General features: G+C 40.9%; 1 protein-coding gene across 1 annotated transcript; it reads left to right on the top strand.

The window, feature by feature from the left end:
- The first annotated feature begins 31454 nt into the window (after window positions 1–31454).
- GYPC (glycophorin C (Gerbich blood group)) lies at window positions 31455–66838 on the top strand. Its single transcript, XM_075028726.1, has 3 exons — window positions 31455–31645; window positions 58929–58979; window positions 61092–66838. The coding sequence occupies exons 1-3, from the start codon at window positions 31612–31614 to the stop codon at window positions 61286–61288; spliced, it is 282 nt and encodes a 93-aa protein (XP_074884827.1). The 5' UTR covers window positions 31455–31611; the 3' UTR covers window positions 61289–66838.
- The last annotated feature ends 5251 nt before the right edge of the window (window positions 66839–72089 follow it).

The raw sequence follows: 72089 nt of genomic DNA, 5'->3' as shown, positions 1-72089 counted from the left end.
ACTGAGAACACAGGGACTCTTTTTTTTAAAACAGAACAGGGTGCTGCTCAGTGGGACTGACCTGGCTTAGCAGATAGATACTAAAGATCCATTGTTATAAAAGAAGCAATAATTGAAATCAGCTGCTTTTCAGCCAAATGTTTCTCTGCTTCTAGACAAAATAAATGGGTGTAAGGGAAGAGGAAAGAGCATCTCTCCCTCTGTATATAGGTCTATGCCTGTGAAAGGGTTTCTTTTCAGAATGGTAAACTTATCAACATTTGTCTTCTGGAATGGGTAGATTTGTAGTCACTTTTATAAATTTTATAAATTCAGTAAAACTAGCAACAAGCTTGCCTGTGATACTGTGTGGCACATATATAAGGTCATGAAACTTTCAAGAACTTTGGAAAAGGAATCATGTAGCATGCATGGCAGACTGTGTCCTTTCTTCACCAAGGCAGACCAAATGATCATGTCAGCTGCAGGACCGGGTGTTTGGGCAGCAGTGACAACAATCCTCACTTCCCTTCAGAAGCAAAAGGAGCTTCCAGTATACTTTGGTTAAATGAGAGAGAGACCTGAACCCGAACTCTTGAGCTGAACACCCTGAGCACATGGCAAAGGGAAACCTGTACTGGAAAGAGTATTCACACTTGCAAACTGATTCATCTCTGCCTTCCTGCAAAATCAGTGCCAAGGCACACATCAAGCAAGGACAGGTAGCCTGGGAGGAATACAGAGAAACTGTCCGAGCAGCCAGGGATCAGGTTAGGAAAGCCAAAGCCCTGATAGAATTAAGTCTGGCCAGGGATGTCAAGGGCAACAAGAAAAGCTTCTATAGGTACGTCGGTGATAAAAGGAAGACTGGGGAAAATGTGGGTCCTCTCCAGAAGGAAACAGGAGACCTGGTTACCAGGGACATGGAGAAGGCTGAGGTAGTCAGCAAATTTTTTGCCTCAGTTTTTGCTGGCAAGTGCTCCAGCCACACTGCCCAAGTCACAGAAGGCAAAGGCAGGGACTGGGAGAATGAAGAACTGCCCACCATAGGAGAAGATCAGGTTCAAAACCATCTAGGGAACCTGAAGTTGCACAAGTCCATGGGACGTGATGAGATGCATCCACAGGTCCTGAGGAAACTGGCAGATGAAGCAGCGAAGCCACTATCCATCATATGTGAGAAGTCGTGGCAGTCTGGGGAAGTTCCCACTGACTGGAAAAGGGGAAATATAACTCCCGTTTTTAAAAGAAAAAAAGGAAGATCTGGGGAACTACAGGCCAGTCAGTCTCATTTCTGTGCCTAGAAAGATCATGGAGCAGATCCTACTGGAAAGTATGCCAGGGCACATGGAAAACCAGGAGGTGATTGGTGACAGCCAACATGGCTTCACTAAGGGCAAATTGTGTCTGACAAATTTGGTGGCCTTCTATGACAGGGTTACAGCATTGGTGGATAAGGAAAGAGCAATGGACATCATCTACCTGGACTTGTGCAAAGCGTTTGACACTGTCCCGCACAACATCCTTGTCTCTAAATTGGAGAGACATGGATTTGACAGATGGACCACTTGGTGGATAAGGAATCGGCTGGATGGCCGCACTCAAAGAGTTGCCGTCAACAGCTTGATGTCCAAGTGGACACCAGTGACGAGCGGTGTTCCTTGGGGGTCAGTATTCCAACTGGTGCTGTTTAACATCTTTGTTGGCAACATGGACAGCAGGATTGAGTGCAAGTTTGACCCTCAGTGCAACCCTCAGCAAGTTTGACCACAACACCAAGCTGTGTGGTGCGGTCAACACGCTGGAGGGAAGGGATGCCATCCAGAGGAACCTTGATAGTCTTGAGAGGTGGGCCCGTGTGAACATCACGAAGCTCAACAAGGCCGAGTACAAGGTCCTGCACGTGGGTCGGGGCAATCCCAAGCACAAATACAGGGTGGGCCATGAGTGGATTCACAACAGCCCTGCAGAGAGGGACTTGAGGGTATTAGTGGATGAAAAACTGAATATGAGCCAGCAATGTGTGCTCGCAGCCCAGAAAGCCAATAGCATTCTGGGCTGCATCAAAAGAAGCAGGGCTAGCAGGTCGAGGGAGGTGATCCTCCCCCTCTACTCCACTCTTGTGAAACATCGTCTGGAGTACTGTGTTCAGCTCTGGGTCCATCAACATAAGAAAGGCATGGACCTGCACGAGTAAGTCCAGAGGAGAGCCACAAAGATGAGCAGAGGGCTGGAGCACCTCCCCAGTAAGCATAGGCTGAGACAGTTGACATTGCTTATCCTGGAGAAGAGAAGGCTCAGGGGAGACCTCATAGCAGCCTTCCAGTACTTAAGGGGGGCCTACAGGAAAGATGGGGAGGGACTCTTTAACAGGGAATGTAGTGATAGGATGAGGGGTAATGGTTTTAAACTGAAAGAGAGTAAATTTAGACTAGATGTTAGGAAGAAATTCTTTACTGTGAGGGTGGTGAGACAGTGGAAGAGGTTGCCCAGAGACGTTGTGGATGCCCCATCCCTGGAAGTGTTCAAGGCCAGGCTGGATGCGCAGGTATCTCTGCCCATGGCAGGGAAGTTGGAACTAGATGATCTTTAAGGTGCCTTCGAACCCAAACCATTCTGTGATTCTATGATCATGCTTTGGGTGAGAGGGCAAAAAGCCAGCCTTATGTAATCCTTGATGCAGTTCTGCATACAAGATACAAGGCAGTGCATCCTGTCTATATGCAAAGCAATTTAAACTCCAGGTGTCCTATACTCCCCCATTTACTGTTATGGCATGCTTTGTGAAGTTCTGTCTGGAAAGTACCCCAGCACTGACTGGACTGCTTGACATCAGCAATGTTCACACATTGCAAAAAGCAAATGAGCTACATGGCAGTAGGCATACAGCAAAAAAAAACAACAGAGAGGTTTTGCTTTTGTGTTCATATTCCTAGGTCAGTGCTGGCTTGCCCTAAGATATGCTTAAGCCTGTGTCTGAACGGAGATTTGCACCTACACAGTGTAGGTGTGAGATAAGTTTGGGGAGGCTGGAAGCATTCAAACAATGTCTACCCCACTGCACAATACATGGAGTAGGGAAAAATGTAACTAAGGATTCACAAGCAAAGCCATATGTCCTGTGAAACAGCACTTCTTACACACACTTCAGACAGAAAGTTTGACACCTATCCTTTGCACTCTTTTGGGGGGGGGGGAATCCTTGTGGCCAGGGCCTGAATCATTTTCTTTGTGAGACACAGATGTCTCATTTCAGAAGCTCACACAGATGCCCCTTCGTTATCTGTGGGAACCAGCCTGTGGAAGCACTCCGTGTCCCACACCAGTAACTGCACAGCTCCTTTCATCCCTCCACTGTCTTCTAGTTTTGTTTAATTGAGCCAGTACCTTCCAAAATCATTACAGCAGCACAAGAAGAACACATCTAAGCTGTGGAATCCTGAAATCAAGTGCAGAAGGAAGGAAACAAACTGTGTGTATGTGTGTGTGCGTGGAGGGGGGAACAGAACTCATCTTAAAGAAAATGAAAAGATTTTAAAATGCAACAACCTATATGTAATGTGACCTGTCTGCCTGACTTGCCCATTTCTTTCAGTGCCACAGCTTCAGTGACCAGCTGTTTTGCCATTATTATAAATAGAGACAGGTCACCCCAAGGAAAGGAATTCTCTGCAGAAGAAGCATGAGATGGTTTGCTTCCCACCAATGTGCCTAGTACACCAAACATCCAGCCATGCTGCAAAGGATTTTTGCGGTGACCGGATATGTATGTTTGCATGTGTGAAGAATAATGAATGAAGATTCATTTTCTGACTTCATCGATTTGCTACCTGAATATAGATGTTTTATGCTACCAGGTGGACTCTACCGCTTGACCATAAGCTGAAAGCAGTTGTGAGCTACCTTTGCTTTCTTGGGTGCCCTTGCTATTGAATTTCTTTAAATAAGTAGAAACCCAAATTATTTCAGAGCAAGCTAAAGCCTTAGCCATAATTGTATTAGAGATGGAAGGTCTGCTTTTGGTGATCCAAGGTCTCTATTCCCAACATCTAACGAGTGTGATGGAATATACGTGGCATCGTCACTAAATTAATTTAATATTCTTCCCCAAACAGTATTATCAGAACAATGAACCACACTTGGAGGACATGAGAATGACCAGTTCCCATCTTGAAAAGCTCAGATGACAAGGACCACGGCACATGCAGGGAGGACAGAGAAGCCTCAGGCCCAGATTCTCTGGAAGAGTATTGTGTGTGTTGGGAGATGACTCATAAAAAATTGAGTGTGAAGGATGCAACTTGCTCAGGAGAAAATCATGGCCAGAAGAAACATGCCTGTGGAAGATACAAGTGGAGATTGAAGAGATAGGCAGGAGCTGAAGTGTAGGGATCTTTGCCATGGAGGATATAGACTATTCTAGTGTAAAGATGAGAGATGCCTTTTCAACTTGAAATAGAACTTATCTGCACTTGACAGAGGAGTCATTTTAAGCACTCAGTATAATTTTTGCTTTCTCTTGAGAGAACACACACCCATAGGAAGAGACACTTGGAGGAGGGGACAAAGCAGCTAGTAAGACAGAAGATCTAAGAATGAGATTTCAAAAACCAAACTGTGTTATACTCATGCTACCTCTTTGTAAGTTTGGCAAAGCTTACACTGAGAACAGTTTCACCTTGAGGGAACAGAGATCACTGAGGAGCTCCAGGGACTACAGAGGTATGAGCAACATCTTCAGCAGAGAGGTATTTTCTTCCTTCTGTGCTGTTGCACATTTGTATTATTTTAGATATAAAGATGCACATCTGAGAAACCACATTTATGAAAATACAAGGCCAGAATGGGAAGGTGAGAGGAAAACAACAACAACCTGGCATAATACAGAGGGGACAATTAACCACACAATGTCAAGTTCCACTCATTTCTACTTTTCTCATGAGAACAGGAGCAGGGAATTACATTTGCAGGTGCACTGCTGCTGCCAAGTGTCGATGTGTATTCTCAAAATGAAGAAAGCTTTGAGGTTTAGACATATAGACATCTTTAAGATGTGAAGTAAAATCAGAACACAGTGGGAAGGGAAGGATGGTACCACTGCTGCTATTCAGAACTGGGCATCCCAGAGGGGTCAAGATATACCCAGGACAACCTATTTAGAAGAAAGCGTTGATGTGCAGTAGGGAAAAGAGAGTAGCTGGCAGCACTGTGCTTAAGCACCATTCGGACTGGAGCAGGACATGGTCACCTGAAGGACCATCTGTCCTGGGAGAAGAAGCACAGGCTCAACCACAGGCACAGCAAGTCCTACAACTCAAGTAGTTCCCACGCAAACATCTGCACTGCACAGGCTCACAGTCTCTTTGCTGCCCTGGGATGAGCTGAGCGCAGGGAACCTGCTGGAGGACTGGGCGGCACCACCCACAGCTCTGCTCGTTCCTGCCATAAAACAGTTCAGGTTGGTGCTGAATCTGGAATTCTATAAAACTTGTGAAAGTCTGATCTTAGGAGAAAGAAGCGGCTACAGTGTTTGATGAAATCAGAAAACTCCATTTGGCTTTTCTTTCACTTTTTCCAAATTGTAGGAAGACTTAGAAAGAATGGAGAGATGAGGCATAGGCTGAAGGTCTGATATGACCGCACTAGAAATCTCACGAACGCCCTTTTGAGTCAACCAACAGCCTCTAGCTGTTCTATTGCACTGCCAAGCCCAAAGAGCTCTCTTTGCTGTGTGGTTTGCTACACTAACTTCAGTCTTGTGCTGCCAAAATGTGACAGGGAATTTGAGCCATCTCACGTCCCACCAAGAGTCTGAGGAAAGTGAGTTCACTTCACCCCATATTAGATCTTTTCGACAAAAAACAAGCTATGTTAGGAGATGTAAATTGCTAGTGGCTTTTTCATGTCCCTAATAATACTATGCTAACATGGAGATTCAGTGGTTGGGGAGGAGTTTCCCTTGTTTTGTTTTGCTTTGAAAATTAATTATTTTAATGTTTCTGTTTCATTAGAGGGGAAAAAATGATTTGAGCTTTTTCTTTTTCTTTTTTTTGTGGGAGGATAAGATTCTAATTGCATTAGCAAAACGCCAGAATCTTGGTTCTTGAATAAGCAAGGACAATTATTCAAAATATTTGAATATAATAAGCAGCATACTCATGTCAAGGGGAAATAAGCCATCAGCTTACTTTTCACTATAATCATGTAATTATTTTATCCAGACCCAACGTTTTGCTAAAAGATATATGACTGACAGATGAAAAAAGAACTAACAATGTTCTGTGTTTCTTTTTCTGCAAAAGGAATAGAAAATTGATGTGAACCTATTGGCTAAAATGAGGTTGGCCATTTATAGAACAATTTTTATGAGATTAGAGTTTCTGTTTCCTTTTGTTAAACATGATTAAAAAAAAAAGAGCCTTCTCTAAGTCACACTTAAGGGTGATTTCTTTCAAATTAGTGAGATTATGGGCAGCAAATTCCATTGATTCCTTCTAGTCATTAGGTTTAGGCCTGATGAGCGCAGAGGAAACTTTTACTTGCCTGCATAGGCTTTGCAGGAACTTTTGGCTCTGGTCATTCCTTTTTCTGAACACAAAAAGGCTTTTATCAGTTTTTTAACTCAGTACCAGAATTTAGGCCCCTGAGTAAGGGCAACTGAGCCACACTACACCCTGCTGTGACAGTTGTGCAGTCCTGGCTGCTGGATGCACAGCTTGGCCATCTCCCAGATGCACACGATGACACAATCTGATATGTTTCATTCCTTGGATTCCTTAGGGAGGACATCCCAAGAGTGGGCTAGTCTGGATGATCAGGGGACTAGGACTACCCAAACTGCAGTGTAGACATAGCCATGGTGCCCAGATAACTGCCCTCTCCCTTATATTATCTGAGTCTTAGCACCACTGAAGCCTTGCCACATGGCATCAGGCAAGAAGGTGGCGTGCATCCTCGCTATCGTGAAACACCATCTAATAACATCTGTCAGTATAAACATGACCAAAATATCCACAACCTTGGGAGGAAGTTCCTGTGGGCACAATCTTCTCCCTGTGACTTCATACTTTATCATAGAGGCCACAGGATCAAGTCTGAAAACTTTATGTTGCTCAACATGAAGTCCAAATGTTCAGCACTTGCCAGGAATGCTCTCTGCAAACAGCTCCTGAGCCTTCACATTGTGACTTTCTGAATGTTCTTCTGTATTTCCCTTCATTTTTCTTTGGAGTGCAATTTACATCACAGGCAGCAGTGGGAAGCTGAGAATTCACTGATCCCACAGATTTAATGCTAGTTTGCTTGGGAAAAGGTTAGAGCAAAAATTGCCTAAAAACTAAATAAGCACTTTCAGATTAATAAATATTAATAGCAAAGCTTTGCACTTATAGAGCAGCTTCCATCTGGATGTCTTGCCTAGCTTCGTAAATATTAACAATCCAGTTCCATCAAAATCTATCAGAATATTTCCACTGGGAGTCTATGAAAATGGGACTTGGGTGTTGGGGTTTTTTTGGTGATTATTTTTTTTTACCCCTTCTTCCGACTTATAGCAATCTTGTTCCTCCTTGGATCTTGTCAGGCATTGGAGCGCATGCTCTGAACAGGCCTCCGTCTGAACATCTCTCCTTGATTTGTGAGCTTAATTAGCTGGTTTGGGTTTGTGTGGCGGGGCTTTGGTAGCAGGGGAGGGGGCTGCAGGGGTGGCTCCTGTGAGAAGTTTCTAGAAGCTTCTCCAGCTCCAAGTTGGACCTGCCTCTGGCCAAGGCTGAGCCCATCAGTGGCAGTGGTAGCGCCTCTGGGAGAACAGAAGTTTAAGGGGGAAACCTGCAGCAGTGGAGGGGATTGGGATGTGCGAGAAAAACCTATGTACACAGGAAGATCAGTGAAGGAGGGGGAGGAGGTGTGACGGTGGAGCAGATGCCCACCTGCAGGCCGTGGAGGAGCCCACACCAGAGGAGGTGGATGCCCCCGAAGATGGCTGTGACTCCATGGGAAAGCCCACGCTGGAGCAGTCTGGGACTGAAGATCTGTGGCCCATGGAAAGGACCCATGCCGGAGAAGTTCGTGAAGGACTGTCTCCCGTGGGAGGGACCCCATGCTGAGCAGAGGAAGAGTGAGGAGTCTTCCCCTTGAGGTGGAAGGAGCGGCAGAGACAAACCATAACCCCCATTCCCTGTCCCCCTGCACCACTGCAGGGGGAGGTAGAGAAAACCAGGAGTGGAGTTGCGCCGGGAATGAAGGAAGGGTGGGAGGAAGGTGTTTTAAGATTTTACTTCTCATTATCCTTGTTTTGATTTGGTTGGTAGTAAATTGATTTTGGTTTTTTCCCCAAGTTGAATCTGTCTTTTGCTTGTGACCCTAAGTGGTGAGTGATCCCTCCCTGTCCTTGTCTCGACCCACGAGCATTTCATTATATTTTCTCATCCTCATCCCACCCGGGCCAGGGTGGGAGTGGCTTCGTGGTGCTTTGTTGCCAGCTGGGATTAAACCATGACATTATCCCTGAAGGGATTGTTTTTTCAAGAGGTGACAGCTCTCTGTCTATTTGTTTTTCCCCTGCTCTACAAGCACGAGGGAGAGCTGGTCAGAAAAGTGTTATCATCAGGAACAAGCCTATCTGCCTCAGATGGAAGTGCAGGCTATTCCTGAAGGCCGGATTCAAAGCCCTTCTGATTTCCGGAACTGCCTACTTGTTAACTATTTCCCTGCTGCCAGCGGTCCCCTGTGTTACAGAAGGGCTCTGATCAGAAGCAGCATTAACATGAACATGAATCAGATCTTCATTAAAAGAGTGTTCAAAATGAGAAGGTAGAAGGTGATGTAACACCTTGAAAGGAATAATAACTGTTAAAATTTTAGATTCTTTTTTTCTTTTTTTTTTTGCTTGACTTTGCCTGATGGCAGCACTTCTGTGCAGAGTCAAAACCCTGCACTGCAAGTTGGCTGGATGTGTACCTCTGGGAGAGCCACAAGACCCTGGATAGTTCCAAGGCATCACCAGAGGCAGAGCTGCTGCTTCCCATGACATGAGGTGATATTTGAGTTGTGAAGTCAGCAGGAGCCCAGAGCTGCCACCTAACATAGAAGCCAAATTTGGTCAGTTGTATAATATTTGTTTTCCCATTAGGGTACTTTTTTGTTTGCTCATGCAGGTTATTTGCTTGTTTTACTCTCTCTTGCCTTTTTTCTTGCTTCCTCAAATATTAATTCATTGAATAATTTCTCTCAGGGTATCCACAGTGCCAAAAGAAAGACTAACATAACGGTGGAGAGGGAACTTTCTGCAGTCTGGTTTCCTGTTGATGAAGGGTTTGCTTTGTTTTCATTTCATGGATGTAACCATTGCTCTAGACTGTGACACACTGCTGGACACTTTTGTGGTTTTGCATTTTCCAGTGGAAAGTATCGGGGTTTAAAATATATTTTAAAAGACTTTTGACTGTTTTTGTATTAACTTTAAATATTTTGTTCCTTTCATACTTGATTTACTTTATAGAAAAATAAATATTTGAGACTGGATGTTAACAGGGAGGATTGTTTTCCCTTCTCCCACTTCCCTCATCTCTAAATGAACAAACACATGGTCAAGTAAAGAGTTCATAGGATGACTTGCCAGTTATTTTGGAAAAGAGGAAAATAATGAAGAAAGGAGTATATTTGTTAAAAAAGTCAAAAAAGTCATGACTCAATGCATCTAGACAGGAATCTAAGATTCAAACTTGATTTAAAAAAACACAAAACAACATTGTGGATTAGTCTGATTCATCACGCTTTTAAAACAGAAAAAATCAAAGAAATTTAATAAAAGTCTTTTAAAAAAATCAGTTCTGCACCACAAAAGCCTGAACGCTAACACTGTCTGCAAGGTATCCAAGCTTATAATGTGGATCAGAAAACAATATCCTTGCTAATAAGAAGAGAGTGGGAGGATCACTTCAGTTGCCTTGTCCTCAGTGCTTTGTGTTACGGTTTTGTCCTGAATAAATGGTTTCACAAGTGAGCTGTTAAAGTAAATTGCCTTTAAATGACATAAAAAATGAATTGTAAACAGGACCTTCGCAGTTTAAAGGAGAAACATTAGGTTTAGTTCTTTCCTCCTTGTACCCGAAAGCCCTGAATATCTTGTAGAACAACACACAATATAAATGCTGCAGCATCTTTGTTTGCTTACAGAATTTGCAGACTGTCGCAGTATAAAGTCAATCCATCCTCAGCTAATACTCCAGCTGAGCTCAGGGGCTGAAATTAGTGATAACTTCCTGCAGTGCCTTCCATGGCTGAGCTTTACCTTCAAAATCTAAGCATTTTACCATCAATCACCTATCAAAAGTGATTCTTCTATTTTACGAAGTGGTAGCTAAAACCACGCCACTCATGGCTACCAGAACAGTGACCTACAGCACACAACATGTAAAGAGGTGTTAAAGGATCTGTGCTTGTTTAGTCTAGCAAAAAGGAGGCTTGCTGGCAGTGGCCACTGTCTGCTCTTATTATGATACCTTTGCTGTCTTTTTTGAACCAGGGCAAAAGCAGCACAAACATAGTGGGACCAGGGGCCAGTCCCTCAGGTAAGTGTCAGAGATCCAGAGTCACGGACAGCACAACTCAGCCAACTTCACTTATTTGTTCCTTCTGCTGGCTGAAACTGCCAACATTCATTCACACCAGAGAGCAGTCAGAGCAGGGAAGTCATTGCACATAGACTGGCCATCAGCTGGCAGGCACTAACAATGCTTGATTCCTATCTGACCCGACTCATTTCCCAGATATGAAAGAGTTTGCACTTCACTGACTCTTCTGTGGGCTAGCCCGTCCTGCCTTACAGTCCTGCCTAGCAATATAAATAACTTTAAAATAACACATCTTTTTTAACTGCTCAGGCTTTGACCTCTGAGAGTGATAACATGAGAGGAGAGGCAGCCTTACATGAAAGTAAACAGCCTGAACCTTCTGAGAAGGGAATTCAATGCTGAAATTTCACTGTTAGGTTCATACCACAAAATCTAGTTTATGAACCTCTCTCTGCTTTCAGAATAACATTCTCCTCACCCTTCCCAGGTGCCCTGGTGATTTTGTAGGGATTCCTCCACAAAGGTCACTTTTTTTTTCCTTTTTCCTTTTTTCTTTGTTATTTTTTCTCTTTTTTTTTAAGAGAAAGAAAAAAAAAACATAAAGCAGCTGAATGGCATTCAGACTCCAGGATGGCTCCTTTAGTCCCCCACAGGGACATTTATGCTCACATTGCCCCCTGGACTTCCTTTTCCTGTACCTCTGCAGGCTCATTTCAGCCACAACCACGACCTTCTGTCACAAAGTATGGATTTTCAGCCCTTTTGCTGAAGCAGCACTAGTATCAGCCACTGGGACTAGGGATATCCCTTCGTCCCACTCAGGGTTAGTAAGACCAGAGTGCTGTGGCCTTAATTAGTTATGACAGAAAATACTCCGAAGCAAGGGAAACAGCAAAAGAGAGAGTGCCAGGATCAGGCTTTGTTGGAATGCATTTTCCTTCCTATAACACAATTCCTTGAGACCAGGGCTTGTGGGTGTGCTATATGTGGCATCCTCTTCCTCTACTGTATTCATGCAGGGTTCACCCAGCCCCATGGACATCAAAACTAAAATCTCCCCTCGCAAGCCTTAGTGGTGAGTTACCCACCTATCTAGTGCTTAAATGTGCATTGCAGGCTACCCAAAAGTCTCCCATGTAATACAGAGGCGAATTTATCTTTCTATTTCTGGCCTTTTGGCTGTTGAAGGATATCTTATGCTACAATATGGTGTCAGAGGGACATACTTTTCCCAGGGTGCTTCTGATTCATGAGAGGACAGTCATTGCGACAGAAGCTAAGGGCTTAAGCAATCTCTTTTCCCCGCTGGTCACCAGAGCTCTTGTTCTTAATGCTGCTTACAGATACTAATCTCTTGCACAAAATTGTCTTATCTTGCTCCCATAAAGAAGACTGTCTGAGATGCATCTGGGAGCACTAGAGATGAATATGTGTTTATCTGAGCCTGCCTCTTTCAGGATGCCTTAGCTCAGAGATAGGGGAAGGATGCTAGACCTTTTGTTTTCTGCTGTGAAGAAAAATCCAGGCTCTGGGAGGGGCTGAGAGACTTTAAACAAGAAATAAGGAGGCTTGAGGGAATGCAAAGAGTTATTTTTTTTTCTTGAGAACAAGAAAACAAGAACAGAAAGAAGTGGAACCTGATGAAAAGGAAAAGAGTAAACAGGTATGATGGGTAACGGAGAGAGGTAATGAAACAAGGCCAGTCCTAGGAATGGAGAAAGGAAAAGGAGGTCATTTTCCATGGAGAAAGCACAGGTCTAAATGCTGCAAGCCATTATCTCTTTCTGAAGGAAAATATCTAAAAAGCAAACAAAGACACTCAGGCTGTCGCCCTCAGGATGTCTTCCAGCGGAAGGCTGTGTGGGGCTGCATCAGTATCGGGGGCTGCTGTCCTGTGCAGGCAGGGATCTGGCTGTGCAGGAAGCCCAGTGCATCCCTAGGAAGACGGAAAGACTGCCCGTCTACTTGCCCTGGTGTTTTGGCCCTGATATTGGCTGGGGTCCCAGAGCTGCACAGGGAATAAATTGGGATGACAAAATGGTAAAAAGACATTTTTGGCTGTCTGTCTAGCCGGTTATCCAGGCACTGTTGACTCCTTCATCTTGCTCCTCCTGGAAATCAGGAGTCAAGCAGTGGCTGCTGAACTCTCCTTTCTGCCTCGGTGATTGCAAAGCTCTTCTCAGTGGAGTATTAGATGAGAGGAAGAAGCCAGTGCAAGTGTTAGGGATCCCAGGGCATCATCCTGAACCCTTCCTTTCTTTTCCCATGGAGATGATTCTAGCTGCTGTTCTTAATTCTGATTTAGCTTCAGGCTCCTCGTATTTAGGTCTCACCATGATAAAAGATAAGGCTTCTAGTTCAAGTACAAAGAAACAAGGAGGGGAAAATAGTAATAATAACAGCAACAATAATAATTTTAATAATGATAATTTTGAAGGTGTTATATGGTACAGAATAAGTCAGAGATAAGAGAGCAGGAGGTGAAAAAAAGGCAGGAAAATATTCTGATGTGCTTTTAAATACCAAGGCCCAAGAAAATCAGAGTTTTTCCCAGGGTTTTTTGCTATCTTTCTGCTTTGGTTGTATTGTGCTTTCTTCTGAATTCAAACACAAAACCCAGAGCTCCTGCTGACATGGAGAGATTCTTCAAAATAAATGCTAACAGGATCTACCTCACCTCCCAAAGACAGACTCTCATTTTGAAGACAGTTTGTGATTGTTTTCAGTTTCACCCTCCAAACCCTGAAACAAACTAATGCAAGCCACAGCCTGGAAAGAGAAATGCCCACTTCTAAATTAAGGCTTTAAAATACTCTCTACAAGTACTTAAAAAGAAACACAAGATTTGTGTGTTATTGTCATTATTATTACTTAAAACATATCCGGGGAATCTAATCTAATATGCCACCATGCCTTGCAATGTTGAAGTCCATCAAACCAAATTAATTAACCAAGTGGAATTAATTAATTCCTTTGATACTACCCAGTTTGAGAACAGAATGTTTAGGGGTTTTTTAAACCTTCAAACTGGCAGCTGGTTGAAACTATTTCTTTTAAACAAATATGCAAATGAAAAAATGTTCATGCTGAAAAGAGTATTTTTTCTGTCTTGACCCAAGATTATTTAGGCTTCCCTCTCATATTGTAATTTCTCATATTATTATCTTTTTCTCTCTCTACCATTCTAGATGTTGGGGTAGCATATAAACATTATTTCAGGCCTAAATTAAGCCAAGGCAATAAAATGTTTAGAACAGAACCTAGGTATGGAATTAGCAATGGACCAAGGAGCCCTTTTCTTCTCCATTAACACTGGATGGTGTAATATGGGCTCTAACATCACATAGTATTGTTATCATCAAGTGACTACGTAGCCCTTTAGACTGGAACAGCATTTTGGTCCTATTACTTCTTGTCTTGGCTCTGTGACCATGGAAAACAGCAGCTTTATACGTATTTGTATATTTGTGATCATTTCTCCACTCAGGCATCTTTTCTTTAGGACAAAGGCCTAAACTACCTTTTTTTTCTCCCAACATTTTATTGCAGGTCATGTTTACTAGAGCAATGATCAGTAGTTCAGATAAAGACTTGCTAATGCTCAGGTAACTTTCTATTTTTTACAGGTGATATTCCTGCTCATGTGTTTGCTTTTCCCATGACATCATGAACATGACGTAACTTGTTCAACTGTTACAACTCTTCAACTGTCTGAAGAACTGCTACCTATTCCCCATCTTCTGTGTGTGCACTTAACTATTCTTTTCTCACTCTGGTGTCTCATATTTTCTGGTTTTATATTATGTTATCTCAGATTTTTCCCACCCATGTCGCCAACATACCAGAATTAGTTACAATTCTTATCTTCTTCTCCAGTGTCTTTGCAAGTCCCTCCCAGGTTACACTCTATAGTTGTAATAAACATGATTTCCATTACATCAGGCAGGTTATTAATGAAAAAATTAAAAGATTTGGGCTATAGGCCTGCAGAATTAACCACAAAATTTTATTCTGTTTGAAGATGGAATCACTGAATCACTACATTTTCTCTCAGTTGATACCCACTGGATATCAGTTTCACCATATCAGCCTTCCTCCCTCAATTTTCTTGTGCTGTCTCACAGGGTCCCTGTGTATCCCTTCCCCACTATCATGTTTTTTCCACAACTGAGGACAGAAGACAGGGACAGGAAAATGCCCTATGAGGTTTGACTGCTCATTGTTCCTCAATGCCTCCCCACAAATCTGCAGGACCCAATTTCTCCTGCTTCTTCACTTTGCTGCTAGGCTGATACAAAATGCACAAAGCATCACCTCATTTTTCCTGGGGCCTGGGAAAATACATCTTCCTATTAAAGAACATAAACAGCTTCCTAGTATTGTCTCACCAATGATGAACCCAGTCATTTCCTTCTTCCTGGATGTATAAAAATGTCCAGCCATGCCAGATTCCCCCTGTCTTGTTATTCACAGATTATGGGGACATGCTACTTGGAGGGGAAACAAATCAAAACAAAAATCTAGTCCAGATATATTAATAAAACTGAGCAGAATAAAGAACCGAAGTCTAGACTATTCAAAGACACCTAATCCAGTAAAATCCTTTTTTTATTGTAATGTGCTAGTGCTGGTTTTATTATGCCTAATATATTTGCATAAATATACTTGCAAATCCTAGCTAACATTTCCAGACCAAGTTCAGAACACCTACTGCAGCATCTAATGTAGATTTAGTCTATATTATTATATCTATTGCCAAAAAGCAATGAGCAATATAGACAGAGATGGTGAGAGTCCCATCACAGATGAGATGCACATCACGCAACTTATAAAGTCGTCAGGGTTAGCGTCCATACCTAAAGTAGGTAGTCTAGACTCCCCTTCTGTTCCTAGTGGACAGAAATAGGAATTTCTCAGTTTCAATTCATCACAGTCTAAATTACATGTTTAAAAAGAATTAGATGAATCATGGCCTGGAAACACCTATTACTTTCCCATAGTCATAAAAGGAATCAACATGATCGGTATTTCCGTCAATATTGCACATACTCAAACTTGGAAAAAAAGAATCTCAGCAGAAAGCTTGGAGCTAACATATCCCACACTATCCACAGACAGAAGCAAAAGTTGTGTCCAGGTTATCATCATGTCTTGCCCTATGTTTCTTTGCTGACCTGATGGGAATAAACACGGCCCCTGGAAGTGCCACTATTCCCTGGGACCTGGAGGCTGTATTAAGGGCTCAAGCCCCTTCCCTTTGTGCTAAATGTCAGCAGAGGGGTGAGACCCAGCTGGATAATGCAACGATTCCAACTTTCAAAACTGAGTCACAGAGAACAAAACATTAATTACACGTTCACATGACTACCTTTTCTCTAAGAAGCAACCTTCTGAGTTGTTAACTTAAGTAATGTGTTACTGGGAAAGTAAAGGCATTTATCAGGCAAGGATCTTTAAGAGTCCGTCACTTGAAAACAACATAATGCATAGCTTTGAAGGCATAATACAGCATCCTTGGAAGTACAGGGGAGTGGACATGACTTACACAGATTTCAGCAGGATCTTTAATACATCACTGTGCTTAGCCAGGTGGTGAACAAGATCAGTGAAGGTAGGGAAAAGGACCAGGGACTTAGTATGCAGAAGTCCAAAGGTGTAACATTTAAGCATTGCAAGTACACAGAAATCATTGCTGGTAAACACAGGATAAGGATCTAGAAAAAGCGAGGGGCCTGTCATTTTTTATCCATGCTTTTCTTAGGCTCGATTCTGGATTGGTACAATTAATGACAGCTCTTTGGAAAAAACAGGATTTGGTCAGGATATGCAGGATCAGACACTCAGTTTGGAGAAGTCAAACCTTAAGTGTACTGGTTGAAACAATTAAAATATCAGATAATTGCAAATGGTACTCACTAGCTGGGGAATAACAAGCTGATGAAGAGATGAATTTCCAAGATTTCAGAAAGTATGCTGCAATACATCAGAAGAAATCAGACAAACAAGCCCTCAGTTAAGCAATATCCCTCAGTTTCTTTTAAAGAAACTGGTGAGGCTCTGGACAAGCAACACGATGACTACAACCTACTCAATATTTTTGTGTTACGTATATACAGAACCATCAACAGCATTCAACACAGATCCAGGCCTCAATAACTAACAGGCAATGATAGATGAATGGATAGAGGAAGAACAGGCTTATGGTCTGAAACGGGGAAAGGCTCCAAAAAGCTCAGGAGAAAAAACATGTTGAATTTAGGAAGGAAACTGCTAGATGATTTCACTACCACTTCAGATACCTTAAGGGAAAGTGCAGCACTTTAGAGTGACCCAGCTGGTTTGTCTCTGGGAATCCACTTAAATATTGGTCTTTCCTTTCATAGATCATTTAAAAAAGTATGGGAAGCAGAGATCTGCTGTTTTTAAAGTTTGTCTACTTCAACAGGAAAAAACAATGAGATGGTCTCTCGTTTCCAAGGACATCCTGAAAGCAGGCAGCAAGCACTTGGCTTACTTCACCAAATGGACAACACATTACCGACTACAGAAGAAACATTAAAAGAAGCTTCAGCACTCCTTTTGGTTTTGGACATTTCCTTTTTCTAACTTTCTGACTGGTTATTTAACATTGTCGCATATCAAGTGGCTGCATATTCTTTTATATTAAAGGTCACTAAGCAGAGCCTTCAGCTTTCGTAAATTTTAACGGCTATTAGCATGGTGCTAAGCTACCACAGTGCAAATGCATGACTACAGACATGACAGATTTGCCGCCAATCAGGTGAGATATGAGTGGGCAGATTACATGTCAGTCTTCAGCAGTTAGAGGGGCTGAACTGTATCATACAGGCTAAGAAATGCTGGCTGCTCTTCTGGCCTCTAGATTATGATACCACAAGAGAGAATAAGTCTCCCAGAACTGGAACTTGGTCCCACTGTGAATGTGATGTGTTGGACCTACATATGCAGAAAAGTAGGAGAAATAGTTGGATGACTGATGTGCATATACAACTATTCTTTTGCATGCATAGAGTGTGTAATTACATTCACTTCATTTGCATGTTATATCCTAACTGACTATTGTATCAGCAAACTTCACAGATAAAATGATCAATTTTTGCATATTTACAGACATAATCTTACCCTCAAAGTTTTCAGTGATTTAGGTCTTGTTATTTATTTCTTTTGTCTTCAGCTATTTCTGCACAGACAGGAATTACAGGAATTTCTAACTGTTCAGTATAGAATTATAAAGACCCAAGAGTTTTAAAAACATAAAAAATATTTTATCATAGGAAAAGGAGGAATCAAAGACATTTCAAAAGGCAAACTATGATTCAAGCTTTTTGCCAAGACAGTTTTTATTGGTACACTTTGATAAGCAATGGCATAACTATATATGAAAAACAGTAACATAACTACATATGAAAAGCAACCTTTTTCTAGTGAAGACATCCACCAGCAGCAGTCTGGAGAAGTAATACCAAGATTCATCATTGATATTGTTGGTTTGGAAGCCACCTTTCTGTCAAAATGCTCTCAGTGACAGTTCATCTGCATTTGTCTCCATCTTTCTCTTCATTGTCTCCCAAGGATATATTCCCCTTCTGGTGAAATGCGTACATACAACACAGACATTTGAAACCTACTGGCTGGCAAATCATCACCTGCACTATATTACAAAGAGTTTTCCGAGAGGGCGACATTTGGTTCCACAGTATACAACCCTGCCCTGGGGCACATGGCACCACTTTGATACAAGCTCCTTCCAGAAACTTCAGTAGAACTGCCCATCATATAATTCAAACTGAGTGAATTTAGTAACAGGTGCCCTGAGCTTTGAAAACAAATGCCTCATAAAGCATCCAGACATTAGAAAACCCGAGGACTCCTGAGGACTTCACAAAGCATTAAAGGAAGCAACATTAATACATGGTTTGGAGGAATCTGGTGCCAAAAAAAAGAGCAAATATTAAAAGCAACATCAAAAAGAAATAACAGTTGTTTTGAATAGTTACTACAGTGTTAGGCATTGGGGAGCTGTAAAACTTCCTCAGCCATTCTTGTTGCTATCATTTTCCCACACTGTCACTAATACCCAAGCTACTGTAGTAATTTAATTTTACTTTATTACACTGCTTTTCCAGCCCTTCTAATGAGATAAACATTTCTGACAGTATTGAAACTTGAGGTGACAACAACTTGCAAGACAGACCAGACACAAGAGTATGAACTGCACAAACATAAACAAAAAGGAGGAGGAGGGGAAAAAAGTGTATTGTGAATTCCTTGTTGTCAGACCAGCGAGGCAGGACCCCAGTTCTCACTGTTGAGAGGTATTTGAGGTAGTGGGGAGTTGGCTCAGCGCATGACTACCCATAAATTTGGCTCCAAGACAAAACTGGCTTTCTGATTATATTAAACAAGAGGATGGCTGCCTTTGCGGTTCACATACTTGAACCGTGCTCAGGAGGATGACCAGTTTGAACCTCATGGGTGACCTTTTACAGGGGATGTAGAAAATGCCTACTTTGTGCAAGGAGGGTGTGCCATGAAAAGCTAGTTTATTTAATACTACTATGTCCAGAAGCAATACAGCTGAGGAAGTACAGAGCTTTGCCAGGGCTGCTTGCCCTTCTGGAAGAGCTTCACACAGTATTGGCACACCTACCCTGCTTCCTGACACCCTGAACGACACAGACAGACAGACCATCTCATTTGGAGGTAGCTTGGTTTACTCTATTACATCTTTACTCTGGACAGAATAGTCATCATCCCTGTCTGCTTCTCTTTTGCCTGTTTCTGGAAGAAAAATTAATTTCTTTCCCACTCCTTTTTCTGGAGCTCTTTCTCACTTCTTTGTTCTGAAATATTACCTAATTTCCTATTGTTTACTACAATACTACATACTACAATACTTCAACTACTATTAGTTTTTATCTTGTTACCTTTCACTAAATCATATGATTACCTCCTACTCCTTACTTTCATGCACCAAGCCACCCTTGACCCCTTTGTTTGTCATACGTTTAGTCAGCATAACTTTTGTTGGTAACACCACATCCTTTTGAGAGCATTTTGGGAAAGTAACAACAAGCAGGTTATTTTTGGTAGGGCACATTTTGTCACACCAGGGAAGAAGAGGTTACATCACAAGGACAAATGTTTCATGATTTCCAGGGGACACCAATCTGTTTAGAAGCTGTAACTGCAGGTGTGAGAGAGCTCGTGGCATCGCACTAACGTCCACAGCAGGATAGCAGAGAAAGCCTATAGTGAATGACTCCACAGTGAGAAACTTTGATGACTTGGGCTCATGCTGAGAAAAGTAGTTGTGCTGAAGTCATGGAATAAAGTAGAAAACAATATATCCTCCTACTCAATTGTTCTCTCTGGGTAGTTTTTAAGTATTCTGAACCCCAGGTCAGAATCTCTTTTATTTCCAACTGAGCTCTATCATTTTACATCAGTGGAGAATTTGGCCCTCTCTCTGTTGTGCAGGGAAGGGTTATATTAAATTTAACACCTAATATCACTCTCAGTTACATAGTGATAAATCTGAAGTTACTCTACTCTTTTGAGCTCAAAGTACCAAGCGCAAATCCAATAGGTTTATCCCACTTTTACAGTGTGATAACAGAACATAAGCTGTGCTTCAGGACATTAAGACCAGAAGTAACATACAGTAAAAAGACTAATCTTGGAAATAAATTATTGAGATTGTAACAATACAAGAAATAAAAATCTCCATAGGCAAGGAGAGAAGAGTTAAGACACTCTGCCTGGAATTGCAATTCATTTTCTTCTCCTGGACTTGATATGCCAGCTGCTGTCTCTGATATATGTCTCCTGCCTCCCCATATGCTTCATGTATATGCTTGCCTATCACTCTGCAGTCAGCCAGCAGCTGTAAAATGTCACACTGATAGCTCGCTTGGTGACACTCCCCACCCTCTGTGCTCATGACTTAATTTGTAGGTCTCAAGTCTACTTATATACATATAAAGGCAGAGCCAAGGAGGTGGTTTACAGTGAATTTCTTGAGCAGTGCTACAACAGTGAACTCTGGAGTGAGCTAATACAGATGGTTTCATCAGCCTGTGGCCTGTAGGGACAGAAGAGACATAACGATCATGTCGTCAGATACGCTGCCCTTTACAGGCCATGGATTTTCATTGGCTGATTCACAGATTAATATCTTCAAGGCCACCCAGGCCACAAAATAATATTGAACTAATAGCTTCTGTTTGACTCATAAATCTTCCAGCAAGGTGTCTGTAAGATTTCAAGAAATAGAAAAGTTCATACTTTTTCTCACTACTTTATTCCAAATCTTGATTGTTAAAAAATTGTGTCTTTTTTCTCATTTGCATTGTTACAGAGTAAATGCACAATTGTTAACTCTCATTAAACTTTACTCCACTAGATTCAAAACCCTCTTTAGTACCTGATTTTTCCTTCCCACGGAGATACTTGCAAATAATAATCATATTACCTCTTGATCTTCTTTCTGATAAGCTAAACAGATGTATTTCTGCAGCAAGGCCTTGGCCTTGTATGAATCATAAACCCAATATACTTAAAGATATCTATCTTCCATGCTTTCAAAATGGAAAAGAAAAAGCTCCTCCATGATGCTGCTTCTTGTTTTCCAAAATGTTGACGAGACCACAGAAGTTAGCTCAAGACGACAGTTTCCAGAAGAGGTGAGGTCAGCCATTGGTTGTTCATCTCAGACTTTTTACAAAGATCTGCAGCTGATGAGATTTTTTTTAGAAGTGAAAAGACACGTTCAGTTTCAAGCAGTCAAATGCCTTCCCAGGGAATTCGGACAGTTTATGTAAGGCAGAAAATGTCTCTGTACAGACAATGGAGAAAAACTAAACACCACCAAAAGGCAAGTTAGCATACCTAAGAAAGGTACTCCTCCTTCTCTGCTTCAACAGGTAACCTCCGTTTCTCTGTGGGGTCGCCAGACCCTTTCACAGAATGGGTTTCCACATAGACCTCACATCATAGAAATGGTGGGGCACAGGGGAAGTCCAAACATGAACCCAAATAAGTCCTGTATAGCAAATGTTCTGCATTCAAAATGACAAATCCACTATTCCAAACAGACACCTGGTAGTGAAAAAGCAAGGAAGAACCTAAATCATTTAGAGGCCAGAGTGCCTAACCAGAAACCTGGAGTGTTCCCAGGGGTTTTTCACCCTGGAAGCATGAAATCAGTGATCTCACTTGTCCACAGTGAGCTCTAATCACAGCACTATGCCATGAAGCCAATGGAAGATAACTTCGTGGTAGAGCCGGGAGGTAAAAAATAGGCAAGAGTTATCAATGTCCATCTGTGGAGAGTAAAGTGGGAGTGCATTGACTTCTCATTCTGCTTGTGTACATTTTACAAGGAGAGACTATGTTAATATAATCTTTAGTGTGACAGATTTGCCCACTTTTTTACTTTCAGAATGTAAATGACGTAAGATTTTTACATGATTTATGTTAAACTAATGTGACTTCTAAATGGAGAAAAGCCTTTCATATCTCAATATTATAGGTGCATTTCTTTTTCTAGATAATATTTGCAGTGCTGGATGCTTTTAAATCTTTTTTTTCCCAGTGATCAAAAAAACTCAACATTTCGAACCTTTTCTATCAGTACATTGTAGGTGATCTTCTATTCCTCTAAGGAATCCAAATAATTTTTAGCTCTTTGCCAGCAAACTGCAATTTTGCAGTATCAGCTCACTAGCAGAGTATGGAGAATTGCTGGAAACATTCAGTCTTCCTTCTGCTATTAGGATAAAACCATGAATAGAATTACTGAATCTACCCACATACCTTCCAAAACTTGAAAGACACTGACCTGACACTATCAAAAAGCTGGCTCTAAGCATAAATACTTTTTTTTTTTGGTGCATGTGGAATTAATGTCTAGGTATTGCCCATGGCCATTCAATTTGCCATTGCGTTGACTACTAAGTCAATGCTGACTTTAGTGGACAACACAAAAATGTTAACCGATATGATAACAACAGAGTTAGATTACTCATTTACACGCATAGCTAATTTGTTACGAGGTACAGCTAACTGGATGCAGCTGTTAACACACTCCATGTCTGGGCTGGACTGACAGCAGGGCAGTGGTGCTGCATCACCAGTGATTTAGGAGAAGTTAGATGGGAAGATTAACAGCTCAGGGCACGCAGCAAAAGGAGTATATGGTAACACGAGAGAACAACAACAATGTTATTTTGTGGAGGTGTTTCTGATTTTTTTCACGTGAATTCCACATTTTGAATACTTAGGAGGGCAAAACATCATCATAACCACTGTGAACCACAATGGCTTTATACATAGATGATATCTGGGTACTCTATTCAGTAAGATCAGATACCAGCAAGACACTACCATTTTCTTTTTCATTTTATGTTTTAGCTGAGATACTCTAAGCTAGATCATTTATATGGGAATGGGTTCCAAATCTAGACATACTTAAGCTCCACTTTCTCTCCTTTATTTCTGCACCTACATAAAGTACATAAATTTATTTAAACTATCAGCAGGTGTATTGGGTTTTCTTGGGAAGGTTTTGGTAGCGGGCAGTCTACAGGGGCAGCTTCTGTGAGAAGCTGCCAGAAGCTTCCCCTGTGTCTGACAGAGCCAATGCCAGCCAGCTCCAAGATGGACCTGCTGCTGGCCAAGGCTGAGCCCATCAACAACAGTGGTAGCACCTCTGGGGTAACAGATTTAAGAAGGGGGGCAAAAACTGCACAACAGCAGCTGGAGAGAGGAGTGAGAGTATGTGAGAGACACAAGCCTGCAGACCCCCAGGTCAGTGCAGAAGGAGGGGGAGGAGATGCTCCAGGCGCCGGAGCAGAGATTCCCCTGCAGCCCGTGGTGAAGACCACGGTGAGGCAGGCTGTCCCCCTGCAGCCCAGGGAGGTCCACGGTGGAGCAGATATCCACCTGCAGCCCAAGGAGGACCCCACGCCGGAGCAGGTGAGTGCCCAAAGGAGGCTGTGACCCCATGGGGGACCCGCGCTGGAGCAGCCTCCTGGCAGGACCTGATGACCCATGGAGAGAGGAGCCCACGCTGGAGCAGGTTTTCTGGCACGACTTGTGACCCAGTGGGGGACCCACGCTGGAGCAGTCTGTGCCTGAAGGACTGCACCCCGTGGAAGGGACCCACACTGGAGCAGTTTGTGAAGAACTGCAGCTTGTGGGAAGGACTCACATTGGAGAAGTTCGTGGAGGACTGTCTCCCGTGGGTGGGACCCCACGCTGGAGCAGGGGAACAGTGTGAGGAGTCCTCCCCCTGAGGAGGAAGGAGCGGCAGAGACAACGTGTGATGAACTGATCATAACCCCAGCTCCCCATACCCCTGTGCCACTCAGGGGGAGGAGGTAGAGAACATCAGGAGTAAAGTTAAGCCTGGGAAGAAGGCAGGGGTGGGGGGAAGCTGTTTTAAGATTCAGGGGGTTTTTTCTCATTATCCTACTCTGATTTGATTGGTAATAAATTAAATTATTTTTTTTTCCCCAAGTTGAGTTTGTTTTGCCTGTGATGGTAAGTGCTGAGTGATCTCTCCCTGTCCTTATCTCGACCCACGAGCCTTTCATTATATTTTCTCTCCCCTGTCCAGCTGAGAAGGGGAGTGAAAGAGCAGCTTTGGTGGGCACCTGGCATCCAGCCAGGGTTGACCCACAACAGCAGGACATTTCAGAGGTTATCTAACAATTATTTTTTCAAGTTAAAAAAAGCAAACAACAGAAGATGATGGCAGGTGAAATTTCAAATGATGGAATGTTGATACAGAGTGTTAATTAACACAGTATTTATTCATGCTACATGGTGCATATAATCAGTTACCCTTACTAAATGCAGATTTGACTGCCCACTATTCCAAAGCATACCAGCACATTTACATCGTAAAGGCAGGGACACTGTCCATTTGTATTTTCTAAGTACAAGAGGGATGGCCTCTGTGATGAGCATGAAATGGTACCAGAATACAAATAGCAAATTTAAATATTCCTAGGAATGTTGCAACTTCCTTTATGCCTGGATCTCAGCAAAGAAGGGTGTTGGTTCTTTCCTTAGGGGGAAGACAAAATTATTGCATGTGATGTAGTTCATCACACCTAATTTTAGCCACAGAATGAATCACCTTCTGGAAACCTGTATCTCCTCCTTTGTCTCCGGAGGGAACGCAGAAGACTCAAATAGATTATGTGACTAATATCTCAATCACTGAAGTTACATAAAATGACACTAACCCCTTATCTTTAAAAAGTTTCTTTAATAGACTGCCTCATTGTAGAGTCTAATTAGGAAATTTAACTTGAGTGATGTGGTAGAGGAAGTGTCCATATATGAATATTTATAGGCAGCCTTCAGTAATCAGGAAAATCTTTAAGCATGCTTTCAATTGGAAAGAGACCTAAGTATGTGCTTAAAATTAAGAGCATGCTTTGTGTTTTCTTAAATCAAGGTAGCCATAAGGGCATTCTTCAGTGCTTTCCTAATATGGGTTTGAGCTCCCAGAGACGAACCAGCAGTGTAGCGCTGGTGTTCCACAGAATTGCTCCAGCTCTTATTTAAGTGTTTGAAAAAAACTGACAAGATCCAGTGCTCCTAGAAACTTCTGAACCAAGATCTTTCCCAAAACTTCCTGATCTAAACCAATTCCTTTCATGAACTCTCCCTTTCACATCCTTTCAGCCTGACCTCACAAGCCAAAATTCATATTAATTTACCTGGTAGAGAAAAGATATGTTTAGATTATTCAGATATTTTTCCTGTAGTTATGTTTATTGTCCTGACTTATAACTTCCTGGGCAGCTCTTTGATTTAATAAGGAAGAAAACTATATCTAAATAAAGCATTGCAGATTTCATGGTGAAGTATGCATATATTAGTAGAGTTTGCTTGCAGCTCACTACAAGAAAGGTGTAATCTCTACATACTCTCTTTCAGCATCTTGCCTTTTCTTTGCAGTTTAATGCCTACCATGTCCAACAGGAACACAGGGATGATAAAAAGTAGATCTGTGGGAATGTTGCAGAATCAACAGCTGAAATTTTCAACCATGTTCATACATGCCCTTTAAATAAAGTTCAAAGAAGTCTGTGACATTGTATCCAGAGTGAAACATTTGGACTCTGCATTAAAACAAAACAAAACTCATTGTATAATTTAGTCAGCAAAAACATTCATTGTGTGTCCCAGTGCCTGATTAGTTGTGAGTGGGTCTTGTAAGCTGTTGCAGTTGGGCTTGTTGCCATTCCAGCATGTGCATTTCGAGAGTTTTTTGCTTTGTTTTGGTTTTTGCAGCTGTATATTCTTCTCCTACTGAATGTCAAAAATCTTGAAGTACTGCCAATCAGATACAGCTGAATTGCCTTTGCTGCAGTAAAAAAAAGATCAGCGTGCAATTTATTATTAGAATAGACCATTCTAAATTTTTACTCCCTTCACAGCAGACAGCTATATCCATTTTTGTATAAAAAACTTACTTAGCAAAAATAAAAGGAACAGCAGATTAGCTGGTTTTAAGACCATATCCTATTTTAGCTGGACTCACTGGGGGGTGGACCTCAAGGACAGCCACATCCAGTGCATTTAGTTGTACTTGGGGTACTCTTTCTCTCCTATTCCCTGTACAAAGCTTGTAAAACAAATTTTATTATCAGCAGCTTAGGAACCTCACTTCAGTGAGAATAACATTTTACTATGCAAGAGAACTACAAACTACCCATTAAGCAAGGGTGGGTGAATTTCCTTTAAAATTAAAAGGAAGAATAAGGCACCTACTTGTGTCTCACTAAAAGACAGTGGGGAATCGCATGTCTAATGCTTGGGTTTGGCTTTGAGAGTCCTCCCTGGAGCTCTGGTTTTACAGTCACTTTCTCATCTGCTTAATTCCCGTGAATAGTCTTTTGAAAGCAATGGGAGGAACTGTTTGCAGGATGTTAGTAAATCCAGTCACGTGACTGCACTGGGAAGACACACGTGTTCATATGGCAGGGGTCAAAAACCATGTTTTTTTAATCTTAGAGAACACCAGTGATCAGATAAGGAAAAATTATTTCTACTGTAGCTGTAAGTTTACACCAGGATTTTAGCCAGGGCTCCATGGATCCTATTCCTATTGATTTAGGAATTGTTTAGAATAAGATTTAAAACAAAACCAACCAACCAAACAAACAAAAAAAACCAAACCACCAAACAAAAAAAAAAAACAAAACCAACACTACCAGCATAAAAGTATTAATTGCTTTGGGAGCTCCCAAACTTAATTTTTGTGGTCCTAAGGGATGCCCTGCATGCAGGATATGGTAACCACTTGCCACTTTGGGAATCGTCTCCAAGAGCCTAAGGATTTGCAAACACTACAGCCAGGGATCAGAGGAGAACACACCCTGAGGGTGCCTGGGAGGACCCAGATCCGTGCTAACTGCTTGTAAGCCCTTTCTTCCCACTGCAGTGCTGAGTTATTGGTGCGATTCTGATGCACTCCATTAGGATTGCTGACTACATCTTCTAGTTATTTAATTAATCACTTAACAAAGGAAGCAACTTGACTAAGTCAGTAAACACAAACATTTTCCTGATTGCTCAGACAAGTTGCAGAATGAAAGAAAAAACTATGTGAGTTTAAAGTTGTTTTAAAATAAGAACAACTAAAATCACATGACTCATGAGAAAAATGAAGTTCAAGCCTCCCTTGGGCTAGGAATTTTGTGGAGCTATTTTTAAAGCAGTGATAGGAGCAGTGCTAAGCAGCAGGGTCTTGGGGTCATCACACACGTCCTCATGGTGCCCTAGTTTCATTCAATATAACTTTGCCTTTATCACATGCCAGCTTTGTGCTCGGATAGTGGGTTGAAACACTAAACTCTGCACTGAAGTACCTCTGATCTTATAATTGATCCAAGGCTATGGAAAGCAGTCTGATAACCAAAGTGAAGACTGTTACAACATCAATACGATGAGGAAGCTATCTAGCGCAGTTATTATAAAGTGTTCTTGTAAAAATTACCAGGACAGCATTAATTTGGTAGGATAAGTACCTTTGAATAAATTGAGCCTGCAATCCTGCATAGAGACTGCCAGTTATGGATTGACCAGAGGTACAGAAGAGCAGCAAGAGCTTTTTGCTTTTGCACTTATAGAAGAAAGTAGTCTTAATCTGATACCTTTTTCTCCAGAGAGGGTAGTACGTGCAAGTTAAAAATGAGAGCAAATGCCTCAGTGTTATTATATTTCAGGAAATATCATCTGCCAGTCTGACTGTGTCTGGCTGGCTCTGTGTTGCTGCAATGTGGGAAGCAGACTCAGGAATGGATTAAAGCACACACACTTATCCAACACCTTTGTTGGACATACCTCAGCTACTGCTTTGGTCAAAGCATGCACACTGTGATTAGAAAGATCTCAACTTTGGATATGTCCCATCCATGCCTGATCCATCCAAACTAGAAAGGGTAGAAAAGAGGCTGAAGCCCTTGCTAAAGTAAAAGGGAGCTTAGGATCCAGCCTCCCAGAGAGCTCAGGCTGAGACGAGCCCATAGTTCATGTTACACGAGGACAGTCCAGGTGATGGACAAGCAAACTCAGAGAGGATTTTGAACTCACAACCAGGCAAGGACTGCTTCAGCTGCTGCTGCACCCTCTCCTCAAAGGTCCAGGTAGCAGATCCAAACACCCTCTCTGAGGCTGGGAGGCTGCGCAGGGTGGGCAATGAAGGATATTGCTGAGAGTTTTCCACTCAGTCTCTTTCGGTCTTGCCACAGTTTTTACAGGCTAGATTACAATTTTTGCATTATGTTTTGTCGTGGAAATCCAGAGAAGACAGGGATTTCTAGTCTGATGTCCTGTTGTTGTCAGGCATAACTTCCTGAAGAGACATTTTTTTCCTTTGGCTTATTTATTTATTTTCCTTCGAGTGCAGCCTAAACCCTCCCTTCCTGTTGGGAACAACAGCTGCAGCACGCGGCATCAGCTTGCCAAGCCTGAACGACTGTGAAATATCATTTATCTTGGAGCAAGATAGTATCAAAGAGAACAACCGTGTGGGCCTGACTATGAATTCATTACATAGCTGTGCTTAGGAGGAGTAGGATAAGTTGCAGTATCAGAGGCAAAAGAGGTCCCACTTCTGAGCTAACACTCTTGGACCTGAAAGGACTGTCACATCTGAAAGTACTACCGAGACAAAAAGGGAATTTGGGTTTCCTCGCTTAGAAAAACACTGTGAGCTTCCAAAGGTTGGAGATAGATAAAAAAGTATCCACCAGGGCTTGAAACCAATACTTCTTCTGTAGGTTAATGGGAACATGGTGGCCCCAGAAGATCAAGCAATTGGCTGATGAAAGCCACACAGCTGACACACACACTTCCCAGCATACCTGCATTCTCCCACAGATCAGGTGGGTCCTGTATGAATGCCATAGCCCTTAGATAAAAAATGCTTTCAGCTACCCTTCTGCTATCTTCACCTTCTCTCCTTTTTGGGGGGCTTTTTTGCCAGAAGCAACCACTGTATTTAAAGTTTAGGAGGGAGTTCAGACAAGATAGAAAGTAATGATTGATCATATATTTTCCTCACCACCACTCCACTCCACTCCACTCCACTCCCGTCTTTTGCTCTGGGTTCCTTTGGTGCCTCCTGTCCCCCAGGGGCAGTCGACTGAGGGTCGGGGCAGGCAGAGAACATTGGGCTGCTTTTTGTTTTGTGCCGTGGTCTCAGGCTCCTCCGGAAGCGTGCGGGGCTGCATGGAGTTGTCGTGCTCACTTCCTTTCTCAACTTCACATATTTCCCATTAATGATGAGTGGGAAAGGTCAGGGAGGATGTCTTTAATGGCCTGCTTGAGGGCAAGCAACAGCCATGGGAAATGGCGCTCTGATTTCCTGGGAATCCCAGTCTATTCAATAAGCAAAGAAAGAAGTCCTAAGAAAACTGAAGATACCAAGGTGTTAAAGGGCACTTTCCCATGTGAGCTGGGTTCTGCCACAATTCTCTTATGTAAGCTTGGGTATAACTCTCCCAGCGATTTTGGTGATAGCAGAGTAGCCTTAATAAGAACGAAGAAGGCAGATACAGGACGTGTTGCACAGATGCAAAGGGTTTAAGCACTAGGAGCTAATGGGGCTCTGTTTAGGGCAGCCCGCTTGGGTGTGTGTATGCCATTTTGAGTAGTCTGTCACAAAACTCCTGGGAAGGGTCTAGACCACTGGCACTAACATAATGAAGGCACCAACACCTTCCGTCCCTCAGTTCAGCTGCAGCGGCTGATAAGTCTTTTCTCAACAGCAGTTCTGAAATTTCTCAGGGATCAGGATGATGAAAGATTTAAATGTAATAACTACGCATGACAACAACTCTTATGCCCCAGGACAGAAAGCCCCAATTTTACCTGTGCACATTGTGCTTCAAATATAGAAGAAGAAGTAATAGATGACATGCCCATCAGTATTTTCATAGAGAAGCTGTCTGGTGTAAATCAAAGCTGTGCTATAGAGCTGAAGCCAGTGGAGCAACGTCAGGAGTTTTTGCTATTATTTTTCCCTCTTTGTTTTGTGCTTTGCTTTGCTCTGTCTATCACTAAATGTTCCAGGGCTCTCTACCATGAGCCCAGAGTGTGGAAAATGCTGACCGAAGTCATTTACTGTATCCGTGCTCACAAACAAGCTGTTATTTGTCGTTGGCATGTAAATAAGTCACTGTTCTTTCCATCCTATAGCTGTTAAATAAATACTGTGAACCAAGTTCGCAGCATTGATTTCTTGTAGGAGGTCACTGAGATGATTTCACAGAAATATCCTGCGACAGTTTTGCAAAACAGGATGAGTCTGAGCCTGAATTTCATGACTCTGTTTTTTTCCACTTCCATTCCAATGGTTACTGTGTTTTTGCTGTCACAGTCCTGCGGTTAATTTATCCTGACTCAAAGGGACCAGGGAAATGGAAACTTTGTCCACTCTTCTTAGTGTCTGAGACATATGCATTATAAATTACTTGTATTTTGGTATGACCTAGAAGTCCTAGCCCATGTCAACCACAGCCTGACTGTGTATGCACACTTACAACAACCACATACCGCTGATTGCAGTATAGCATGCAGATAGCCAAACAGATAGCTTTAAATGCTAGTAATATAAATGAGGGAGCTGGTAGCCTAGTCCAGGCTGAAAAACTTGCTGTGGAGTATGAGTACATTAACCCATGCAGACCAATAAATATATCCTATTTATAAACAATGCCTGCCTGCGGAGTAAAATAAAAATACCAAGACTGGGAGGAAATCAGTTGTATCATCTTTATTCTACAGATGGCAAACTGAGGCAGAGATTAAAAGCTTTGCCCAAGGTGCCGTAAGAAGCCTGTGTCGGAGCCAGGACTGGAGTTACCTGTGCCACAGCCACAGGTTCCTCCTTGTTCTGAGCACAGTGTAGATTCATGCTATACGCTGACGTAACTACTCTGAACCAGTAAATGTCATTATCAATTTTCACCTTTTAAAAGGACAGAATCAGTTACACTGTGAGTGTTAAGGATGTTGCTGGGCAATGAAAATTGAAAGCCCTACTTTTAATCTCACCCGCTGATGATAGGCATTTTGGGAATGGAGTCAGCAGCAAGTTTTGCACTTAAAAGAAATAATATCAACAGTGGTGGGTAGCGGTTTGGGAAGCGAATCAAATAGGTGTGTCTGGATTTGGCGAAGAATGAAAAGAGTGTTTTCTTTCTACTGGTTGCTGGCTAGTAAAAGCAAAGGGGTGGAATACATCCAACTTGCAAAACTTGAATACAGTTACTGCTATCTGCAAATGGGTGCCCCTCCCCGCTCATGTGAGCTACACAGGCAAAAGAGAATGACACATGTGCTGTTTCCTTTTCCAGTTGTAAAGGGGTCAGGAGACAGGCAAGGAGAGCCCGAACAAGAGGAGCATTTTCCAGGGCTCTTCCAGCTGTTCTGTTCAATCCCGCCGTCAGTTCTGAGCAGGGAAGAGAGACTGTCAACACAAATAAGGCATTTTTCAAAGGCGTAAATTATGAGTTACCAAAACAATGCGACATCTCAGCCACGTGAGTACCCTTATCCCCCCCTCCCCTTACAATAAGAGTGGATTTATCAGTCTGCTGCTTAAGGAAAAGATTGTCTAATGCGTTTCGTATGAAAAAAAGAAAAAAAAAAAGAAAAGAAAAAAAGAAATCCGGAGACTAACCCTGAAGAAAAAAAGTTGTGATGAAACTGTTTTTCTTTTTTATGCTTTGTGTTTCTGCGCGCGCATGTGTGTGAAGAACTGAAACGGGCTCTTCAAACTCTGGCTCCTGAAAAGGACCGAGCAAAGTTAGTAACGTTTCCGCCTAAACCCTGGCTTAGAAAAGTTTCATTTGAATGTTTTTCCCTCCCCCTGCCTTCAGGAATGAAAATATAGAGCATTTTGAAAGCGTACTGACGCTTTTCTAAGATATTAATGGTGCTGCCCAACTTGTATTTAGAGTCTCAAGCTGTCTGTGTGTAATATGAGACGCAAGCCACAAACTGACAGTCTATATTTAAAGCCACAATGCGTTTCTGCTCCTGGAAATTTAGAAACATGGGCTTAAGGACAAGCAAATTATTTCCTCAGCAAGAAAGGGTACGGGAGGGCAAGTCCTCTGGTGGCGTAACTCTGCATAATTCAGTAAATTTGAAAAGAGAGAATTTGGCCCGAACAGTCAAGTGAGCACAGAGGCTCAGCTGCAACGTGGTACCGTTCATTCTGGGACAGTATTAAAAAGAAAGCGGAGGGGAAGGGGGTGGATTCTGATTTGATAAGCTGAGAAAAGTCAATGGGAAAACTCCGAGTTTTCAGTGCTGCAATAGCTCCATATCTCTTTTATGGCTTTGGTATAAGCTTTCCTGTTTTAATTCAAGACAGTAGTTTTGTAACATTTTTAATAAACAAACTGCCAATAGCAGAATTGTTTATCATACCATGATATCAATAATGAAGGCAGAAAGTACAGACAGCACTGCTGGGTGCTGCCTGTAGTTCAGGATTTCGTCCAGAGATTGCTGTAAGAATATTTGTTCTGTATGGATGTTGACACTGACGAGTGAATGAGGCAGGGTGATCCAGCAGAAACGACACAGTGAGCAGCATCTCTGGAATCCCGACCAGAAATTTCTATTTGCCCTTTAGTCATTTTTGCAAGTTCTAACCGACAAGAAAAATTAGATGCTAGCTTATATTATATTATATTATATTATATTATATTATTCTATTCAGCAGTTTGGAATATTATAGCTTGTTTTCTATTTTTTCTATTACAGCTTGGTTTCTATTATTGATAGGAAAGAAACATGCAAGCTAATTCAGGATTCTGAGAGTTTGGGTTTGGAAAAGCTTGATAAATTACTGCCATTGGTGCTTTCCAAGCATGTGCAGGAGGGTAGTTGTGACTCATTGAGGTGCATTTTTCTCATTGTGCAATATCAACAAGGGTCTAAACACAACTCTGTATCTTTAGTGACAGGCTTGGCCAGGTATCAAGTCCGGGACCAGCTCTACAGTCCTGAATACATTACGAATCACTTCTCCGACAGACCCAGGCTGTCAGAGGACCCCACAGAAGGCCCTAGGGTGGATTTGGATGAGCGGTTAGGACCCTGTGGGGCCTTTGTCTGTTCATAATGAAAAAAGGCTGATGCATCAGGTTGTCTTGTTTTTTTCCAAAATCTAGGCAGGAATTCTCAGCTTGAATAATTTTAAGATCATATGATTGCCAGTGAAAATAAATGGCTTGCAATCTAGCTAGAAGAAGTATTCTGACTGAAAAATAATGACTATCTATTCTTTATTTGCGCTCATAATTTCCCTTACTGATTCAGACAGGATGTTCCTGTATTTTGTTTCAGTCTGTCTTTGGTTTCTTTTTTTTAAAATTATGTGGATCAAATTTACAGATTAATAACAAAATTAAATCAGAGGGAAGTCTGATAGTGCTATATTCCTGTATATTGCAAGTTTGGTGCATTGTTTTTATAATGGTTGAGGTTTGGGGAGAAGGTCTTGGGGAAAAGAATCTTGTTTCTTAGTAAAATCCCAGCAATTTTTGCAAGAAACAAGATGTTGAAAGATCAGTGTATTGACAGGCACTGCACAGCATGGACAGCAGATGTTTGCCAGAGAGGCAGAGTAATTGAGAAAACAAATTTGTTTCATAACCATAGTGAAAATCTTTGAAATGGGTGTGAAAATGCATAAAGAATCAGCAAAAACCTTTGACTATACTGAACATATTAATTCTTTGCTGAGTACCTGCAGGTGAGACCACAGAGCAGCTGCCTACTGATGTAAACCGAACAGTGTTAAGTTACTTAATTGCTCATGTTCTTTGCTTATCTCCTTGTATTCGCTCGCGGCTGATAAGGAATTTTTATTCGTTCTATAAATACAGTATGATCCTGACAATCCAGGTGGGATCAGACTACTGTTTCAGATTTTAAATATTCAACTCTGTGAACCCTGCAAATGTATTCTGCCTCTATACAGGGATGCCACACCAGCTAACCTTGGGCACTTCCCATGCCCAGCTCAGATATCCCAATGCTCTGAGTGGGCTCTCTGTATACTCAACAGAGAGGCAAAGGAGCCAGTAATTCAGCCTGTTGATGTTAGGCAGTGTGTGTATATTTACTCCATCGTTCATTGTTAATGGACATTTGTGTGTGGCTGGAATAAAATGGAATACCCAAGTAAAGAAGTCTGCTACGAAGTCAAAAATAGAGTTGGGCTTGAATTTCGTTGGCTCGGATCCAATACAATACTGTGCTGTGAATGTATTTCCCGTTTCCTTTTTTTTTTTTTTCCTTCTTCTTCTTCTTATGATATAAAAGGGACCTAGCCTGACTGCAGGAATGTGAACTTCCTGATTTTTAAATGCGCCACTTTTAAATGCATCATCTTTTGGTGATGCATTTGCTTCCTCCCACCTCTGCTCAGATGCACAGGCAGTAGCTGCCTGACATTACAAAATCTGAGGAATTCCTCAGGTTTGGCAATCTCTGTTCAGACTGCAGCTTTTGCTTTCTTCCTTTTAGACTGCGGTGACCCAGTTCCAAGGCAATGGGACAGCTCAAATGAGGTGAAGGACTCACGCAAATCAACGTCACAGGGTTGAAGGTTCGGTCTGGGGAGGCAGTGATCTATGCAAAGCCATCTTTGGGGGTCAAAGTGTTCATCCCGTCGGAGAAGGTGCTCTGCACCTTTCAGGATTCAATCGGTACTTGGCATGCTGGGAATGTTTTATTCGAGGCCTCCTGTGCTCCAAATACCAGCTGTCAAAGGAATTAGTGGTTAAGGAGAGCAGTTTGCGGAGGCTCCTCTTCCTCATCACCTACCAGCAGATAAGGTCTTCCTTCTGGGTGGGTCGGGAAGCAGCGTGGTCTGCGCTGCGTAGAAGAATTGGCCCAAAAGGAAACCAGGAGGCAAGACCGGACCCCAGGCCGTGCCCCAGCTGCAGAGAGAGGAAGAGGGTCAGGAACAGGGCAAAGCAAAGCGAGCCTTGGGAGCTGTATGCTTCCCACCCGCGTTGCCAGCTGTAGTTCAGCAGTAGCTCAGGTGCAAGCCCTGCGCTCGGGGGAGCTCACCCTGGGGCTGCCTCCATCCTGCCAGCAGGAGATTCAGCTCCATCATGCCCAGCTTCTCCACCTGCCGCAACGACAGCTACGGCTTCTGGCAAAAAAGAGTCAAGTGCGTGTGGGCTGTCCCCTCCAGAGAGGCTGAGAGCTTGGCAAATGTGGCCCCCGATAAAGGCAAACTGACTTACGGTTGTGAATGGCGAGTCTGGTTCTGAGAACAGCCTTGCCCTATCTTTAACTCATTATGAGAAATATTTGGGGGCTGCAGACTGGCCCTTTAAATGTTCCTGGAGCAATACCACTTATCTTGCACACAGGGCCTGTGAAAAGCCGCAAATGATCCCCGTAGACTTTTAATCATGTTATTCACTGCCTTGGCAATAGATTTGATTTCATAGCCCTTAATCAACAGAAGCACTTGTCTGTGACAGTAACTAATAAACAAAAATGGAGGCTATTGATTATGAAAATTTTGGTCTTCACTGGTAAACCTGTGAGTGTTTATAAGCAAGAAAACCTATAGATTATAATAACCTCTTATTTTTAGCACAGAAGTCTCAAAACGTGTCCCACAAGCATTTATGTAAATTGAATGCCTCTGCTTGTATATTTGTCTCCTACCACTGTGCATATGAATTGAAAAATTTGGCTTTATATCCCAGGGCTCTCCCCAACACCCTTATTGCCTGAGATGTTGATGTGAAAGTCTGCAAATTAAAAGGCTCAGAATGTACCTGAAATTCCAGTAATTAACAGCAGAAATGTTGGCAAACTGCTAAGCTGGAGGGAATGGGGGAGATGTCCACCCAAACAGAAAATACACAGTTCTAAGCATTTCTGGGCACTGCTTTTCACACACACACACAAAAAAAAGGGGGGGGGGGAGAAAAAGGAAAAAAAAGCCAATGATTTACACAGTAGATGTTAAAAATTCAGGTTATGGCTGGTTATGTGCTTAAGCCTATTAGTATTACAGAATTGTACGGTGTCTGCATCTCATTGCTGATACTGCTGCACCTTTCTTTCTAGGCTCTTGTGGAATATACCCTGTATCCATCACTGTTCAAATGACTGAGTCCAATCAGCAAAGCCTTTTGTGAAACAGGCTTTCAGGACTGCATTCTCTAATGAAAGTCTGTTTGTGTGTCTGCTCTGTGGAGTGCCTGTCTCTATTGTTGGAGAGGGATTAGTATTCCTATAGCAGAGAGAAATTCAAGCCAACAGCAGGATCTGATTGTGCTAGGTGCTGTACAGGCACCCTTTCTTCAAAAGGCTGGTAGACTCCATAGAGAGGACAGATTACAGGTAGGAGAGAAGTGACTGCTTTCCAGGGGCACTGCTGGAGAGGCAGCTTTTGACTATGGGAAGGCATTTATAGCAGCCAGGAGGTAGGAGTTAGTATTGATTCCAGTAGATCCACTGGGGCAACAGCTCTTTGCTTCCCACTCCCTAATTTTGTAATGCATGCTTAGGAAAAAAACATAGCTCAGAAATCATTTAGCAATTGGCTTATTTGTTTCCCACAGGAAGATCAAAAATCTTTTAAACACGGCGTTTGGCACTAGTGGGATCTTTGTTTACATTTTTTTTGTTTCACGTCCAAGTTGTGATAGGAAATGCATGAAAAATTGGGGGACACCCAGATGCCACAGTGACAAGAGTACATGAACACCTGAGCTGGGCAAGTATTTGGACAGCAGGCAGACTGTTTTTTACTTACTTCTGAAAGACTTAAGTTTCTAAGTCAAATGAATTTGACAGTGTTACCCTGGTAATGAGTTGATGAAAAAATCACCAGCTGCTAAGCATTCTGAAAAACTACTTGGCCAATGAAGAAAACTGGCACTTGGAGAAATCAGGTTTGGTTTGCCAACAATTTATGAACACGAATGGAGAAAAGGACTGTCTTCTCTAGATAATTTATTTGTAACCCATAACTCAACTGCATCAAGTAACAATACTGCAACGTTATAACACCAGACATGCAGCTCATAATTTGTAGCTGAAATAAGACCTGTACTCCTCCGTTTCTCCAAGAGTCAGCATGATCTAATTCACACCAGATTCCTATCTCTTCAGTGTTAGCATGGAAATCAAATGCACTGTCTGTGCTATGCTGCTCCCTTATTGCAGATGTACCTTGCACGTGTAGTTTCACCAATGAGACATCTGGCTAAGTGATTTTCCTCTTAATTAATCTTCTCATCTGCAAAGGAGGCCAGTTTCTCATATCTTCTTCTCTTCTGACATATGTTTCACCACAGGGTTCTTCCTGATGAAGCAGAAAACTTCACTTAAAATCTCAATGGGTTAAACTTGTTCTACTGCATTGAAGTTTTAAAGTGATTTTTTTTCTCCTTCCCTCTGCCTCTCTTTTTCATCTTAGAAAAAAAAAAAAAAATCAGTTATTTCATGAGGGTCTGCCTCTTTCTTCTTCAGATAAGCCCTGAAATAGAGTTAAGCTTTTTATCAGTAAGTTGCAGGGGGGCCTTTGAACACACCCTGAGACAGCTCCATGTTATCATGAGTGATAAATGCCTATTTTACTGGGGACTGCATGTTTAAAATGTCTAGTTTTATGAGGCGGTCCACATTATAAAGAGCATGTGTGACAAGGTCACAGCAATGCAGAATCAGACATCAAGTCTTTACATATGTGTGGGTGTTTAAATTTGCAAAGAGAGACTATTTTAGTAACATCAAAAATGGATTTAAATTCTTTATATATGTACATATATACACACACAGAGTGTTTGTACATATAATATACTGTATAACTATATGCATATATAATATACCATATATCTGTATGCATACATATACACAGACATACTTATATATACACACACACACCACCCTTTTTGCTACTTAAATGCCTTTTCACTAGTCAGACTTCTGGATATGGAGAGGTTTATTTCCCTGACCACATCTCTATTCACAGACCAATACCCACAAGCTCATGTTTCCCTTATTATATGATAGATAACTTCAAAAGTAGGAGAAGAAATGACTAGATTTTTGAAGGCTTAGCAGAGGTATAAACTCAGTAACAAGAAAGAAAGCAAGAAGATGATTTGGGCTACATATGAGAAGTTGGAAAACATTACAAAATACCCTTTTTATATGATATAGTAAAACATTAGCGAAACGGCCTTATGCAAGCTATCCTTTGCAGATGCCAGATTCAGGTGTCTCTGCTGACTCTATAAACAGTCAGAGCCTAGAAGCTTGCCATGGTATAGACACTGAATCACTCCATGTTTTAAATTTAAGCATCTACAGTATTTGCCTGAATCCATCTTGGAGACTGTTACAGGACCGTTGTCTACATAAGCAAAGATCTAGAGAAAAGCAATGATAATGACTTAAGAAACAAGGAGGAAGCAGATGTTCCATATGTATCAAGCTACTTAAAAGGGGAGAACCCAGATTAGGAAAAGACCAAGTCTGCGCTCTTCTTCAGGCAGTGAATGGTGCAAGTTTAAACCTCAAGCAGGCAGGAGATTTGGTCAGGTTTATGTTCCTCTAGTAGCTCATCTGTGCTGGGAGAATTTGGTAGTTGCATCTTCAGGACAGTTTTCTAGAAAAAGTGATTATTTTGGCATAGTCATGCTGAAATAAAAGTTATTCTTTAAAAAATAACTACCCTCCTTTGGAAACAGAATACTTATTCAAGAATCAATTCAATCATATTGTGTAATTCTGTGTCCACCTCAAACAGTTATGGAAAAATTAATTTACAGTGGAATAACCTTCATAGAATTGTTACTCCAGGTTAACCTGATCCTTTTGTGTAGGCAAATTTGTTCTCTGTATACAAGAAAATTAAGCTTGTTTCTTTGAAAAAGCATTCTTACTAAGACAAAGGCAAGATGCTTCTCATCTGCTAATTGGATGTTTCAAAAACTTCAGTCACTTAACAATGGATGAAAAAGCAGCTCCTGATGATCAACTTTAGCTAAACCAAATAATCCTTAGGTAAAACAAATAGCCTGCAAATCACCTAACCATAGGTAATTAAAGAGTTACATGTATGAATGAGTAGAGGGGAAAAAATATTTCTAGTGGATTGTGAAGAGTTACTGTAAAAATGTGGTCATCCAGGAATTCAGAAAACTTGTGTGCATTTTCAAAAGTTATGAAGTATGTTTAAAATGGCACTCTGGCTTTTTATATTTTGTTTCTATCTTCTGGGATCTATATAGGAATATTGTTGAATACTGCTTTCAAGGTTTTCTTAGCATATATTAGGGATAGAAAATTACCAATTTATTATGAAATTATATTTTCACTAAAGTCTGTTATCCTGAGGCATTAATAACCAGCACTCATGAGCTAGCAGAGGTTGGTCTTCTAACTATTGATGGTTCATTCAAGTGTCACAAGCACAGTCCCTGTCCTATCCAATAGAGAGAGCAGAAAATTAAATTCTTGGTGTATCTGTGATGCAAGAATGCTCTCAGAGAGCAGACCAGTCTCTATCATTACCTCTCTCTCACACTTGCACTCTCAAGTTGTCTAGTTCAGATATCCTCTGCACCTCCTAATCCTTCCTGTCTGTCCCTTTCTCAGCCCACAGGTAAATGCTTATATCTCAACACAGGAGAGACACACAGGTCCCAATTGTTAAATGCCATTTCCTCCCTTCTTTCAAGGACCTTCCATGGTCCTGGCAGTGGGAAGGAAGAAAAGCACAGGCAAGGAAGACATAAATCTTCCCCTGTCATCCTGCGGGCTGAGGCCTTGTTTCCTTTGGGAGTCACCCCCTCTTCCATCTCCCTCTCTCTCCTCTTCTCCATTGGTTTCTCTTTGCTCCCTCATCCTCACAGCTTGCTATGAAACACCACCTCCCTCCTCCAGATCTTTCCTGTCATCACATAGGAATTTTTATTTACAACCTGGGACATAGTTTTACATCCTGGATCACACGATTGGGAGAGTTTATTATTGTCTGTCTCTCTTGAATTTCCATAATTACATCAGTGGACTTTGATTTTTGGACTCTATTGCATAGAAATCTAATTTTTCCCTCACTGAATTCTTTGGGACTTTTTTATTTTAAAGAAGCCTATACTACCAGTTACTAAAGGCAATTAAGCCCTTAGTGGAAATGGGGGGATATACACAGGACTAGGCTGCACCTCTACAAAAAACCCTGCATAAGGTGTTGAACAGAGCAGACCAGGAAACAAAACTGCCGTTGAGAGCCATGCTTCCTTTCCAGCTTCCCTTTGTTCTGGGAAAAGAGGAAGTCATGGTTTTCTCACTCTTTTTCAAAACCACCCAGTGTGCTCTGCACACCCTGTCACTTTTCCTATTACTTATCTTATCCTTGCTCCAGTCATGAAGAAGAGTGGAGTGAATAGCTTCTGCTAACATCAGGGCAGCCAAGAACAGCACCAGGTCAGGGAGGAGAAGGCTGCTTTGTAGGTCTTTCTTGTGCAGGCTGTGTCCACCTAACGGGGAGGGACCAACTCTTCTGAAAACTTGTTGATTGCCTTTGGCACTTTCCCATCTCCCACTGAGAGGAGTCTTCTCCTCCATACCTCAAGCTCAAGCAACAGTTAGTGTCAGGACCCTTGATTATTCTCAAAAAAATGAAAAATCACTTTCTATCTCACCTTTTTTAGAGCTGGATGGATCTAATCCCTCCAAACACCTCTCCCATGCTGCTTACTTGCCCACCCACCTCACCATATCTCCCCAGTTTATGGTCCCTCCTTCTCAAGTTAACCATCCCATGCTCTGACCCAAGAACCCAGCTCTCATTTCTATTTACTTGCTGTACAGGGGACAATTTTAGATTACTTCAAGTCCAAGCCGTTACCACAAAGGCAGTGATGCATGATGACTCTGTGTGACGGGAGATGGAAAAGATGGTGTTGTACAGCCCCAGAAAGAAGCTGGTTTGCTCACAGCACGGGTTAGCCAAGTCTTTCCTCTGTTTCCAGCTCTCCAGTCAATGTGTCCTTCCTACTTATGATTAATAGCAAGCTCTTACCATCTTTCCTCTCACATCCTTCCCATTCCTTCTTAACAAAATACAGTCTTCTCCATTGCATAAATGTATCCTTTTTGCTTTGTTTAGTCTGTAAATTCCTCAGGACAGAAATTACCTCTCCTTCCATCTCCTTTCTAAACAAAAAACACCAAAAAATTATTTGCCATTTCAGTGCTCATGATAAGGGTCACTGACCACATCCATCTTCCCAAGTTACCTCATCTAGTTGCTCATTCTGGGCAGAGATTTAGGCCTCCTGAAGCATAAAGTACAAAAAACAACTTTAGATATGAGATCAGCTGGCAAAGCATATCAAGTTGGAAGGACTGTAGGGTTTTCTCCTTGAAAATATTTTTCCCCTAAACATATTTATTTGTATTCTCTGAGGTAGTCTCTAGACCGTGGCGATCAAAGCAAGCTGGAAATCCAGCAGAGTTTTTAAGTGCATTAAAGGTAGCATGTTTCAAAGCCACATGCCTGAACATTTAAGCACTATGGAAGAAATGAAGTAGCAGGTGGTAATACATGTAAACATGATTGTTCTAATCTTCATACTTTTCAACTTGTCAAAGCCTAACTCTGTGACACAACGTTTGACAAAGAGCAAAAATAAAGGATGCTGCATGCACACACAGATACACAGCACAAACCCAAGGACACCAGCCAGCTTTGGGTTTTCTCTTTGAGCCACATTTCTGATCTTGTAAGTCATTTACAGCAATAAGGATGTGGATTTACTGGACTTATATGGAACCTGGCAAACCTGAGCACAGAGTGACTGCTTCTTGGGAGATTTGAATACAGAAATGTAGCTCTCTGCTGCATATTTTTTCGCCAAGGTAAAGACTATAAAATGCCATCCACTACAGACTAGCGGCATTTTGTAAATGTCTGCATATTGTGAATAGATATAACCAGTCTTTAATGTTCATCACTTAGCAACTGAAGCATTGCGGAAATATTTTCGGGTGGTTTCAGAGAGTCGAAGTGAGACAAAATGAGACTATTTTCCTTTTTATTACCCCTAAAGAAATGAGAACATAATAATAAGAGGTGTCCACCAGATCTAACCCCTTTCCTACCATAACTTTTGGTGCATGTTTTCTGATCAGCTCTAGCTGCCAAGAGAAAGCTTCATCACCTGAGGTCCTGGCATGTAAACAAATAGTTGACCATTTCTGTCTCCTTCACTTTTCTCAGAGCTTCTCAGGAAATGCCTTACTCACTGCAAGTTATCATTGCATTGCTGAAGTCAGTGGTGTTGAGATGCTTGTACCCTGGAACTTGAGATTGCTCATATTGATTTCATTGGACTTTGGATCAGAATTTGCTGATTTCAGATCTTCACTTTTTTAATATTCGTCTGCTTCAAATGTCTTGATATAGCTCACAGCAGCCTCATCTACTATCACCACAGATTTTAATGAACGTAAAGTGATTTATCCATGGTAACTAGAGCTCTTGCAGGGGTAGTGGGGAGCAAATAAAGATAAACTGATCTGGTATGCTCCCAAAGAATACTTCCTGCTGATTCAAGGTTCTTGCACATTAAGAAAAGATGTCTATGGCTCCTGAGCTCGTTCTCCCTGTGGATTAATGATCCATAAGGGACTCCCTGTACCAAGGAGGAGTAAATCACCCCTCCTGCTTTTGGCAGGCAGGAATGCAACTGGGGAGATAAATGCTTTTACATTTCTCTGAACTTTGCTGTTGCTCCTTGGTAAAAGATTTCCGCCTCTGGAATCCATTAAAATCTGTAAACCTCAGACAAAGACTCTTCTTCCTCCTCCCACATTTTGTGTGAGATGCTTAATCTCTGCATGCTGGGGACATAACCATTTGTGAGCTGGAAAGAGAGCATAAGCCAAGCCCTTCTCCTCTTGGGGTACCTCCTCTGATTTCTTTTACTTTTGATGAATGAAACCTTTCATTTCAACAGCATCTGACTTGTGTCAGAAGGTTCATGACTGACTGGAGCAACAATGGGGTGGCTGAGACAGATGAAACTGTTTAAAATGTGTGATTACTAAATAACTAAGGATCAGCTTTAAACACAGGGGGAGAAAGCAAGAGGAGGTATGACTGCATGGCACTTTTTAAGATTAAATGCAGCCTGGACTTTTTCTCCCTACTCCTCTCCATGACTTGCATTCCTTTAAGGAAAAGGTCATGCCTTCTCTCCCGGGTGCTACAAGCCTTCCCCAGGCAGGAGGCGTATCCTGTGTCCTGTTTTCTCCAGAGGCCAATAGTGGAGCAGATGGGAGCATGACTTCCACGTCATCGCTGCTTCCACTGTGCTGTTTCTAAGTGACTTGAGTACCAAATCACTGAGTGAATCACCCTCCCTTTCAAACATGGTGTATTACAGCCCCAGGACCTTGCAGGGTCTGGCAGCTGCAGGAGGTGGCCAGAGGGGGAAGTACCAGCTACCCCCTTTGGAGGTGTGGGTGCCTATTTTTGTCAGATATATAATTGCAGCAGTCATTGTGGGAGGAGGGGGGCACACGTCCTGTAATTAAAGTTTGTGTCTGTGGTTCATTCCGGAGGAGAGACGTGTATTTTCCCCATTGAATGAGGAAAATAGGCTTGGAAACTGGAACATCTAGCGCATGCTGTTTTCTGCCTAAGTGATTTCCTTCACAGCTCACACCTGAGAAGAGGCTCTCAAACCCTAAGGGATCAACCCTCCTTGGTCATGCCCTGCTACCTGCAGCACACAGCAAAGTCCAGGAGTTGTGGGTGCCTGGGGGAAGTCTGCCAGGGACATACTGATAAATGTGGGTGTCTAGCTTTGCAACTGATTTTGTTTGCCACTATTTGGCACATTAAGGTAAGAGCTTGCTATCTGTGGGCATGAGCATCCATATCCCTAAGAGGATACCTCTGCCCGACACTGAACATAATCCTGGGTGAGGGGAGATGTAACAAGAAATGCAAAATCAGTCCCTTGACAGGCCCAAAGCCATGGCACGCCAGCTGTGGCCGAGAGCCATATCGTCTCTCCAGACTCCCAGGGCACACATATCTGTCCTTCCCATTTCCCATCCTTGCTGGCATATTTCCAATCCGTCTTCTAGCTAATGGGAATTGGTACCGATTTTCCCCATCCTTTGTTTCACTGCCACTGCACAATGAAGCAATGTGGCATTACCAGAGCTGCCTGTGTGTTTCCCTTGGCCCTCACCAGCTGGCTGTTAGGTTACACCAGTATTAAGAAAAAGAGACTTTCTTTCCCAGGGACACTGCCACCTCTTCCCATCTGCTACAGTATCCATAAGAAGTGATTGCCAACGTAGGTTTGATCCTGATGGTGCTGGGTGTTCTCGCCTAACCAGGACTTAAACACATTTTCAGCTCTGCCCATGGAAATGCTGTAGTGAGCATGGAGCTGATGGTCCATCTTCCCCGTTAGAGCCAGTAGCAGATGCCTAATGGAGAGTTAAAGCACAGGGCAACCACCCAGGGATCTGAGGCATGGGAAATTCTTGAGCCAGAGTTAGCATTTCAGTGTTTAAAGGGTTGCCTTGGGGTATAAAAGCTTTTGCATTTACCAGAGATTCTCGTATGAAATACTTTAACCTCCTGCTCACATCCAGACTCAGCGCTTGGCAGGACTGAGCCTTACCTCCCCCTCTTCCCTCTTCTTGAATGAGCTCTTTTAACTTGCAGTTAAAGGAATTCAACCTTGGGAGCTCAGCATTACTGAAGGCACAGCTCATGCCAAGGAGCAAGGCGCTCCTCCGCCTTGTTCGCCCAGGTAACCACAGTGCCTCCAGGAGCCAGGAAGAAATGCATGTGGCCATGACTTTATCCTTTTGTCCTCTCTAACAGCCAGCTGTGCAGCAGGAGCCAGCCCGAGCAACGATAAAGGCTGTTGCCTGAAGCTCTCCATGCAACTCAGCACAGCACAAGGGTGCCAACATGCCTAGCCCCTTGTCTGGGAATGCAGGCAGGATAGGGAAACTCTCTGCCGCTCCTTCTTCCCTCTTCATTCAGCAGAGCTCCTGCTTGTCACACAAAAATGTTCGGTGGAAGGCTTTAAGGAAGTAAAGCTAGACTGCTGTGTATGTCCCTTCTTCATAAAGTGTGTGCATATCCTAGGGAACATTTCTTGCTGACTGTCTCTTAAAGGGACTCCAAAGAGCAAAGAAGTTAGAAAGACAAGTCTTAGAACTTCTGCCTGTGTGTTTAACTCTCATGGGGGTGGCAGGGGCACAGGGGAAGGCTACCATGTCACATGAAAGTACCTTAGTGGATTTAGAAACACAGGCATTCAGGTCTTGTGGAAGAAGGAATTAAGTTTGACAGACAGGCCCTGTAAAATTGTGGGCTGTTTTATCCACTGCTTTCAGTTTTCTGTTCCTTCTCTGCAGACAAAACCAAAAAATGCAAAAGGGACGTGGGCTTTACTCCTCTCTGACTTGTAACAGATACATACTTGTGTCCAAGCCTTGCCCTGACATGAAGTACAGCATAGGTCCCTCTGAAATAAACTGCAGCTCACACATATCTCAGGGTGGAACTTGGCTCTTAAACAAAGTTTAATGGGAGTCTGCTCTGGCTGAACTCTACTTATGACTTCATATTTTCCAGGGCTGTGCTAGTGCTTGTTCATTTTTATTTTTCTTTTTTTTTTTTTTCTTCATTCTCTTTATACTAATAGGTGTTTCAGTGCTATAACTTGACCTTATGATACTGTTCCAAAGCAGACTTCTCTGGAGGCAATGGTAAATAGTTTGGGTATGTTATGAAAGGGCTTTGAGAAATTTACAGGCTTTCTCATGACTGCTTGAGAAGGCAGATTTTTGCAGCCTGTTAGGCAGCATCAGCTGGTGAATAAAATGGGAAGCTGGAAAACAGAGAAGATGGACAGAGGCTATATATGATGATCTTGACAGTGAATCCTTGGTTCTATCATGTTTCTAATATTTGTAAAATAGTTTTTAAAAGCTTTCACTATCGGCCTATCTGAGCAGTGGAATGTGTGGGAGATTGGCCACCAACTTCAAAGGGAGCAGAAGCAGTTTAGCAGAGAGAGTTTTTGCAAATCCCACTTTGTATGTATACCAGTTGGTATTTCACTTGGTGTGTTGGAATGGTGCCCCGTTTTGATACAAGTGTAAATGGGACAGCAGTGACTGCTGCTGCTCAGCTGCAGAGCACGACTGCTGCTGATTCAGCTGTAGAAGAGCAGCATCCCTCCAGGCAGTGGGGGACGTACAGGGTAACAGCTCTGCCCTAGGGTCCCTATTTTGACAGCTGAGAGAGGGCCCTTACTTCTTAGTGCATTCCAATATACTCTTACATAGGGAATACCAAGCCCAACTTTTTCCATGGCTTTCTAGAGCTACTGTATTTCAAAGGAGTCACTTAGCTGTGAAAACTGGAGTTTTCTGTTCTGTTCAGAGCAATCTAGCAAGGAAATCTCTGGCTTTATCCAACTGTTTTTTCCTTATGCTTTTCTTTTGGGGTACTTATTTTTTCTGAGTGCAGATTTATAATGTACTTCACCTGCCCAAAAGAGCATTCCTGCTTTTTGCCCTCTCTGTCTGCACCTAGCAAACCCCTCCCTGTCAACAGATCAACGGACAGTCAGACCACATGTTGACTTGGATTAGTTTGCCAATAAATACCCCCCACCTCTTTCCTTTTGGTGGGCTGGTTTTCTGCTAGATCAGCTTGAAAGGAAAAGGGTTAGGAACAAGAATGCCCTTTTCTGCTGGAATGTAACAGCCAGCTCAAATCACAACAATTCACTCTTAGCTTTCCTGCACATATATTTCATATATTTAGGAAAGGAGCAGCCCAAAGGCTTTACAGTAAGTCAAAAATATTTTTATCAGAGAAGTGCCATAGCAAGCATTTGTTGCTATTGAAAAGTACTAGACCATATTTCTTTGCTTAATGACACACATTAATCCTCCATTGAAATTGCCAGGGCTCTCCAAGCTGAATCTGTCTTTAAAGGTTTAAAATATAGTCCAAACTATAAAAATGTAGCATTCTGACAGAAAAAGGAACTGAAAAAAATCTCAGCAATGTCCCTTTGTTTTTTCCTTTGCTGTTTAAACCACTAAGGACATCATCTACAAGCTTCGAAATGGTCGCAAAAACATGGCATTTTTTAAATTGGTCACCAAAATAGGAATATTATCCAAGTACCCACTGCTACTTCTGTTTTCAGTCCAGTTTCCTAACGAAATGAATCTTATGTGTTCCTGCTGTCCATCTTTCTGCTTAATCATCTGCTCATCCATCTGCCACTTCCCATCAAGAACTTTTGGATCCACTGACCAGTTTCAACCAGATTTTAAAAAGAGGCAGAAGCCTCAGAAATTATTATTATTCTCCAAGTTGTTTGAAAGTCAACGTTTGTCTACAGACAGCCATTCAAGTGAGCAGTAACCCAAAAAGGAGTCCTTATTAGGAGACTAAACTAAATGGAGTTATTTTCTAGTTGGGAATGTAGTAGCATGAAATTTTGACACAATAAGATTGCTTCCATAAACATGACTGCAACTTAACAAGCAAAAATGAACTGTAAGACACTATTTAAGCACCTGTAGATGAGATCTAACCCTTCTGACCAGTGCATGTTGAAAGCTCTGCAAAAAAGGCTCTGCCTACCTTATAGAAAGGCTAAGCCCTCAGCACAGGCTTTGGAAAGGGATGGTTAAGCACTGTTAACAGTAATAGTTGGAATTTGTTTTCCCTAATTATAGACTCAAGAAAGCTAGGCTTCTAATCTGAGTTAGTCTTCTAGGTTTGCTGGTTGGTTGATGGGAAGAGAAATTCCCACCCCATCCCCCAGGATTCATCACACTTCTGTTGGAGCTGAATGGATCTCCTTGCAAGAAGGCATGTCAGAATAGAATAGAATAGGACAGGATAGAATAGAATAGAATAGAATAGAATAGAATAGAATAGAATAGAATAGAATAGAATAGTTCGAGTTGGAAGGGATCTACAACAATCATATAGGCCAACTGCCAACTAGTGTCCTCTCTGCAGCACATGTGGAGACAGTTTGGATCACATAGGCTCCTTTCCAGTAGTCAAAAATCTTGCCAGGCTGGTTATTAGCTCTCCACCTACATGGTACTTACCGTTCATGTTTCATGAGGAGAGAGGAACATTAATAATGAGTTGTTAATGAATCTCACAATATAAGTCCCATGATGAAAAACTTTCAGTATATGGCTTCAGTGAAGGTTTTTTCATGCTCATCTCTGTTAATGTATTCAGTATGCTATTTGTCAAATAATACCAGACAACTGTCCAAAAATAATAGACAAGCGAGACTTTTTCTTTTTTTTTCCTCTTTTTAACAATTATTGCACAATCTGTCTAGAATTGCTCAGATGAATGATAGATGGCAAAGAAGTTTTGCTAAAATTGCTCAACTCCATTCAGACAGCTTGGACTGATACATAAATGCTTTTCAGATAATAAAATGGGCTTTGTCTTTTTAAATGGAGCAGATATGCAAAAGAAATCTGCATATTCATTGCAGAATCCTTGGAAAATGAGAAATGTTGTTGCCCTGAGCTACTATTTGCCTTGCAAGTTTCTAAGGTGTTTCAATATGTTTTATTTTCTTTGTTTAATATGCTCAATATTTAAAGCATTTGGAAGATTGTTTCCACTACAGATATCTCCATTAATAATATTAACCTCATCAGTGCTCCAGGAAAGATCTCTGTGTCCCTGAAGAGCATATGCTAAACATCCTGACATTTCCACTTGCAATGCTTAGTAGATAGTGCCTTAGGCAAGCACTGGTGTATGAGCTGGAAGTAGCTGAATACAATTCATATCAAATAAGCTAGGGGACAGAGCACAGAGAGCTCCTGTTTCCAAGAATTGTAACCTGTCGGACTGCTTTGCTACAAAATATTGGTGGTGAGAATGAGATATAAAGGAAGAAACCTACCCATGTTGGGAAAATTATTATACTTTTCTAAGGACAGTAGCCTGGCACTACATTCTTTGAATTGTCAGGATAATATCTTCATGCATAACTGCAGGCTTTCACCTGGTTCCAGGTAATTTCTAGATGACATCACCTGTAATTTGATCATATCACCTGTAATTTAAGCACAAGGTCAAGCTTTTTCTTCTCAAAAGGAGAAATAGACATTTAACAGCCTTAATAGAATAATGGTCGTGTTTCTTTCCTTGCATGTCATTGTTCATTAAAATAAGTTTTCTGCCAGCAACAGAGCCAGTCAAACACTCTCGGGTTTGGATTTATGACTCTGCCCCCTAAATCCCACCCCCAGCATACACTAGCTCCCTCCCACAGCAGCTCCCCATGGGGACGGGACGCACCTTGCTGCAACTCCTCTGGACCTACATGCATGATGACTGGAAAGCATGTGGTGACTGGAGAACCGGCTGCTCCTTTAGCAGCTTAAAATTGCTGAGTCCTCGCTGCCTTTCCTTCACTGCTGGACTACTCTAGTCTCCCTTTTCTCTCCAGCCTACAGCTTTCATGAAAATTGAGGCAAACTGCTTATCTTTGCCTGCTCTTCCTTTAAAAACAGTTGAATAATGGAGTCAAAAATCATGAAGATTACAAGGACAGTCAGGCACACAGCAGGAACAGAGAAAATCAGTGCAGAAATGCTACCAAACGTATTTGATGGAAATATTTCAAATACTAACAGGCAGTTCAGTTTGTCTTAGTCAGGGGGACTAATTTTAACTAATGTTTGTCTTAAACAGTGCCTCATCTATAAAAAGGGTATGTTTCAAATGTAAACTAAAACCTAATCTTAAGAAGTTATTAAGTCATAAAATCAAGCACAGCAACATTAAGAAACACAGAGATCACCTTATCCTCTGATGACACAGTAAAAAGGCCTGAAAGTCAGGACTGAGGCTGGTAGACCTGTTAGGTACAAATTAAAAGCGCATCTTGGTAAATAATTACAAGCAGTTTTGCAGTTAAATCATCTTACTGCATCGTATAACCATTTACGCAAGGGGTTGGGAAGGAATTATCATGTCCTCCAAGACCTCTTGGCTTCTGACTTTCCACTGGAAGGTTCTGGCTCAAATTTTTATGCTTATGTTTCTAACATGCAAAGTTTAGGTCAGTGAGGTGTGCTTTTTTCATGCACTGTTTCTCAAGAATTACAAGTTAAGTATCTGTTACAGGTTGTCAGATGGGCTTTCACTGTATCCATAGTCAGCTCCTTTGATTACCTACTATCATTTGCAGCATTTACAATGGTTAATCAATTAAGCCAGTGACTCCTTTCCATTCAGCTTTGATCTAAGTGATTGAGCAAATGGCTGTTTTGTTCCCATTTTGATTCAGCAAAAATGACTAGAGCTTGAAATTGTTGACTTTGGAGGAAAGTCAGGCAGAAATTATTTGGCAGATTTGCTGGATATTTAGTGTTTCTTTCAAAACCTTCCCAATTAAAAAGCACTCAGAAGGAGTATTCTGTTCTGATGAAGAGGGGGAAGGTGGGAGGAGAGGGGACACACGCAGGAAAACAGCCTGATTGTGGACTGTACCTTATGGACTGTTTTATACCACATTTGTCACTCCTTTAATGAAGCAATACCAGGTCAATTTATCTTCCCCAGCAAGATGTACATTTGGAGCATAAGCCAGCTCTGACGCTTGTGAAGGAAAAATGTAAATGATGGCCTGGTGACATTAACATATTTCCATGGAAAAGTAAGGAACTTTTTGCAGTGATACGACTATAAACATGAGGCAGACAAAACAGGGCACAACTTGCAAGTTGCCACATGCAGCATTTTTTGAAAAAGATTAGACCTTCTTCCAGGTCCACACACATCTCTCACCCTTTGTATGAGAAGAAGGCAACATTTGCTCTTCAGACATCAAGCAGCTTTGCCATAGAGGCACACCAAAAACCAGCAACTATACATGAGCGGCAAGACCACCACAGGGTGAACCTTGGTGGCTTCCCACATCCCATCTCTAAAGACAAGATTTCCACAGCATCCTTTTGTGAGCTTCCTTGCCCACTTGCTAAGGAGCTCCAGTGCCAGGGAGGCAGGTCCTTTCTCTAACTTCTCCTCTTCTTTGGGTTTCTTCTGCCAACCCTGAAACCCTCTCATTCTTCCTGATGCTATGAGCAGCAGACAGATCTATCTGAATTTCTCTGTTAATTTTTTACTGTATATATACACAGTATATATATACTGTATATACATCAGTGTGAATACATAGGAGACATTAAATATCTGCTACTGGAGGGGACTCAGGGGCCTACAGTAAGCTGTCTCTCAAGTACTGTGCTGTAATGGGAGCTTTAAGGTTGTCACATTTATAGTACTTCTAAGGGGGCATTGCCATTTTAATGCTCTTACGGGATGCACTTTGCTTAATTGCCATCAGAATTGGTGGTTGGTATTCAACCACCCTGAGCTAAGGAGCTAAAGTACTTTAATATATGTCTCTAGAAAGTGCATTAAAAAAAAAAAAAAAAGGCATGTGGTTTAAACTGAAAGGGGAATTTGGGGTTTTTCCAGTTCTTGTGGGGGAATAAACAGAAAAGTTTGATTCAACTAAAAAATCTGTATTTTGTTTAGATTATGTAATCTGTTAAAACACAATTTTCTTCTCTTTTTTAATTATTTAAAATTTTTGTTTCAAAATACAGAATATCTGTTCAGTTTTAAAAGATCCTTATTATTTTTCACCTAAAATAACTTCCCAAATTTCGTGAACATTTTCTCCTTCTCCCTCTTTTCATTAAGGGATATCATATGATTATGTTTTGACAAGCTGACTTTTAGTCCATTTGTCCATCTCTGATTTTCCCTAAGACTCAAGTGCAATTCAACTTCCCAAAAGAAGGAAAAACTGTGTGAGTGAAATCATTACTCCCTCAAACACTGGAAAACATATTTTCTCTTATTTACTGTATAACATTCTATAATGGTACAAAAATATTTTGCTGACACTGTATACCAGAATCAAATGTGAACTACTAAAATTATGTGGCAATCCTAATCTAATTAAAATAATTTGATAATGCCCTTTTATCCTCACTGTATTACAAAGTGTGAAAAGTCTTGAACAGACCTTTATGTTAATTGAATGAGACTGGATTTTGTCTTCTTGGAATTAATGACAAAGTACTTGCTAGCTAGGATAGCAAGAGGATTGGGCCCTGTGTATTTTAATTTTGTAGATATTTTTAGTCTGCATGATTTACCTTACATTTGGAGCACAGTCCATTTACTTACCCAAAAGATCATGTGGTGGTTGTTGTATGTCACTATTATTGTCCTTATAATAATTTAGTATATAAATGGAAGCCAAATTATTCTGTCTCTTGTCCAGATTGACAGATGAGAAACTGTTCCTTAATTTTAAAAGAACAGCCTTGATGTGTTTCATTATCTAATGGGAAATGGTGATGGCTTTTTCAGCAGAATGTGTCAAATTGATGGGTTCAGGCTGATGACCCTACGGGATAAGAGATGCCAGCTCTGGCAGGGCACTGCACACTTACTGGCAAATATTAAAATAGGTAATGACATTTTTTTTTAATCCAGAAAGGCCTCGGTGCGATGCATCTGATATCGTAACACAGGCCAGAGAGCAGCTTGAGCAATTAACATATTTTTAACATGAAGTTTTCAGAAGTTAGTTCAACTCATTTTTACACATGCAGCTGCAGTGAACCAGTTCTAACTATAGCTTGTAAATTAAATCAGTATGCTAAGGTTAATAGATTAATGATTTTCTCATGAATGCAATGTGTTGGCAAGGCACAAACATAAACCAAAGGGCAAGGAGGACATACCACAGTTGCATAAACAATGGAGATGTTAAGACTTCATTAGTTGTTCCATACTAAATGTGTGGTAAGAAAAGTCTTGCATCACTGATGGCAATAGGGACACATTAAGACTTGGTTTTACAGTCAAGAGGAATGATGACTGCAGAAGAGCATAAAAAGAACAGAAGAGAGCCCCTGGGAAAGGAACAGTTATAAGAAATAAATTTTTATATACATGATATTAAAAAATTAAAAATTGCAAAAATTTTAGTAAAGGTTTTTAACAATTGCACAAGCTTCCTGGTGGACTCTGTAGATCCCTCAATACTTTCAGAAGTTTATAATATTTTACCAAACCCAATCAAATACCTTACTATTGTCTTCAGTGGAAGGAATTAGATCAGCAATGAGTGGTTTTGAAACCCCGCCTAAATTCTTCACATAAAAAGGCAGTCTTCCTTTAAAATTACAACTTTTTTAAAATAAGGCAAAATTGATAGAGTATGTTGTGCTAGGTCAATTGATACAATTCAAAAAATAGACCATAATTTACTAGACTCGGTATTACCGAGTAAACTGTATTTCATTAGTTTCCAGTTATACTTAAAGCTCTCTTTCAAATGTATGAATGTATGAAAGAACAATCAATACAGAGGCAAAATCCTTCTCTGAATTACATTTATATCTGGCCTGAATGAGTAACTGGATGTTATTCAATTTGAACATCTCCCTTGTTTACCGGAAGTGCACAGACAGATAGTACTACTATTTAAGACAAAACCATTAAACATTTAATAGTTGAATTCAAAAGACACATTTCAGCCTACAGACTGCTTACACACCACTTCCTGCAACGATACGGTCAATACTTGGAGTGGTTCTGCAGAGCACGTCCATGGATATACTGAGAGAAGGTTGGGTTGTTCCTCTCCTGGAAAAGTCCCACTAGCAGCCGTGTTTTTCATAAGGTGGTTAGGTGAGCTGGTTAAAGATGAAATCTTACTGTGCGTTTCCTAGTCTGCACACCTAGGAAAGCCCTAAGAAGGAAATCACCGCCCTAAGGACCTCAGCTCAGCATTCACAGGGATTGAATGAATTTCAAGCACTTCTTTTGCAATGAACAGGTACATCAAGAGAGAAAATGGGTTGCCCAAGAAAGCACTTAGAGACCTACTTGAGTGTAATTTAGCAGCCAAGGCTTAGCCTGAGAGTGTAACCACAAGCAGGTAGCAATGGAGCATCATGATAAAAGATGGTTTAAGTTGCTAAGAATCAAAAGCACAAGCTTATGGGTAGGAAAATCCTGAAAGGCAGGAGCAGGAGCAGTGCTGCCTGACTGGTGTTGAGTGGCTTTGAAAACTTTCTTGTAAAAGCTAGTTATCACACATAGATATCTGTATACTCACTCAGCTTGACTCACCCTCTCCAAAACAGCAGTATCACCCACAGCTGCAAGGAAATTGTGACAACATGAGCTGTAATCTCAGGCTTTTCTTTCTATATTCAACACTACTTAGCAGTAAGCACTTGTCCAGCTTTACTTTGGAGCTTTATCTTGGGAAACGAGAGAGACACTGAGAAGTTTGGGGTAAGGTCTATGTTACCTCATCACATTGCTCTTATGGATTACACACCAGTAGATTAGATCTATCCTGTAGGATGATTCCCATACATTCATATCAAGTGTGCCAAATGGGGATCCCTTCGCAGGTGCGGTTTCCCTTTCATGCCTTTTCCATGTGTAAATCCACAACAAGCGAACATGTAGGTACACAAATTGCTAAACACGGTGCTGACTGCAAAACCACTAAGGGTGCAAGTACCAGATTTTTTTCTGGAAACTCCTTTAGCAGGCAAAGACTGTGCCTGAAAAATGCGAAAGCTTGCACCTCTCTGCAAGTTTATCCCATGTGTCAGTGACAGTAGCCACAGAAGCACATAAGGTATTGTTTTCTGCAAGTAGCAGGATCTAAAATCTATGCTTTCTATGCTGGATGCGAGAACGTATTTGGGGAATGAATATGCCCCTTATCACCATGTAAGTTGAATGGCTTGTCACTTTGCATGTCTTAACACGGTTATGCTTCTAAAGTAGCTCACTGATAAGTCTTGTCAGGATTCTCATAATACTTTGTGTTTTACTTAAAGACCTGTTTCCTGGTGTCACAAAATCATGCCAAAACCTCAGTTTTCACCTACAAAGTGCATTTTGGTTTTGGCATTGTAGAGAAAGGCTGGAAATTAAGACTTGAACGAAGCTCAGGTATGAAAGAAAGGGTAAATAAAAAAGTTTTAAATTATTTTAAAGCCAGTGTCATAATTTTTGAACAGGAAGTGACTTATGGATTTTAGTGGTTCAGTTTTGCAATTTAAAGAACAAAGGAAACCATTACAACTGCCAAGAGAAGTGCATAGCAAAACAAGGAGAGTGCTGAACCTCAAACATTTTCACTGCTGGACCTGCCTCCTTCAAACGAGTGCTCCTCAGCCAAAATGGAATGAGATTAATTGAAACTAGAAAAAAACTATCAAAATTAATGAAAGCCAAGTTTTATTGGAAAATAGCACCTGGAGGAGATGCTTTAACAAATTTACCAACAAATTTAGCACGAATATCTCACCACTGGCTACATTAACATAAAAGCTAATTGTACTGGCTTTTTACCTTTGAAGCACAAAGGCAGAGATCTGCTTGCAGTATTTACGTTAGGAATATTCCTGGGGTTTTCAGAGGCTGCTGCCTTCTCAGCATGATTTGATTGATAAGAATGAGACAGGTAGCAATTGTCGTTCTATTGCAAAATTCCTTATCTATAAATTTATGGGCAGAACTGGAATTTGATGAATTTCAGGTCATGGCACAAAGACATTTCTTTCCCTTCATTCTGACTTTTAGAAACATACTTTCCAACAACAGGCAATTTGATTTGGATGTTCTAGTCTTGATTTAGCCAACTCATTCTGATGGCCAGAGATTTTACAAAAAACAACTTTTCCCACAATCTTTTGATTTCTGCATGTCATGGCAACGAATGGCACTAAATAACAACACTGTCTAAACACTTCAGGACCAGATTGTACCTATGGACAAGGGCCAGTATAACTGTGAGAGGAAGTTTTGCAAGGACAATTTAGCAGCAGATAACACAAAAGATGTCCTTGAAACAAAGGAAAATAGCCAAAACAGGTCTAACAGAAGTTACTGAAATACAGACCTCTGAGTCCTCTGCGTGTGAAGAAGAGCAGAACAAAGAAGGTACAAGAGGCCAAGCCTACATCCATTGCTCTTCTAAAAATTCCTCCGGTACCTTGTATATTTTTTCTGCCTCAGAAAGTGAAGATTCAGTCCTACAGTAATGCAGCGTGTTTCTCACATAGACTGAGCTGATGTTTAGAGAGACCACGCTGAGGTTCCTGGCCAAGCATGGATTCCTGTGTGGATAGTGGCTGTTGTCTCACCCCTGCTTTGGCAAGACGGCCTCGTTTCATGAGTGCATGCCTTGCATTTTCCTCATGTTTGTGAAGGGTGATACTCCTTGAATCTTGAATGACACTGATACCTTCCCTTGCTGCCTAGCAATACTGTGACGTTGCCATGAATCACATAGCTATTTTTGGACAAAGTGAAATTTCGGAGACTGTGAGACAGGCATTGAGGGTCCCCCTCTCCCCTCCATCATTGTTGCTCCAAAACTGATCCAGGGAGCAAACCCTGGAAACTTCTGGTCATTGGTGGTACCTGCAGTGTCCTGGCACTCTGGATGATGCAGCAAAAGGCCATCTGGGAGGACAGCAAGCCCATTCCATGGTCAAAAGTCGACACACAAAGGAGAAGTCAGGCTCTTGTGCTTGCAGTTAAATGGGGACTGTGGTGAGTGAAGCCACATCAAGGTGTTAGGTGGTTGCTGAATAGCACAGCATTGTCAGCTTAACAGATCAGTGCTGACTACACGATAGCTCAAGATGGGCCCAGCAGTCTTCTGAAAACTGAGAAAGTACAGTATGGAAATGAAAACTTTTCTGCCAAGTGGTGATACTGTAATCCATTATCAGAAAGCACTGTGGTGGCAAGTACTAGAGATAAGGCACCTGCTTGTTATCTGAGTCTGAGAGGCACCTGGGAACGAGAGGAAAGAGCAGAGAGTTACTAGCATACCTTTTTATAATTAAAGGGATAATGATTTGATCTGGAATTAATGTTTGGAAGCAAGCTGTGTGGCTAGGGAAGCACTTTAGAATTCACACCTTCAAGTATTTGATTGCTGTAGAGGAGCCTGCTTTTTGGGCATGCAGCATATATTTGGTGTATAAAGAAATACAGAACAGTTTGACCTTGAAGCAATTAATCTCTTCTGAGGCACACGGGTTTTGAATGGACGTACACATAATTTGAGTTTTTAAATTACACAAAGCGTGTTCAATCTTTCCATCACAGTACAATTGCAAGAAAATGTGGGAAGGATCTCTGGGGCAGAGGAAAGTACTCCTACTTTCTAGAAAAAGCATCTCCCATGTTTGGGAGGAGGGGGATACTTTGAATCTCAGGTCTCCTCAGTTTATTACAATTTGATATAAGGCACCGGACATGAGTAAGGAGAGAGCTGCTGATACTGTCTTATCCTTGTATCATATATCACAGATTTAGCAAAAGGAGAGCCAGATATCAGCCATAGTGCCACTGTTGAATTTATAGAAGGTTTTGGAATTACCATTTTTACCTTTTCCAGGGAAGTTTTCTATCTGCTGTATTTACCAAAGGGAAATTTAAAAAAAGACCACACATAAAGCTATTATTTGACTTGTTTGGAAACCAGTATCATTTAGAATTGCATAAATAGTACAATAATAAAGAAAGAAAGGAGTGTCCTATCATAAACCTAGCATGGAAAAACTCCAGGAGTTCATCACCTTCTCAGACATTCACATAATTCAGGACTAAGTGGGCTGATACAAATGGCATGAAATAAGGAGGAGAAAACAAGATCAGAATTGTACCCTGATCAGCTAAGGGGAAGCTAGTGAAGAAATGCTTGTCTATATGAATTTGCTTTCACTTAAGGTCTATATCAAACAATAAGGAGAGAAAAATCCTTACCATTCTTTAGGATTTTTTTTTTTCTTCTCCCCTTTAAAACACTTTGGCTAATCATTAGTTGTTTTGGATGTTCTTAGTAAGTGCTATAATTAAGATCAAAATGTAATTCAAATTCTAACTGCCCTTTCAGCAGCTTACAACTTTTCAAACCAATTTCTTCTTTCTTAAAAAGACACGGTCAGGTACTTCTCTTTTGCATTTAAATTGCAAAGTTATCTTTTTTTATAAATTATAATCCAGTAAAGAACATAATTTGATTTATCAGCACTGAATTCAGACTTTCTCTAAGTGGGGACTGTGTTTTATAAGACACACCTAACAGGCTTGCCTTGATTCCAAATGTAGGTTTAAAAGAAAACAAATGCTAAGATTAAAAACAGGATATTGCAGATAAATAAATACTAATTGAAATCAATACAGCCAGATTAATTTGCACCAAATCAAGATCCAGACCATACTCAGAAGAGCCATAATTGGGAAAATAAATAGGCACCAATATTTTTTTTTCCCAAAACTACCTTTCTGAGAGTAATCACAGTACCTAAACGTTCTTAATTTAATCATTCACTGGAGGATGTTACAGGTAAGTGCTCATAATAAACAGTAGGTGTTTCCCTGAGGGCCGTGATAGTTTGCATAATGTGCTAGCTATTTATTTTCCAGTGTTATGGTGGCAGAAAACTGTTACAGTACAGCTAACTCTAACGAGAAGTTTCATAAATGTCTTTTGCTAATGAGAGATCTTGTTTAAGTTCTGAGTTTGAGAGGTTAAAATAATACAGCACCACCAGTATAGTCACTGCTGTTACATATGATCCAATTCCTTTTTCTTTAATTAACTTTTGTATATTCTAATCTATTTATAGATGAAGAAATTGAGAGCCCCACAGCTGGAGCAGATGTGGCTGTTATTGGAGGTAAGTAGCAGACCCTACTAAGCAGCACCATTAGAATTAAAACAGCGGGTTGGTTGATTTCTTGGATTTTGCAAAACCCCTACTTTGCTGACAAGACAACAGGAGCAACACAATTAGAGTTAATTAGACCAGTGGGAAATCTGCTCCCAGAGGGGCTATTGGCAAGATAACGAGATGAGATAATGAGCATAAACCATATAGTGAGCAGTACCACCCCCATCCATTCCTCATTTTAGGACAAAATACCTAACTGTCCAGCAGCAAAGTCAACCTCTGATATACTTCTTTATTCACTGGGCCAAGATTGTTATTTAATACAGAACTGGTATAGCACCTTTGATTTGACCCATGCTAGCTCATACCAGCTGACCCTTTATTTTTACAGAATATACCACAGTGCATTTTCTGGTGTTCTATTAAAGCTCTCTCATGCATTTAAACTAAATACAATTGTCAGAATAAATGAGCAAAGCTATGTTCACGGAGAGACCCTGTCTTGATTTTTATTGTGTTTGTTCATTTCCATGCTAACGCACTAATTTCAGTCATTCACAAGGGGGTATACCAATCATTAGTGCAAATTGGTGAGGTTCTGCTATATTTCCCTCAGGTCCCATCTCCCGTAACTTTAATTTCAGCTTTCTATGAACAAGTAGCAGGTAAATTGATTTGTACTTAGTCCCTGAGGCTTATTAATATTGTGCTACATCCAAAGCCTATTAAAGCCTCTTGTGTCAAGGGATACCAGTGAGGTCCTAAAAATTGATGAAGCCCCCACTGCAACTATGATATTATTGTAAACCTAAAGTTCTTTGTATAAGCAATTTCATTTCTGCTAGCAGTAACTTCACTTTCCAGAACCAGGCACCATAAAATCTGCAGAATAACATTGCAGGCATATTTTTTAAGACAGAGTTGTAATTTTTATTTACCCTGCTAATATTCTGTCCATTCCCCTGTTTTCATGCCAATAGGGGACCCCCACTCAGTTTACTGATGCTGATAAATCTAAAGCTTTGGAGATACCCACTCCTGCCACATATCTTGAACACAGGGGACAGAAGAGAGATATTGTCCACATACCCTTCTTTGTCAAAGAATAGTAGGCATTTCCAGGGAGCAATTCATCTGACCAAATGTAGGAATTCAGTTTTAGACAAGAGTCACCCCAGACACACACCATCCACTGACAGCAAAGGAAGCCCAAAGGGAGTAACTGAGATAGAGCCTCCTGAACTGTAGATACCTACAATGAGTCAGATGAATTCCTAACTACTGCATCCTCACAGCACCTTCACACTCCACATACAAGATTTTCCTAGGAGTGTCCTGTTCTGGTGCTTTCTATTGTGTATTTCTTTAAGGTTTGGTTTACTCCTGGAACTTGAATTTACTTTTCTTCACTAGGAATGCTTCCGTTTACCATTTAGTCCTATGTACCTTTGGGTTACCTATGGAAATTTTGGTCCAGTCAACACATTGCTAGTAATTAGCCTTAGTCCAGGAGACAGGCAAGATCTACGCAGAATCCCTTCCTCCCTTCCCTCCCCTCCCCTCCTCCAGGTGTCACTTCCACATTCATTACAATCAGACTTTCTTAATTAGAGCACAGCATGAAATGGCAGCTTGCAAATACAGAGCAGTACTGCAGTCACACAGCTCCTGCTATTTGTTGAATGTCTCCCAAGAAATATTTAGTGCCCCGTACTTCTCCTGAAATTGAGTACACTTGTGGAGGCAGGGTTGGGTTGCCTGCAGACTCCCCGGGGTATATGTTACCAGAAGGATGAAAGAAACCTATTGGTTTTCCTTTATGTTCTCTTATTTCTCCTCATTTTGTAATGAACTTTTAGCTCCGATGAGTTCAACCAAATCAAGGCATTGATTTGAAAGAAAGCTAGTGAGAATTTGACCTGTATTCTTGCAGTATCTATATCCCATCTTGTGCTTTGCAGTGTCACGCTCTGTTCTGACTCTGCCTGCTGCAACATGTGAACGTCTTATGATACATGGGCTTTCCTCTATCAAGTAATTCAAGTTGTCATGTCTGGCTGTGAGATACTGCTTGTATTTCATTACTGGCAATATACTTAACTGGTCTCTTTCCTCCAGGTGTGATAGCTGCAGTGGTATTTGTCCTCATTTGCCTGCTGGTGGTGATGGTCCGGTACATGTACAGGCATAAGGGCACCTACCACACCAACGAGGCAAAAGGAACTGAGTTTGCCGAAAGCGCAGATGCCGCTTTGAAAAATGACCCCGCTCTCCAGGAAGCAGTGGATGAGAGCAAAAAGGAATATTTCATTTGAGAGGCAAGGATTTCCATGGAGACTCCCCGAAGGGAATCAATCAGAAATGCTACATCAACAGAAGTGCTAAGAGATGGATAATATGAGGATACAAGCAAGCGTCCTAATTGAAAAGTATCTCTTTACTTTTTTTGTCACTGGGTTGTTTCTTTTCCTCTACCGGTGAAGAACTAAATGCCAGATACTTGCCTGTTGATTTTATTAGCAACACAGCTGGTCACAGTTGAAATCAATATCAGATAAGAAGAAACAAAATCTCAGTATGAGTGATACACCAAAACCAGATAAAGATAGCAAATGTCAAGCCTTGACATTTGGTGAAAATAGCAGATGCCAATGGAAAACATCCTCTTAGAGTTAATGATGCATCCTATGCTGATATGATACAGAACTAACTGAAATTGAATTTCAAATGGTCACAGAACAAACATTAAACTAGATAAAGCTGATGTAGCTGGAACAAAAATAGCTTTCTAGCCCAGATATCTCCCCTCTCCCCTTAAATGTGCAATTTTATTGGCACGGGGGAGTTTATTTTGTTTGTTTGGGGATTTAGATTGGGATTTTTTTTTTAATTTTTTGAATTTTATGTATATAAAAATCAAAGACACTTCAAAGAAATAAAACTGTTGGAAAACTTGGAAGATGTAAGAATGAAGGATTTATTTCTAACTCCCTCTGCATGGCAGCTTGAGAACTGCAAAATGTTGGAATTTACAGTGTAGTATATGATAGTCAGTAGACTTACAAATATGATGCCAATTAGTTGGTAGGTTCCCTGCATGCATGCATAAATAGATACATGTTAAAAGGTAAAGCATCTTGGTTTGAGCAGGCTTTTTGAAACAACAGAGCTCAACTAGATTTTTTCATGTAAGATATTTTTGTCTGAGTATTTATTTATTTATTTTGCATTGGAAAATTTTCTCGAATGCCCACCAGCAGGATTTTGGATTTTTGAAGGGAAAGGAATTCAGTTCTGGTGCAGATACTGATAAACCTTATACCAATGCAACCATAAGACTGCCACTATAAAGCAGCTTGTTCATCTGCATACTACTGGCTTGTATTGATGTCTCCCTCTGTATGGTCTCTGTATATCCTTTGCATCATGCTAGATAAGAGAATTACACTGACCATCAATGCTTTATTATAAATAAATAAATAGGTTAGTCATGGTGGGTCACATGAAAAGATCTTATTCCTCGCCTAAGAATCGACAGTAATGAGTTTCTTTACCCCAATAAATTGGCTTCCTAATTGAAGCTCACAATTAGCTCCAGAAGCAGAATAATTGTTCTCTGCACCTGCTCACCCCCAGCTGTGATGGTGCCCTGGACTACTGAAAATAGAGGGGGAGAAATACACAATAACAAATAAGACACTGATGGGCTCTGCTCAACTCGGTATGTTTTCTCCTGTTTTGATCTATATATGTGTGTACATATATATAAAATAATCTGCAACTGTGCTTTCAAGACATTGCTCCTGATCACTTGTGCTCACTTCTTTGCACCAAAACTTGGAAAGCTCCTGGACTCCAGTATTCATTATCGATATTGGCCACAAAAATTCTGTAAGACAAGACAGATCTGAACAAGAAAAGACTCTGAGGACTTAAGTGAAGAAATGGGTTGGTTTTGTCTTTCAATTGCAATCTCAGTCTTTTCTCAGTACCTGAAGGAGGTGGACTATGAACTATTCTTAGAATTCCGATACCTTTGATTTTGAATCTTAAATCCACGCATGTTTGCATTTAACCATGCATATAACCAAAGAATATCAAAATTGTGCCAAATTTACTAAATGCTTAAGATATTTTTTGTAACATACCATTGCACAACCACATTGTATTCTGTGGCTAGTGCAGTATAAAATGCACGAAATCCAGCACTAGCAGATCTCAAATATTTTGATATTATGCACCTGTTTCCTTCTAAGATACATTGCTATTTTTACCTTTTTACTACTTTTGAAAAAGGAATCTGGTTTTATTTTTCTAGGACAAGCGCTGGAGAAAATCACTTATCTTAGGTCTAAGAGTAAGTTTGTAAAACGGAAGACCCCTAACCCTCCAGTTCAATAAAAATATAAATATTTACTCTGAGGAGAGGGTAAATGGGGTGACCTCAGCTGTGCTTCATCTCCCACACAAGGCATGGGAACACAAAAAAACTTTCCTCCAGTGCTAGGCTAGCAGGACCTATAGATGACTACTAGTCTTTTGTCCCCTTTTATATGCTCAGAACCATGTAATGTTAGTTTGGCTGTTAAAGAAAACTGACCTTAAAGGTATGAGGGATATGGGTAATAAATTTCTGCCTCCCTCCACAGTTTTGAAATTCTGTTTTTTGCAGCTTGAGCCTACTTACTATAATTAGACAACCTTGTCATACCTGATACACAGGAGAACCTGAATTAGTGTCTCTTTTGGTGTGTGCTTGAGTTTTTTAATTATGAGGTGGACTGAGACAGACTAACTGTCCACATTGGAACTATGGAGGCCAGATTTTCTGGTGGTACAACATGAGTTCATTGGAGCTCAGCCAATTCTTACCAGTTCCGTTAACACCAGACTTTGTGTCATTGCTTCCCCTAAATCTGAACTGAATGCAACTACTGGTCTTTGACTATATCCCTTCTTAGGCACTTAATTAAATCTCTTTATCCCATTTTCCCTATTCACCTAGGCTGACAAACAGTCCAAGAGTACAACAACAGCTTCCTTATCAGTAGCGAGCCACTTATTGAATATTTGCAGAGCAGTGAATCTGGCAAGAGCTATGGTTTCAGTTAGTTTATTTTTTTACAGTATCGTTTGGGATTCCAGGGCTTTCAGTATTTAGAAATTACTCAAGCACACTGAACAGATAGAAGAGGTGGTTTGTGGAGATTTTCTATTTATTTGTTTTTTTCAGGACAAATTTTGCTTTGTAATGAAGAACGCTCATGACATCTGATGACTGGCAGACTCTAATGGCCTCATCCTGCTATTTTTTTACTCATACAATAACTCTACTGTCTTGAGTCATTCAATTTAGTTGAAAAAAGAATTCATTACAAACTTCCTATAACTTTTAGGACTAATTAGCAAAACATCTTTCTTCAAGCAGCATGCTGTGCTAAAACAAGCATTATGTACAACGCTGAGACATCTCAGTTGGCAGCCATAGCTTTTCATCACTGATGATTAATTGATTTTTACAATTTGCTTCCTGAATAGGAGAATTAAGGAAACAGTTTCTTTTTCCCCCACATACTTTTATCTCAGATCCCTCCACTGCTGTGGCCTGTTGTCCTGCAGCTCTCTCGTGCTCCGTCTCCCCAACCATGACTGACATTCTTGCTTGCAGTCCGCCAGGCTCCCATCTGGATCCCTATTGCCTTCCCTATGGCAAAGGATTGCCCGTTTACTTATGTGTTCATTTATCTACTTTTATCAATGAAGAAACTCTGTCCCTCTCTGCAAGCCAAGAACCAATTTTCAAAAAAGTTTTAGCTTTGGATTTCCAATCTTGTATCAAATTTGATCAAACCTGACCAACCTGACCTGAGACTGATTTACAAAGTCTTCACCTATGCCACATTTTCACAGAAAACAGGTCTAAAAATAGCACTGCAATCTCTGTAGTTAGTTAAATTTAGTGCTATAGATCTCCAGTGTTCACTAAACAAGGGAACAGTATGATGAACCCTCAAGCAATTTGGTTTTGTCCTGATGCCTTAATTCCCTGTGAAAGCTTGTTGAACCCCACTTTGCATAGAAAGCCACAGGTCCACGTTTGGAAATATAAGTAATTTTTCAATGATGTACAAGAAAGTTGTGCATCAAAATGACCAATATTTGCTGGAGTTGGAAGTGAAGATAAATATGATCTTGTAGAAATACAAGACATTTTTTAAAGATATATGGAAATGACAAGATTTAAACACAATATTTCTGATTACATCAGTGAGCTTTAAGAGTGGGTCCATGGAGCTTTCAAATTCTGTCACTGAAAAAAAATCATTGTTTGCAAAGGGAAATGAATCTTCTTTTAAACCATCTCTTGCTATCAAGCTTTGAAAGTAGTCTTCACAGATTCAATATTCTATCATTCTGCCCTAACACCTGGAATTCAATTTCTTCTAATTTTTGGAGCATACCTGTACAGTCCTCCCCTGCACAAAAATGACTGCTTGCCAGTGTCAGCCCCTGTAGCACTATCCCAGCTCAGCAGAGTAATTCTGTCCAAAAGCAGTCAGTCCCAAATGTGTATCTGGCCACCCATTACTGGACCTGGTATGCATTTTTTTCTGGGGCTTGGCCTCTATCATTCCAGGTTTTCTTGAGGTCTAGTGTGCCATTGCATATTAATGCAGTCCTGGGGAGGATTTCATCAGCCACTAGTCAAAGTAACTATACATACTTTTTTATTCTGTTTAGAACAACAGGACCAAATCACTTTGGGGGACTACTAAAATTAGTATGATAGGATCCCTCAGAACATCAGCACCAATTTTCCTCTTAAATCAAGTCTAGGGATCATTGGGGGAACACCAGGCCAGGAAAATAAAAAGGACTGTCCCCTTTCAGCAAGGACGGCAGACAAGGTGCTGAAACATTTATAGCTGCAGGATAAGTAGGATAGCACCACTAGCTACAGCCTGCGAGGGTTCCTCACGGAATACAGGAAATGCTGAGAAAAGATGTAAATCTGTAAAAAGATACAGAGTAGGAAAAGGTAATTAGATGCCAATAGAGATGGAAAGGATTTTTTCATCAAACAAAATAGATATGCTGCTTGGAGATATCAAAGTGTATTTGCTGAAGGTAACTGCTGACAACAAATTTCTTTGAATTGTATGAGGTGTTTGAATTCCTTGCATGTGCAAGTCCAATCAAAAAATGCTGGTAAATACACACCAAAAGAGTACTCACGTTAAATGCATTAAGAGCTGTTTATTGCATTTTCTAAAATCTCTCAGCTCTTCACATAAGGAAGCTTTGTATGTTTAGAAAATGCAGAACCTTCACAGCAGCAGTTCATACAAGACAGAAAACTAAAGAACCTCTGAAGAAGTGAACACACATCTGATGTCTGGAAATTCAGGTAGTTAATAACGGAAGCTAAAGATATCAAAGAAAAACATAAATGGTGAGTAAAAATTCCAACCATATTACAAAGAAATGAAATGTTTATAGTAGTAGAGGTCCTTCTCTACTTCAGGATGGTAATATTGTCAGTGTCTGGAAATAAGGAATCCTTACTCTACACAGCTGTTCCCTATGTAGTTGGGATAAAATCCCACTGAATTCAGCGGGACAAGAATTTCACTGACTATATTTATCCTTCCTGCGAAAAATTGTATTCCCACCCATGTCAGAAAGAAACACACTGAATTAAAGTAGAAGTCTTTATAAGTGCTGATCTTTCAGCATAACCTTTTGCCTTCACACAATTTTTCTGTTGTTTCAAGCTGTATGTATGATGGAAAGTATCTGATACATTGTATTAAAGTCTATTTGAATTGCAGCATTGCTATGAAAAGAATAAAGAATACAGAGCATTCAGAGCTTACTGCTGATTGTATGTTAAAGCTGAGTATAAAGTTTGTATTTACCAAAGCTATTAATACACTGCTGGTGTAAGTCTACTATATTTTGAATTGGGGGTGGGGGGAGAAGCTAAAATATGAAGAAACAAATAACTCTATAATTAAAGTTGTCATTTTCAGCATTTAAAAGACTGTTCCCATATTTTTGTTCTCTTTTAAAATACCATGAACTTTTAGAATTGCCAATTATGTTGTTTTCATAAGAATGTAGATCAAAAAGGAATAGTAGGCTAGAATTTTTCTTAATAGAGCATGCAAACCCTAAAAGTTATACTGCTGGTGTTTGCATTAAAAAATGCAAGAGAAGCTTTTGATAGATCTAAGAAGGAGTCAAACTTCAAATAAGAAATCAAACAATAATTCTCTCTGAAGGAACATTACCCTGTGGATGCCAGTGTGGACCTGTACACTGGTCTATTATCTAAGGCACGGTATTCTTAAAAATTCTAGGCAGCCTTATAAACATCTAAAGGGTATTTACTGATCGATGGCCTGCTTCCACCCAACTGCTACCAAATGTGAATACTTCCACTTAGTTCTTCTTGCTTTCCATACAATTTCTCTTTTATCTTAATATATCCCTAGTTAAAGAATATTCAGATGTTATTCCTAGTATAATATGTATTGTAATCTTGCCACTGCCACCTCTTTTTTCAAAGATCATTGCTGTAATTGGAAAAAAAAAAAAACAGTAAGACTTTAAGTGATATGTTATTGTGTCAAAATGATGCCCCAAAATGGTGAAAACCTGGAGGGTGCCAGAAGGACAGTGGATCATCTAAGTTTTAATATCCAGAAGTGGAGAAGCTGTGGTAGGAACAGCTCTTCCAATGGGCCTTTCATGTGCCACAGGACTTTGACATGTAGGGCTGTTTGGAGGCCAGCAATAGCCAAATGTTTCATAAACAATGTTCTTGTCGGCAGGACAAGCAAAGAGGTAGGACTACTGAATACTACACACTGGATCCTCCATTATTAGCCAGCACGTTATGGAAGTTTGACCTTGACTTCATACCACATCTGACAATGGGATTTAGTGTTATTGGAGGTGCTTCAGCAGCCCGAATCTGTGATGGCTTTTACTGTTACCAGTGGCACTGCATGCCATGTAATTCCATGGAGATTGGTCATAGGTTGTTTGCCAAGAAATACTGAAAGTGTACTGGGACCAAATTTGTCCTTTACAGATGATCAGTAGTTGACAAGCTTACAGCAGAAACAAAGAGTTGAGTCAAGGAAAAAATACCAAATAAAGGGAAGTACGTGAAAATAAGAGTTTTCAGCAATATGTGCCATCACATAGCAACATCTTACACATACATATGATTTGCTTCACACCTCTTCTATCATTGGTGCTGAACTTAAAGCCTCAGTACAGGATGTTTTGACTACACCAAGAAAGAAAATCATCCAGACCTTGCAGTAATGAACCTACTTCCCAGCAAGGATTTTGATTAACATTTCTATTTCAGCTTAAAAAGAAAGGTGTAACACCTAAACCTTTTGCAGCCAGTCTTTCTAGGGCTACACATAGAGAGGTTTCCCAATTTCTGATGTTTGGTTAACGACCAGGAAGATCTGAGTGGTCACTCAGTTTCCAGTATCTTGGAAAGAATATATTTAATCTCCCTGAGGGATTGCTAGCAGATTCACTTGAAATCCCTTCTCAATGTGACATATGGATATGCTGATAAAATGCAACTCAACACCACATTCTTGGTTACTGGGAACAATCATCTTTATTCATTCTAACACCTAATGGAGTGATCAATAGCATTTTAATAAAGCCTGCTGTAAGTCATATTTAATTCAAATAAGATTTTATATTGTATTTCAATTAAATTACATTTTCTGCTGTTCTTTACTGTCAATTTCTGCTTTCCTCTTCATTCATAAATTTTTCTTTCACAAATGCATGTGTGACCCTCAGGGCTCTCCATACCGTTTCTAGTATTCCTGTAATGTTATGCATAAGTACAGCCTTGTGTTCAGAAATTCTACTATAGAGCTGAAATATCTCCATTCCCTTCTGTTCAGCAGCAGCACAATTTACCTACCAGAACAGAAGCTGAAGAATCAGAGAGATTATTACACCTCTCAGTTTTCTGGTAAAGGGATAAAGACCATTGTTCCATGAAGGGAGCTCAGGACTCTGTCAGTCTTTCTTCTTGAATGACATGAGTGATGCTTCTGACACTGGGACGTAAGCAAGCAGAATGAAAAATGAAAGGCACTGCACAGAATCAGGAACAAGCTGATTCCTCTGAACAGCAAGGTGCTGAACACTTGCCAAAAGTTAAGCCACAAGAATTAGTCATAGACACTTGTGCCCAGCCCCAAAGAATTATTTTTCTTAGTCTTCGCATTCAATACCTCCCTCCCCTTCTTCCCCTCAAAAAACATCTGGCAGCTGTGTTTAAGTTTAACCAGATCTCTCGTCTCTGCAGCTTCACTGACTGCAAAAAAAAATTAATTACAGGCCCAAGGAGAAGAGCAAATAGTTCAGGATCAGATTACTTTAAACCTTATCTGACCTACCAAGTCAGCTTACTCACTGTCCCACTTGGAGGTATAAGTTACATGGACTTAGAAAGCCTGTCCCAATTTTTTCATTTTGCCTCAGCCCTCCAGTCCGGTTTTTGTCCTCTCGTGATGCAGGATCAGGAAGTTTCTTATTAGATTCTGGCTGGCCTTTTCATAGATCCAATCTTTAGGGGAGGGAGGGGATTGTTTTTTGTTTGGTGGTGGGGCTTTTCCCCCAGTACAAAAAAACTTATAACTTGACAAGCCAGTTTTGTCAAATCCCATTCGGCAAGGCATTTTTGTAAGGAAAGTAATGGCATAGTTGCAAGTGCAGGTCACATTCCCAAAGGTCAGCCTCCCTACCCAAAGCAGGGGGACACTGAAGATTTAAAAGAAAGCATTACCAGAATATTGTTTTGACATGGACCAAGCTACCTTTTCTATAAATCAATTTCTTGGCCAAAGTTGAATTGTTTTAGAAAAAAATTCACCTCTTAACTCCTCATAATTGTCTCCTCTCTGCAATAAAGAGTAAATAAATAATCAGTCTGAGGAAAAAGCATTTTTAATCAAACAGACAAATAAGAGGTCATTATTCACTAAAACTATTTATTTTCCAACATGCTGTATTGTAAAATTTGTCAACATTGCACAAAGGCAAAGTAATATTTTTGTTCCGTCTTCCCTCTGCAGTAACATTCATGGAATGTGTTTCTGTCATTTTATCTAATAAACATTTTTCTTGTGCAGTGTCTTCCCATGTCTTGCCCTCTCTCTCTCCATGTGCATGGGGTTAAGGCGGAGCTGGGAAAATATATATAATCATTCATTGCCTAGCTCTGAGTCCAGGCAGGAGTTCACACCTTCCAAGGGCTCTGTTTTGTTTTATTGGTATTATTATAGAAAATTAAACCCCTGAGAAAATGCTATACAGTTTCTTAAAATTGTATATTTAACATGTATCTCTATAGTCACTATCCAGACTAAGTGCAAGAACATATCCTTGTTTTTTACTTGTTAACAAACTTCCAACATTGTCTGCTCCACCTTGTTGCTGTGAGTACAAGTTTAAGACTGCATTTGTTCAGTTGTAATTCTCAGCCAATATTCTCTAAACTCTCAGCCAATATTCTTCCAGAAAGCCTGAGAAAATTACAGCATCATGTATCAGTGCAAGGCTGCATAAGGATGCAGTTGGGTCATGGTATATTCTGTTGCTAGTAGTCAGTTTGTGGGATGTTCATTTCATTTTAGTTGGCATAGTCAAAGCTGACTTTGGCTTTCCTAACTAAAGTTGGTTTTGAAGAAAACCAGAAAACCCTTTGGATTCTGCAAGTAAACCAAAAATCTCCTGTATCTCAGGTAAAGCTCAATGATTCCTAACAATAACAAGTTTGATGCTCTACTGTTCTCCACAAAGGTGAAGACTTCTGCGGTTATACATGCTGGTACCTTAAAAGCCATTGGTCTTAAAGAGAACTGAAACTGTGAGTGTTACAGCTAAAAGCAGAAGCTTCTACAGATTTAGCTAAGCAACTAAAAGCTTCCAGCTGAGACTGGTGCCTCTCTCACATCCTTAGTTGGTCAGGAAACTTAATAAACAAGAGGTGTATTGGTATAAGCATGCAGTGGGATCGCTTATAAAAAAATACAAATTACTTCCTGCACGTCCCTATCCACTAGATCATGATATATACTCAGAGAGTATCCCTTTTCAATTAACACAAATTTTAGTTCTCTCTGCCCCAACAACAAATTGGCATGAATATTTTGTCCCATTGCGGATAGAAAATAATTTTTTAGGAGTCTTTCTTCAGCTGTACAATATCTTATAGACAATATAGGGGCACCACAAGCCTTCTATGAGTTAAGGAGCAGAAAAATTACTTCCCCAAAAGACCAGTTACATTTGCCCATTACAGTTTATTTGCTTAGCAAAGCCTGGCAGAATAAAAATTATACATTTCCTGAGAATTATAAAGAAAAGAATGAGTATTTGAAATATCCATTTGCAGCAAATTAACGATGAAATAGTTAAGTGTTGGCTTAATTTTCTAGTGTTTTTTTGGAGTAACAAGGAACCAGCACTCCTATTAAAAGTATTTCCCGTATGAAAAATCCACTACTAGTTAAAAGCAGTTGACACACATTGTCACTACTGCAGAGCTCAAGAGATAAGGCTCCTTGTCAAGGCGAACAACTTTCTAAGGTATCAGCTGGTAAACACTTGTGGCCATAACATCGACCAACTTGCAAGCAAATTGGGCTTGTGGTGATTTCCCATGTCCTTCTAGTTAAGGACACTGGAAAGGGGGAAATCTGTAAAGAAATGAAGGACAAAAGCAAGCAGCCAGACCGAGAAGTCTATGAGGTGAGTTATCCAGGGTGACTCAGCCAAGTTGGCATTCCCAGACAAAAAGGCAACAGAAATGAACTGGGAAAGCAGGAATAAGTGACTCCATTAGTCCTACGAGCAAGACCTCTAAGTGTGCCTTGATTTGCCCTGGGACTTTAATTAAGGGCAGGGCGGGGGGGGGGGGGGGGGGGCACATTTAACAGCAGTATAGCTTAACTGGTGAAATTCCTGATAGGAGTAAAATAAAATAATCACTCCAAAAGTACATAGCCTTCTGCTCCAGAAGGGTATACACAGCTGCTGCAATGCAGAACATTTACATGC

This window comes from Buteo buteo, chromosome 5 (assembly GCF_964188355.1).
Source record: "Buteo buteo chromosome 5, bButBut1.hap1.1, whole genome shotgun sequence".
In the NCBI taxonomy this organism is placed as follows: domain Eukaryota; kingdom Metazoa; phylum Chordata; class Aves; order Accipitriformes; family Accipitridae; genus Buteo; species Buteo buteo.
The sequence above is the reverse complement of the archived record's forward strand: the minus strand, read 5'-3'. Positions and strand labels throughout refer to the sequence as shown.

Excerpts from the sequence above, each read along its gene's own strand:
- GYPC (XM_075028726.1), top strand. The coding sequence starts at position 31,612 with ATGAGTTACCAAAACAATGCGACATCTCAGCCAC. Across the intron at positions 31,646-58,928 it reads CAATGCGACATCTCAGCCAC|ATGAAGAAATTGAGAGCCCC; the intron begins GTGAGTACCCTT and ends ATCTATTTATAG. Across the intron at positions 58,980-61,091 it reads AGATGTGGCTGTTATTGGAG|GTGTGATAGCTGCAGTGGTA; the intron begins GTAAGTAGCAGA and ends TCTTTCCTCCAG.